This window comes from Eleutherodactylus coqui, chromosome 1, assembly GCF_035609145.1.
Source record: "Eleutherodactylus coqui strain aEleCoq1 chromosome 1, aEleCoq1.hap1, whole genome shotgun sequence".
Taxonomy (NCBI): Eukaryota; Metazoa; Chordata; class Amphibia; order Anura; family Eleutherodactylidae; genus Eleutherodactylus; species Eleutherodactylus coqui.
The window spans coordinates 454,468,841-454,540,929 of record NC_089837.1 but is presented as its reverse complement, the minus strand read 5'-3'; the positions used below and the strand labels follow the sequence as shown (position 1 = coordinate 454,540,929).

General features: G+C 44.4%; 1 protein-coding gene across 2 annotated transcripts; it reads right to left on the bottom strand.

The window, feature by feature from the left end:
• Window positions 1-18,392: 18,392 nt before the first annotated feature.
• Window positions 18,393-69,791, bottom strand: LIMA1 (LIM domain and actin binding 1). 2 transcript variants are annotated; one of them, XM_066583954.1, is made up of 11 exons: window positions 69,650-69,791; window positions 61,282-61,407; window positions 58,056-58,101; window positions 48,442-48,837; window positions 40,242-40,338; window positions 36,514-36,671; window positions 30,932-31,027; window positions 29,954-30,008; window positions 27,350-27,453; window positions 25,657-25,790; window positions 18,393-21,691 (listed from the first exon to the last, which is right to left on the bottom strand). In XM_066583954.1, the coding sequence occupies exons 2-11, from the start codon at window positions 61,395-61,397 to the stop codon at window positions 20,752-20,754; spliced, it is 2,142 nt and encodes a 713-aa protein (XP_066440051.1). In that variant the 5' UTR covers window positions 61,398-61,407; window positions 69,650-69,791; the 3' UTR covers window positions 18,393-20,751. The 2 variants fall into 2 exon arrangements, with proteins under 2 accessions (XP_066440051.1, XP_066440060.1); XM_066583963.1 differs by lacking the exon at window positions 48,442-48,837.
• Between the last annotated feature and the right edge of the window lie 2,298 nt (window positions 69,792-72,089).

Below are 72,089 nucleotides of genomic sequence, written 5' to 3'. Positions count from 1 at the left end.
AAAAACCAGCAGAAGATATTGCCGACATGTCGGCAATGTCCTGCTTTGTTTACAGGTTGCCATAGAGACCATCGGCTTGTCAGAAGCAAGCCGATGGTCTCTGTGGCAGGGAGAGCTGGTTGTTAGCTGTCAGAGGACAGCTGGGTACTAGCTCTTACAGCAGAGATCAGAGAAAACCTCCGATCTCTGTTGTGTTAACCCTTTACATGCTGCAGTCTATGTGACTGCAGCATGTAAAGGGCTGTCACTGCAGCATGTAAAGGGCTGTCACCATCGGACCCCTGGAATGTGATCAGGGGTCCTGATGGGTCCCTGTAGAAGTCCCCTAAAGGGACAAAAAAAAAAAAAAAATTTTTTTAAAAATTAAAAAAAAAATAGTTAAAAAATTATTAAAAAAATAAAAAAAACACTTGTCTCCCTTTACTTTGTAAAAAATCAAAAATACAATCACACATGTGGTATCCATGTGCGTCGTAATGACCCAGAGAAGGAAGTTAATACATTATTTAACCCCTTAATGACATGGCCCCTTTTTTCTTTTTTCCCCATTTCTTTTTTTCCTCCCCCCTGTTTAAAAAATCACAACTTGTCCCGCAAAAAACAAGCCCTTATATGGCCGTGTCAATGGAAAAATGAAAAAGTTATGGCTCTTGAGACGCAACTGCAAAACTAGTTGAAATTCAATGATTAGACCATTTTAAAAAACCTGCCCTGGTGGGCACGACAGGGTGGTAGGAAACCTGCCACTCAAGGGGTTAATTTAGTTGCCCGTCTTTGAACACCTTCAAGCACAGGTGTCCAGAACTGTACGCAGTATTCCATGTGAGGCCTGGCAACTGCCTTATATAGTGGAAGAATAATGTTCTCATCCTTCACCCCTATACCTCTTTTAATGCACCCCAAGACTTTATTTGCTTTTGCAGCAGCTGACTGGCATTGATTGCTCCAGTTGAATCTACAGTCCACTGGTACCCCCAGGTCTTTTTCCATATCACTTTTCCCTAGCAGTACCCCATTTAGTGTATATTGGTGACATCTGTTTCACCTGCCCATGTCCTTAACCTTACATTCATCAATATTGAACTTCATTTGCCATTTTTTTACCCAAGCCCCCAGCTTATCTAGGTGCATTTGCAGCTGTACAATGTCCTCAGTTGTATTATTTTGTATAATTTCGTATAATCTGCAAAGATTGATATTTTACTGTGCAGTCCCTCTATCAGGTCCTTGATATATATATTAAACAGAATGGAGGCTCGTACTGAACTCTGTAGCACACCTCTAGCAATAGTGGCCCAGTCAGAGTACGAACTGAGCCAGTTCTTTATATATTAACGTATTATGAGTCACTGTGTCAAATGCTTTAAAAAAAAACAGATATGCGAGTCTCAGCCTAGAACTTACTTCGTTGTAGAAGCTGATCAAGTTGGTTTTACATGATCGTCCTCTCATGAACCCATGCTGATGAGGAGTTACACCATTGTTCTCCTTGAGGTATTCCAAGATAGCATCCCTCAAAAAACCCCTAAAATATTTTTCCAATTATTAAAAGGAGACTTGCTGGCCTGTAGTTACAAGGTTCTCTTCTTGACCCCTTTTTGTATATTGGAACCACATTGGCAATACGCCAATCCAGTGGTACAACCCCTGTCTCAATAGAGTCCCTAAATATAAGCTATAGCAGACTGTCTATCACATCCCTTAGTTCTCTTAGAACCCTTAGGTGTATTCCATCTGGGATCAGCAATTTGTCGATTTTAAACTTTTTTAGCCGGCTGTGCACTTCCTCTGGTGTTAAAGTGCATTTTGATTGGACGAATAATGGGCAAATGATGCCCGACACTCGTCCTCACACATATTAGCTCTCGTGCTGCTGCATGGGAGCTGGTATTGTTGGCTCACAGCAGGGTGGCTGGAGATTTCTCTCGTGTACCCCGCCCCACTCCATTGACTTAACATGGCCGACGTTCAGTACTGAACAGCTGCTATTTACACTGAACGGTCATCGTTTAGCTAATCGTCCATCGTTTATGCTGCATTAATGATGGACGATAGGTTTTTAGCGCTTCTTTACTTTTTTTGTTTTATTTTTAACTTATTGTCCCCATAACAGTCTTGTTGAGCCACATTGGTTTCTTTCTGTTCGTAGTTCTTTTATTTTTGAAGGGTATGAACTGCTCACATGAGGTATTTAGAATGTTTTTAAACCTCTTTCATTTGTCGCCTGTACTGCTAGGTTAGTTTCACACAGGCGATCGCAGTATCGGCACAAGAAAATGGAGTCTTTTTCCCCACGATTTTTTAGCGATGGCGCTGCTTTTTCTCGCTAAAACATTGCTGCCGCTTGTGATTTACTCACGCATTTTTATTGCATGACTTTGCCGTGATTTATTTAGCGCAAAAGTCAATAGCACTTTTTAAAGTTAAAACCGCATCACGCAAAAATTGCAAGTTTGTGCTTTGTGATGCGATAAAAGGAGGCTCCACAGGGAAACATGGGAGATTTAAAATAAAAAAAAAGGTAAACCGCAGAAAGATGGGACATGCTCGCAACATCGCATGAATGAAATCTTCGCAAATGTGAAGGAAACCATTGAAAATCGTTGGTTTCATAATTCAGCATTTTTATTCACTCTCGCATTACGCGATTTTCTCACCAGTGTGAAACCAGCCTTATTTTTTTAAGAATTAATAAAGAAAAAAAAATAATTTTACCTTGTAGGTGTGCAAATACGCTCTGTATCAGTGGGAGTATTTGCGCATGAGCTCATCTATTTTAGTCCTAATCCTGTCGAAAATCTGCAGCATTTTGAAACTGTGCGAAAATACCCTAAAGGCTGATTCACACAAATACATTTGCGCAGTACACTGAAATCAATGGGTTCTATTAACTGCGTATTGCACATGTAAATTTTGCATGCACAATGGGAGCATTCACATGTGTATTTTGCATGCGCAATTCATTCCCACACAAAAATATGTAGCATGTTTTATCTTGCATATTGTGCATAAACATAGCACATATTAAACTAATTTAACTAAATTGCCCATTGAAATCAATGACTAGCGCATGCAAAATATACTTCTAACCAAATCAAGCCATCCTAAAGGCCCATTAAGATGATTATCGCTCAAAAGCCATCTTTTAAACAATAACCATTGCGTCTAAACGTGCGGCCATCGTGCACTATTCGTTTATTGCTGATTTTTAGTAAGCTAGAAGTGAGCGATGACTCTTATCAGCGTCGCACGCTGAGTTCTCAGCAGGATACCGCTGATAGCATTCTTTTAGCTGGTATCCCCTCAGCCTTCTCAAGGGGATACCAGCTGAAAGCTCCAAGAGCAAAACAGCTGTTTGCATATACAAAGCAGCTGCTGTTCTCAGAGCTGTCAGCTGTGCCCTGTTCCGCCTTCATTTAACTCTTAAGTAGCTAATTAGCTACTTAAGAGTTTATGAAAAGATGATCGCTCAAAACTGTCATTCAAACTGTCATTTGAGCTATTTCTGAGCGATCATCTTCCAGTGTTAATGGGGCTTTAGGGTGCCTGGACAGGAAGGAAACCAAGTGAAGCAGACAAAAGGGGTATCCCTCTCACCCACTGAAGACTATGGTTGAATCCCAGTTCTGTTGATGTTTCAGTCCTTATGTAGGTTTTTGCATGATGGAGCTAGCTTTGGATTTAAAAAAAAAAGTAAGAAGAACCTAAGGGCTTGTTCACACAGCAGACTTTCAGTGCAGATTTGGGCACTGATTTTGCAGCAAAATCTACATTTTATCATTCTATTGAATGTTATGACTATCCGGGGAGTAGTTCCTACAGTGGAGATTTTTCTGGATGCAGGATTTTGAATCTGCATTGCGAAAAAAAGAACTGATGTATCAAATGTTTGTCTTGAAAACAGTGTCGGGTGGCCACACATGGATTTGCCCTATTGACGGAGGTTAAGGCCGCCTGCAGACGAGCGGGTCGGATCCGGCAGCGAGAAATCTCGCCGCGCGATCCGACCCCAGAGCCTGCAGGGGCGAGCGCGTACTCACCCGCGCCTGGCGGCCCCGGCTCTTTGATGTGCCGGCTGCCGCGCAGCCGGCGCATGCGCAGACCGGAGCCGGCGGCCAGGTGAGTGTGTGCTCCGCACAAAATTAGAACATGCCGCGGTTTGTTTGCCGCGCGAGATTTCGCGCGGCCAAACCGCGGCCGTCTGCATAGGAGTGCGTATTGTAATGCACTCCTATGCAGACTTTCAGCGGCGGAAATCCCGCGGGAAATCCCGCGGCGGGATTTCCGCTCGTCTGCAGGCGGCCTAAATCTGCATGAAAATCCATAGCTGAACTCCTAGGTTTTGCCTCGATGGATCTTTCTGACATCGATCTGCCATGTGAACGAGGCTGCGGGGAGTTCACATTATGAATTGTTACAGAATTTCGGCTGCAAAATGCACACTGAAATTCAGCAACAAAGTATAGTACAATGTAAGTGAAGGTTTAAACAAACCCCATTCCCTCACAGCAGAAAATAGCTGCAGCAGGCTCTAGTCATGCCGTAGCAGGCTCTGTCACAGAAACATGGCAGTTTAAATTGGTTTGCATTAGAGATGAGCGAGCGTACTCGGAAAAGCACTACTCGCTCGAGTAATGTGCTTTATCCGAGTATCGCTGTGCTCGGGTCTGAAGATTCGGCTGCCGCTGTGGCTGACAGGTGAGTCGCAGCGGGGAGCAGGGGAGAGCGGGCGGGAGAGAAGGAGAGAAAGATCTTACCTCCGTTCCTCCCTGCTCCCCCCTGCAGCTCCCCGCTCCGTGCCGGCACCCGAATCTTCAGGGACGAGCACAGCGATACTCGGATAAAGCAAATTACTCGAGCGAGTAGTGCTTTTCCGAGTACGCTCACTCATCTCTAGTTTGTATCCATTACAAGACAATAAGTGAAATCCACAATGAAAATCTGTAATGTGTGGATTTACATGTTTAAAATTTCTACTATGTCTTCACCTACCTATAGAGAACATTGCTCTATAGACGTTCAGCCAAAACAATAGTCAGTTAAAATTTAACAATCAATCATTCTAGCCGACCAATAACAAATTGTTTGGAAAGAAATTTGCAGGTTTAAACTTTTCTTCTCATAGTCACCACTCCACAAACGATCCCTCTGTAAAAGGAACAATCCTTAAAAAGCATCATTCATGCAACACCCAATGTAATTGAACATATATGGCAACTCTGAACAACTGTAAAGTTTAATATGGACTTAAATGTGTATAGGTGCATTGCCATAATGATTCACTAGGTAATCATTCGTTCAACCATCAACCTACACATCTGTGTAGTGTTACCTTAAAGGGGTTATCCCATTAAGCGCATTGCATTTAGTTAAAGGGATTATCTCACTTTTATGAAACTAAATATGAACTTCATTATTCTAAAATTTTTTCACCTCTCAGCGATGCTGCAAAGTTAAAAATCGCAGCCCTAGGCACACCTCACCCATTGTTTTCAATGGGACCTTTAAAGTCCTTGTGTATAAGGTGCTAAATTGCCAGGATCTTAGGGATTTTTCTTTCCTAGCAGTTAGAGCAGGAGTCTGGCTGGCAGTAGTTAGCCAAGCAGTCTAAAAAATAACTAAATAAATAAGAACACAATATGATCTACTGCAGGAATAAAATACCCTGTGTGGATATACAATTATGATGATTTTTTTGTTAATTCAAAAAACTTTTTCTCCCACTCTATATGCTTTCAGTTGTTTGATGTAGGTTTCATAAAGCCAGACTGTTTGCACTATTAAAACACTAAGGCCTAATGTCCACGGCACGCAGTGCATCCGCAGCGGATCATTTATAAAATGCTTAAAAAGACAGGACTAAGGTTTACCTGTTAATTCCCTTTCTTGGTGTCATCCTGACAGCATACACCTGGAGGTTGCCTGCTGGACACCAGTTGGGACAGGAAGCAGAAAAAACAAAAGGCAACTCCCATCACCAGCTCACCAGTGTGTACCAAGAGACTACAGTGACCCGGCTTGCTCAATAAATGTTTCTTTAATGCGAAAATCATAATTTACAGTATGTTGCTTCACATGAACATAAGACAGAAAAAAAGGGAAGGGAAAGCCCCTAATTCCTGTCTTCCCCTCGTCATCCTGACAGCATACACCTGGAGAATGCCAACAACATAAGGGCTTTTTTTAGGAGGGGGGGGGGGGGGGGGGGGGGACTACCGCCTGTAGTACTTTATGCCCAAAGGCCATATCTCGGCCGGCCTCAAAGTCCAGGCGGTAGTGCTTAGTGAATGTGTGAGTACTGGACCAAGTGGCGGACTTGCAAATTTGGTCTGTTGTTGCCTGGGCTCTCTCTGCCCAGGAACAAGCGACCACCCTGGTGGAGTGGGCTTTAAGGTTGCCGGGGGGGGGGGGGGGATCCCTTGGGACTGCGCCCTCGATTACTCTTCTGACCCATCGTGCTATGGAGTCCTTCGAAGCGGCCCCTCCTCTGCCCGGACCCTGAAATTGAATAAGGAGATTATTAGATTTCCTGAAAGAATTTGTGACCTCCAAATACCTTAAGACTGCCCGTCTGACGTCTAGGTTACGGAACTGCTGTTCCTTGGTGTTATGAGGATCCTGGCAGAAGGAGGGAAGAACTAGGACCTGCTCCCTATGAAAATTCATAAGGACTTTAGGCTGGAAGAAGGAGTCGCGTTTGAACACTACTTTGTCTGGAAACACCGTCATGTAGAGGGTCTTAATGGAGAGGGACTGAATCTCCCCAATCCATCTAGCGGATGTGAAGGCGACCAGGAAGGCTACCTTGTAGGAAAGGATCCTGATTGGGAGATCCTCCAGGGGCTCAGTGGGATGTTCACAGAGTGCCTGAAAAACTAAATTAAGGTCCCAGGGGGCATTGTTTCCCTAGCAAAGGGGTGAAGTCTAGCCGCCCCTTTGAGATATTTCTTGATCAGCCTATGGTCACCTAAGGGGGAGTCAAAAAAGGCTCCCAAGGCGGCTACCTGAACCCTGAGGGTATTAGGACTTAGTCCCATATCCAGGCCATCTTGCAGAAAATCTAAGATTTGGCTGATGTTTGGCTGACAGAGATCATGGATGCTATGACCCAGCCACCTAGAAAAGGTATCCCAAATCCTGACATAAATCTTCCTGGTAGATTTTTTAAGACTCTCACATAAGGTAGATACTACTCTACCTGACAGACCCTGGTTCAGGTATTTTACCCGTTCAGTTTCCAGGCCGCCAGGCTGAACCTTCGGACCTCTGGACATAACAGAGGACCTTGCTGCTGGAGGTTGTCTCTCTGAGGGAGATGGAGAGGGTCCTGGGTCGAGAGAGCGGCCAGGAGCGAAAAACAGGGTCTTTTGGGCCAGAAGGGAGCAACTAGGATAACAGAGCCTGGAGACCCCCGGATTTTCCTCAAGACCAGCGGGATTAGAGGTATGGGTGGGAAGGCATAGGCGAGATCCCAGTCCCAGGTCTGATAAAGAGTGTCTACACCCAGTGACTGCCTGTCTGCTCTCCTGGAGAAGAAACGGGGGCATTTGGTGTTCTCCTGAGAGGCAAATAAGTCCACCCGTGGTGTCCCCCACTCTTTTGTGATTAGACGGAACGCATGCAGGTGAAGTGTCCACTCCCCCGGATCTATCTGTCTGCGGCTGAGAAGATCTGCTGTAAGGTTCCCTGGACCCCTTACGTGGAAGGCTGTGATGGAGAGTGTCCATTCTGTCCAGCCAAGATTTGCTGCTAGGCCTCGGAGTAGTGGATTCCGGGGTAGACCCCTGGTGACGAATGAGGGACACAGTTGTCATATTGTCTGAAAAGATTTCTATGTGTCTACCTCGGATTTCCGCCTCGAAGCCGCGAAACGCCTTCCAAACGGCACACAGTTCTTTATAATTAGAAGACTGAGCCGCCTCCTTCTGGTTCCAGCCTCCCTGGATGTAATAATGTCCCAAGTGGGCTCCTGAGCCAGTCGCACTTGCATCGGTGAAGATAGAGATTGGGGATGCAGGGTACCAAACTGTGGATCTGGCAAGGTTGGTTGATGACAACCACCACTCTAAGGATTTTTTGATCCTAGGGGAAAGGGAACCAACCGATCCAGGGAAGAAGGTGATCCATCCCACTTACTGAGGATAAACTCCTGTAGGATCCTGCAGTGAAGCTGGACCCATGGGACTACTCCAATGCATGATGTCATGAGGCCGAGGACCCTCATACCTTTCCTGATGGAAATTTTAACGGATAGAAAAAGTGTCCAACATTCATCTAACACCACCTTCTGTTTCTCTGGAGGAAGGGAATAACGCTGGAGGCGAGAATCCAAGAATCCAAGATAACCCCTAAAAACTTATTTTGGTGTTTCGGAAGGAGACTAGATTTATCATCGTTGACAATCCAACCCAGTGATTTAAATAAGTGAAGAGTGAAATCAATGAACCTGGAGCTCTGGAACCGACCCTGCTACCATCAGGAAGTCATCCAAATAAGGGATAATTTTTACATTATTAGTCCTCAGGAAAGCTATCATTTCCAACACTACCTTGGAAAACACCCAAGGTGCCGAAGAGATCCCAAATGGTAAGCATACAAACTTGAAGTGTAACACCACCCGTCAATGACCAGAGCAAACCGTATAAATTGCTGGGAATATGGGTGAATGGAGACGTGGTAATAGGCGTCCTGTAGGTCAATGGTGGCCATGACGCTACCAGGCGTGATTAAAGGAATTGCTGGTCTTACTGACTCCATCTTAAATCTCCTGTAAGAAATAAATTTGTTCAGGAATTGTAAGTTTATGATTCTTCTATAAGAACCGTTGGGCTTCTTGACAAGGAACAGGGGCGGGGGGGGGGGGGGGGGGGGGGGGAGTAGCAACCCCTGAACCGCTCCTCCACAGGAACCTGAATAATAGCCCCTAGGGATAGCAATTCCTGCACTTCTTGCTGAAGATCCTGAGAGAGCGAGGGAGAATGGAAGGGGGTGACCATGAACCTACGGGGAGGGGAGGAGGAAAATTCAATCCTGTAGCCTTCTTTAATAAGGCGCAGGGCCCAGGGACTGGACGTCACTTTCTCCCACCTGGAGGCAAACCAAATCAGTCTACCCCAACTGGTAGGGTCTCTGCCATAGGTGGCCCCGAGGGCAATGTCTCACCCTTTCTGTCCTTGGCGTAAGACCAGCGTCCGGTCTTCCCTTTTCCCTTGTACGACCTGGAGGGAACAAATGATGGAGGGTAGGAGGAGGAAGGGTGCCTGAAGGTCCTCTCCGTAGGGAGCCCGTGGCTCTTATCCGAGGCCTTTTACAACGAATCCAGGGAAGGCCCGAAAATTCTGTGGCCCTGGAACGGCAGTGTGCAGAGCCTATTTTTTGAGGTACTGTCCCCCGTCCAGGCTTTGACCCAAACCGCTCTCCTTGCGGTGTTGGAGAGTACTGCCCATGCTTTCTTCATTGCAGAATCCACCTTGGCGTCCAGCAGATCACGCAACAGCGAGACGTCTTCAAAGGGTAGAGCTGCTTTCTTGGATACCTTGGCCACTGCTATGTCTACCTTGGGGGTAGTTTCCAAGAAGTTGACGTCATCTTCGGAAAATATCAGGCGGTCCCTGAACTCTTTCAGAAAGGAGAATTTATATTCCGCCTGCTTCCACTCTGAAAGTGTCAGGGAAATTTCTGCGTACAGCACCAATCAGGCCCACCCCAATGCCCCGCTGCCGGCGGTAAAGAAGAGACACCACACACGGAGGTCTGGTATAGTTCCTCACACGGGGACATGACTGCGCGCTTTATTACAGATTACATGGGGTCTTATACCCTTTGGTCACATCACTAGGAATGGGTAATGGTCTCATTGGCTCAAATTCACCGCATAACCACATATGTAAAGTCCGGATTTCCGGCTGAGGCACTGATAGTTATATACGTAGTTGAACAGTTGTTATCTAGATACGGTGCTTCTGGGAAAACAGCCAAGCGCACGGCCTTCGTATCCGGTTCTTCCTTGCGGTGTTTAAGATACATTTTGTCTTCCCCTTGCAAGGCCTTTGGAATATCTGATGTAAGGCGACAGATTAAGTTTTTTCGCATTTTAACTTTGAATAGAACTTGCATACAGGTATAAAAGCATAAAAAACATATGGCAATATATACATATACCCTCACAAAAGGATCAGCTGTTTCAGGATGTCGTTCAGCGAAACCGTCGGTTTGGGCTGTGGTTGAAGACCTCGGAACAGGCTGTCCTGGAGCGAGGACTGTTGTGGAGTTTCTTCCTCCACTTGCATAGTACGCCTAACAGCGCTCAGTAGTTGGCCCATGTCTGCCGACGAGAAGAAATACTTTTTAGCATCTTCCGTCGGTGGTGCCGATTCTAAGGGGGAGTCTTCCAGGAGTCCCTCCTCTGAATCCGAATCTTCCATAAGCATCTGTCTTGCCCGTTTAGCTGGAGGTGGAAGGGAAAGACTGGACAGAGATGCCTCTATTTCTTCACGGATTACCGCACGAATGTCTGCCATGGCCAAGTAGCCTTCCTTTCTGACTACCTTGGCCGTACAATCCACGCAAAGCGGCTTTGTATGACCATCCTCAAGCCGCCGCATACAAACAGGACATTTGCGAACCTGTTTCTTAGCATCTCGTTTTTTTCTGCGTATCTCTGTCCTATAAAACACAGAGATAGGCAGGATTCCAGCAACATTCCGCAAAACTTTAAACAGAAATCCCGCAATATAGGTTTACTTACAAGTAAACTGCCCTCGGTATCTTCCCTGGCTGATATCCTGCATATACAATCACTCCACCTCGCCGGACCCGGGGGATACTCTCACCTGGTGTTAGAAGCTCCCGCAGCCTTCTATCGTCGTCACCCCAGGCACTGCACCACACGGGCGTTCCTGCTGCTGGATCCAGCGCGGCTCCTGTGGCCGAGCGCTGCAAGCCAGGTACCAGGGATTTCCATTCCTCCAGCCAGTAAACACTATGGGCAGTGTGTGGAGAAAAATGTTGCTGCACGTGGTGTGGTCCTGCCCGTGAGGGGGCCCTCTTACGTGGTCTCACCAGCGCAGACACTGCCAGCCCAAGAGAGAGGGCCCCCCCCTCCTATTTTAAATAGGTTGTCTAGGTGTAAACACTTGATGGCCCCTCTGCAAGCCAGGCCAGCACTAGTACATTAGCAGGGAGTCTGACAGCCACCCTGGTTCACCACTGATCAGCTGTTTGTTCATCCAACGTACTTTTTGCATCAAGCTTATTTCTGCAGGAAGTCCAGCTAAGTTCCCATAGTAGTTGCCCAGCTTTGTATTACATTGAAGTGGATGATAATGGTTTTCCGTAATATCAACCCTGGCCACTGCATTAAGAATGGAGGCACCTGCTACCTGCAGGAATTCGCTCAGTACATCAGCATACCAGCCTGGCAAACAGTTGCTCAACATGGATCCCAGGCTGCAGCCCCCCTTTCTCCCCGCTGCTCTATTAATGGTCTATTCCAATGGTAGGCCATCAGCAGTTTACAGCTGAACCACCCCTTTAAGCTCACCATACACATTAGATGGCTGTTGGCCAACAGCTATTGCTCCAGACCACCGTGTACGCTTACTCAGAGGTAAGTAAGCTACTGCTTGACACCTTGGGCAGCAGCTTTGAGACCAAAAGAATTAGATATGTTGAACTCTCCCCACTATGAACAGGTGCCATACATATTAATTAGTTGGTTGGCATAAGTGTGGTATTTCCATGATTCTGGACCAGGTGTGTAGACTTGGCAGGCCAGATACATTCTTGTATGTTCTGTGCTTTGCTATTGAAGTAGAAAGTAGTACATCCGCTTAGTGTTCTCCCTTGTAATGGTTACAAAATGAAGGCAGATGAAGCAATGGACAGCACACAAGCATTAAGCGATGCAAAATTAGAAGTCAGATCAGGTGCCCAACGGGGTGCAATGTCTATAGTGAGGTCCTTTTATTTTATGTAATAGTGGGCAGAGGGTGACTTGTCAAGTGTACACAGTAAATGCTGCAGATATTCAGCTGAATTGCTTAGAGAGGTATTCAGGGTTCTACACTACAAGTAATAGGGATGAACTTTCAAGAAGTTTAAACCCAGTTTTGTTTATGCTGTGCATTTTTACCCCTTCAAAATATGAGGGCGAAATTCACACACCGATGTAAACATGAATCGGCCAAAATCTGCAGTAGAACGCCCCATGGGTGAATACCCTAAAGATGTATTCGAGGGCCACTCCAGGTAAACTATAGTTCCTGCAGGCTGCAACTAGCATACAGGGCATATTTGAGGATATGGCATACTTACGAGTCCTTCATTGATTAGGTCTGAGCCAGGCCCCTCGTGTCCTACCTGAGCTGCCGGATATGTAGGTCATTGTGCTCCATTTATTCCTACCAGACTGTCTTTACAATTCTCATGGAAATGAACAGAAAACATAACTTCTTGTACACCGCAGATACCAGAGAATTCAACTAGTCCCAGTTACTAGAGCGAAATGCCTCTCCTAACAATGAAGGGATTGATAAGTACGCATGCTATGTCCCCATTACACTCTATAGGCCAATTACACCCTGGCAGAACATGTTTCTCCAGAGCAAACCATTAAGAGGGGTTGCCCTATTAAAAAGGTTTATTAACCCCTTAATGATGCAGAGCCTTTTTATTTATTTTTGTTATCTCCCCAATTAAAAAAAAAAAATCGTAACTCCTTTATTTATCCATAGACATCGCTTGTTTTTTGTGGGACAAGTTGTATTTCTCAATGGTGCTATTTAATGTACTGAGAAACTTTAAAAAAAATTCTTAGTGGAGTAAATTGGAAGTCTTGTTTCTACGGCACACAAACCAACAAAAAAATGACATAACGTTATTCTATGGGTCGGTACGATTACTACGATACCAAACGTAGTTTTTTTTTACTGTACTTTTTTTCAAAGACATAAAAATTTTTAAACTTCTGCTGCCATCTTGTGTCTGCAATAACTTTATTTTTCCATCGACATAGTTGTGCGAGGGCTCATTTTTTTGCAGGATGTTCTGTAGTTTACGTTTGAACCAATTCGGAATACATACGACTTTTTGATCCCTTTTTATTGCGTTTTTTTCTGGGAGACAGGGCAACTGAAAAAGTACATTTCTGGCAATTTTACTTTTTTTTGGACGATGTTCACCATGTGGGGTAAATAATGCGCTACTTTGATAGATCGGACTTTTACGGACGCAGAGATATGAAATATGCATTTTTCTTTTACGATTTAGATTTTATTATAGACTAGCGTACCCGTCGCGCGTTGCTGCGAAGACAGACATACATACATACATATTCGTTTTTATATATCTAGATGACGGCAGCTGCGACCACTGAGGTTTTGTAGGCCGCTGCTTCCCCCTTGCAGGCTGAATAAAATAGCCGTTGTGTGAAACATCCAATTTATCCGGCTGCTGTGGCTTCTTGGGAAGATAGCTTAGTACATGTTTGCCCACTTCCAACTCCAATGGAGACTGACTGTAAATGGCTGGCGTGCTCTAGTATTTATGGTTCCAAGCTGTACGTGTCATTGCATACAGTCTATCTATCTATCAGGGTTATTGCATACAGTCTATCTATCTATCTATCTGGGTTATTGCATACAGTCTATCTATCTATCTATCTGGGTTATTGCATACAGTCTATCTATCTATCTATTTATCTATCTATCTATGACATCAGGAAATGAGAGAATTAGATTCCGTACGTAAAATTTGAACGCTAATTCTTTGGCGCTTTGAATTGAATAATCGAGTTGGGACCCATTAACTTTTCCTATTTATGACATAATCAATGCTCGTGCCAAATTTCAAGTTTCTATGACATTGGGAAGTGAGAGAATTAAATTCCGTACGTAAAATTTGGACGCTAATTCTTTTGCGCTTAGAATTGAATAATCGAGTTGGGATGAGACATAAGGCCTTGCCCATAAGCATTCCCCAACCTCCAAGAACTGAACCTACCTACCTGAATGAGATTTTGTAGGCCGCTGCTTCCCCCTTGCGGGCTGAATAAAATAGCCGTTGGGTGGAACATACAATTTATCCGGCTGCTGTGGCTTCTTAGGAAGATATCCTAGTACTTGTTTACCCACTTCCAACTCCAATGGTAATTGGCTGGCGTGCTCTAGTGGTTCCAAGCTGTACGTGTCATAATAGAGCCTTAATGACATCACAATGCAGCTTTATAGAACATGTTGGGGCATGTTCAAGGGCGTCCGATGTTGATGACATCAGTGATGACATCACAATAGCAGGTGGCTTACTTATTCGATCTACGTGGGGGGGGGGGGCGTAACTTTCGACGACGCTCGCGCGCCATTTATCGTAGGATATTTGTACTATGCCTATAATCTTCCCAGGAGTGTACTCAACAACTTCCCAAAGTTTCATGGCGATCAGATGAATGGTGTAGTAGCGCATAAAGGACAAACACGCACGCACGCAGACAGACATACATTCAATTTTATATATATAGATGTGGCAAAAGGGGAGGTGATTTAAACGTAAATTTTTATTTTTTTTTTACAATTAATAAAACTTTATTGATCTTATTTTCACCTCTTTTAAGCCTCCTTAGGGGACTACACCAGGTGATGCTTTGATCACTTCTGCAGTATGACGTAATGCAGCATTAAGTCATACTGCGATTTGACAGGCAATCACCCACAGGGATGGCTTGATAGGCAATCCCCTAAGGCAACCATAGGGGCCTTTTAGAATGCCCCCAGCTGCCGTAACACCTGCATGGCTCCCCCCTAACTTACCGCAGGGGACAGGTTCGGGAGATTTAAATGCCGCTGTCAGGATTGACAGCTGCATTTAAAGGGTTAATACCCACGATCCGCCACGCGGCTGATTGCAGCTATTGCCCATGGGTGTCAGCTGTAACAGGCGACGCCCACGCTGTACAAAGAGAAGTCACCCGGCGACCACTCTATATATCCCCCAACGCTCCAGGATGTAAATGTATTTAAAAATTGTATTTACAGTTATTAAAACCGCTTTTCTCACATATACCAGGACTAGTCTTATAGCACCACTTGCTGATTCTATGGTGTCCACCTTACTAATTGAGGATGTGTGACCACCTTGCAACAGTCCTTTAGTGCTCTTTACTCCAATAGGTATGTGGAGGGATCCCTGGTATGGAGAGTGGCCACTTCTGAAGTTGGTGTCTTCTCTAATGTCAGAAGAGATGTTCAGCTAGTGATGAGAATGTAGAGCGTTTCTCGGAGGTACTTCTTTGCAGTATGTGTAACCACCTTGGAACGTTTACAGAATTGGATTAGACACAGGAAGGTGTTCCTATAGAAACTGCACCTTGTGCTATTCTAACAGTCCTGGAAGTTCTGGGGGTAGGAACTTAAAATGAGGGGGGAAAAAAAAAAAAAAAAAAGGGTCGAGTTGAATACTTTTGAAGTACTTCCCCTTTAACCCCTTAGTGATCAGCCCACAGTGTTTTTACATTCTGCCCAAGGGGGCTTTATTCCCCGACGACGTAAAAACGTGTCCTGCAGGGATTAAAGCCACATGGGCTATGGACATGACAGCTCCATGCTGTAGGTGCCAGCAGGTGGCAGACAGCATGGAGCTGTCATCTTGGGCTGCGGGCAGGTTCTATGTGCTCTATGGTTGTGGATATACCTGCAGCCCACACGTAAATACATTGTGTACAGGCTGTGGGTACCCGCGTCATCACTAAGCGACGGTGCGGGAAATACAAACAAAAAAAAAAAAAGTGTCCGCCTGTGTGAGTAGGCAGTTATGCGCAGTACATTACGCAGCCGTATGCAGGGTCACAGCCAGGCTCTGCTACGGGCCTCCAAAAGCGGCTTCCACACACTGCTGTGTGAGCCTGGCCGTATTCAGATCGTTACCTGTAATACGTAATTTACAAGAAGCCCAGGGAACGCTCACCTTCCTGCAGTTCCAGGAGCAGCTTGTTGAGCACCTTCTGTGTGAGACCGCCGCACCTCATCAAGCTTAGAGACTCACGGAGCACGACTTTTTTTTTTTTTTTTTTTTTACACCCCATACCCGCCACTGAGGTCAACAATACCCCCCAAAAAGCATGAGGATGGATACCCGGTTTTAATGCCTCATGTACACATCCCCAACCAGGTCCCCGTAATTACCCCGGTTTTCGGAAATACCACACAGTTCACATTACTTTTATCTAAGATTTGGGGGGAGCGCCGAAAAGGGCACGGAGGTGGGGTGTATTTTTGGGGAATCAGTTTTTATTCCGTAAAAGTGAGCAATGGGGCCTGGAATTTATTCCGTTGTGCCCTGAAATCCAAAAGGTGTTCCCTCCTTTATAGGCCTAGCCACTGGTCCTGTAAGCAGATTAGGGCTACAATGGAAATGTTTCTGAACACGGAACGGGGAGATCCATTTTGGGGTGAAAGTCTTTTTTTTTGTACAGTGTACATAGGAATAAATTGACAGTTGCCCAAAAAATGAAAATCGTTTTTTCCTATGGCTTTGCTTAGATTTATTCAAAAATTGTAGGGTTAAAATACACAGTACACCCCTAGATAAATTTGTTAAGGAGTCTAGTTTTCAAAATGGGGTCATTTGTGGGGGTTGTCTATGATTTTGGCCGCTCAAGAACTTTACAAGTGTGCTATGGGGCATAAAAGGCCTTCAGGCAAAATTTCTGTTTTTAAAGCTACCAATTACTCCTTTTATTTTGGGGCCCGTTGTGCATCCAGACATAAGATTAGGGCCACAATGGGTATGTTTCTGAAAACAGCACAAACAGGGCTATCCATTTTGGGGTGTCAATTCTCATTTTCATGAGCATTATAGGAAAAAATATATGTCAAAATGACATGTTTGCAAAAATATGAAATTCTACTTTCTTCTCTAAATTGAATTACTTCCTGAAAAAAACTGTGGGGACAAAATACTCCTGACCTCCCTCAGTGAAGATATTAATGGGTGTAGTTTTTAAAAGTCAGGTCATTTGTGGGGCTATCATTCTGACACATGAGCCTTTGCAATCTTGGCTTGGTGTAGGAGGAGAAAAAAAAATAAAAATAATTGTTCCTCAAAATGCTAAAAATGTTACATTTGTATGTCTCCTAAATGGTTAAAAAAAAAAGTTTTTCGAATGTGCATTCAGAATAAAGTAAACAGGTGGAAATATATAGCTCAGCAGAAGTTTGTACAGTATGTTTGCACATATTTGATATATTACAATTGAAAATGTGAACGATAATTTTTCAAAAATCTTCCCAATATTGGCGCTTTTAATAAATGTACACAAATTCTATCAGTCTATTTTTACCACCTAACTGAAGTACAATATGTGACAAACAAATGTCAGAATCACTTTGATATGCAAAGCCTTTACGGAGTTATTCTATATTAAAGTGACATGTCAGATATCCAAAATTTGGCCTGGTCATTAAGGTGCAAACAGGTTTGGTCACTAAGGGGTTAAAGCTTGGGGGCTTCAGATTATAACTAGCTCACTAGTCATAGGCTGCCTGTCCACGGGCGTAGAGATCTCCTGCGTCGGATCTTTGATGCAGGGAGCAGGAGCCGGCTGACTGCTCTCCGCACCAAGCCTCAAAGATAGGCTCACCGTGGAGAATCGTGACACGCCACGATTTGCCGCCCACGAGCAGAGAATCGCCCACGGCCAGATTATCGCCACGGGAACGCAATGAAAATACGCCCGTGGAGAGGCAGCCTTATTTAGATTACCTAGTCTCTATGTGTTTATAGATTTATTAAAAACACAAGTATATTAACACTCATACATTGCAGGAATTGCGATGGTACAGATTAGGAGGCGGTGGTTTAGACAATTTGAAAACACCCAAACAAAAAGGTACCCACTTGTGTTTAATCTAGTCTGATGCATTGTACAGGAATATTCAGTATCTCTTCCTCTAGCGAACCATTTACAAACAAATCAGAAGCACAAAACTTGATCATATATTAAAACTCATTTACACCTAATTATCACTCAAAATTCGTTCAAACAGAAAATGCGTTATAATCGTTACATGTAAACGCGGGCATCCTGCACTTTTCATTTGAACAATCATTTTAAGATGATCTTAAAATCCTTTCTTCAGCTAGTGAGAGATAAAGTATCTCAATGGACCACATGCTGTTATCTCCACAGGAGCTGGCAGATAACATTGTAACCTGCTGGCAGCCTTGAAGAGAACAATGCAGGCGTGTGCACAGCTGGGCGTGTGATCAATCACACGCTGGGCTCTGCAAATAGCTCCTAGATGTCCTTTTACATGCAAATGAAAATGACTAAGTGTTAAGGGCATAAACTGGCTGCTTATAGTGTAACATAGCGACAAAATACAAGAACATCCACATGATTGAATAAAAATCTCTTTATTGTCAGATTGATTGGGAAGCAAATATATTACACCTTTTTTAAAAAATAAAGTACCAGCTTATCACAACTCATTCAGCAAGTCCCAGAAAGCTGCACTTTGTACATTTACATATATAAAAAAAAAAAATCCTTATTTTATTTTTTTTCTGTAGGGAAGAAGGTAAAACCAGCCATGTAAGAGGAAACCTTACACAGCCCTATAAAATTACTGTAAATTTCATCCATACCATAGCCTACTATATGTAGTGTTTATGACAATACCACTTCCTCAGGTCACACCTTGCAGTGCTGGTGGGAAAATTAAAATAACCAGCAACCATAGTAGATTTTACACTTGTGCTGCAAAAGCTACAGAAGCCACAAATGAAAAGCGGTTGAATCTCCATGCTCAGGTGGTCTCAAATGACCCTGGTTAGGCAGATACATTCATGAGTGGCAAAACGAGGAATGTACAAGTATCGAGTGTACTGCATAGTTTAGATGTCGGCTTCCAGTTCAAAATGTGATACAAAAAACTTGGCCCAACTGGAATGTGCACTGATAGTCCATACGTAATGAAGGCGGCCATCTTGTGCCGTGAAAAAAATATTCAAGAGGCTATAAAACCAAAATGGTGCCCTTTCCACAGATGAGTGGGCAGACAGCATCCTCATGAATACCTCAGTGCACATTCTTAGAGTATAATAGAAGAAGCGGCACACTGCATTTTATGACCCACGGAGGGTTGAAGGTTGGAGTTAACCAGCCATAACTGAAAGCGCTATACGCATCAGGACTTTGGTCCTTTCCTTCCAGTTTGTCACTTTAGAAGCCAAGTAGTGAAGTTTCCAAAACAGAATTAAAAATCTACATTGCACCTGTAATAGTGTTTTAACAAAAAGCACCTAAAAGAAAGAAGGTGACTATAATGAAAGATCCTTTTATACAAAGCATATACTGAAGTTCTCCATGTAAAAATTCTCACACTTGTACAAAGATTGTTAAAATATTATTTCTACAATTCCATCTGTGCAAATCAAAAAGGGTCACTTTTCCTTAGAAACCCCCCACGACTCCTTATGTTAGATAAGATAGAGCCAATGTCATTAAAAAGGTTACAATACAAAACAAGACCAGTGAAGAGATGATTGTTTTACCCTAGTACAGATCTGTGCAAAATGGGATTTCAGAGAGTAGTAGCAAAGTTGGCCATAATATTTTATGCAACGTACATACTACACATGGCAACTGCCTTACATGTCGGAGCTTAAAGAAGAGTGCTCCCCACTGCTAACATATATATGTATTTAGTAGGAGCAAGTCGGTGTACCAAACCCATTCAACCATCCATTTTCAGTATTGGGGGAACTGATGAAGTCTGAAGGGCATAAGAGCCAAAAAGGGAAAAACATGGCCAAATTGGCAACATGACGTTGCCAATTTTGGCAGGATCGAATGACAACCTTTCTCTCGCCAGATGTGAGGGCAACAAGGGTTGGGCATATCAAGTTTCAACATGCACAATTGTCCGTTTTCAATGGAGGTAAGCTGCTGCCAGGTGTGGCCACATACTGTACACCCCTTAACTAAGCTTGTGTGTATTGTAATAGAAGGGGGAAGTGTCAAATATTCACATCTGGCCACCCCAAGAGCCAACTAGTCACCCTCTCTGCACTCATGATTCAGCTGATCAGCTCAATGTGTCCATAGTAATGTTGAGTCATTTGGGAAGGTGTGACTGGAGGACGCAACTGCAAAACGGACAGCAAGAATTGTGCAGAAATACTATTCCGATGAATCGAACACATCCACAATACTCGTTAGGAGTTATATGGTGACCTTAGAAACTCAGCACAGAGACGTAATTTCATGATGGGTGGAACAGAGTCAGATTGGGTGGAAGATTATGTCTAAGGGTTACTCCAACAGTAGATTTAATAAAAGGCACCACAGAGTATCCAAAAATTTCAGTACAGTCTTGTACTAACAGGAGCCTGTGGTGCCCACAATATATTCTTGTTAGCTGAATCATGAAGGTAAATGACCGCTATTTGGCAATTGCCAATGGCAGTATGAAGGCAGATCTCTTGATAGGGTTACCTAGAAAGTGCTATAAACATCCATTACTCTGAAAATTTGTATAATGATCTCCTAGACACAAGACATTGATTTCCAGAAGAGGAGATAATGGAGATCCTGTTCTAAAGCAAATCACAGCACCCTATAACTTTAGGTTTTTGAAAAACATTAAAATTACCAATTTAAACATGGGGGACAAAATGTGAAATGTGACTTTACAATAGGTACAGCATGAAATCAGTTTTACAACGGCGTTAAGGCTGAGCAGACAAGATTCGCCCTCAATCATCACTGTCGTCATCATCATCATAATAACGATTTCTCTTGATCTGTTCTTCTATGCTCAGTTCTTCCACATCTTCCCCTTCAAAATAACCATTGTCTTGAGATCTTCGATTCAGACGTGGAGAAAGCTCCTTGGACATTACTAGATCTTCTGTGCTTGAGTGTTTGGAATGGGTCGATTCCTCAGGGGAAAGTTGCTGGTTGGAAACCTCCATCCCAGAGTTGTGCCCATTTTCTAAATAGCTCTGATCTTCAGTGTTTGAAGTTTTATCCTTGGCTTTGGAAGTAATGGAAAAGTCGTCATCTTGATCTAGGAAAGACTTTTCCTCCTCTGGTTTCTTATCATCTCCTTCCAAATCATCCCAACGTTTTACGGAATCCTGCTTTCGTAATATTGACACATGTGATCTTTCTGGTTCTACCGGGTTTTTGGTGACAACTGGTTTTGCTATACTGAGCATGAATGGACGGCTGCGCTCTTTTAGTGAGGAACTTCTCCTAAGCTTCTTAAGGTCAGAATCTTCCTCGCTTTCCGTTTTTATAATCTCTTCACTTGGTGGCCATTTTGGCTTGAACACTTTAATGTTGTCCTCCAAAGTAGCACCAGCGCTCGATGACTCCATTGGTGGTGGCCAAGCAATTCTCAGCTTTTTGGTTTCAACTTGTTTTTCTTGCTCATGGGCATTGCTAACAGACTTTGCCTCCATGGATGCAGTTAGGACACCAACTTTAGCAATTGGCTCATCTTCCACAACAGGACTGCCAAGGTCTTCAGTGGCATTACTCTGCTGGACAAGCTCATCTTTCTTGCCTTCCCACAGTTCTTTGTGTGGTTTGTGCCCAAATCCCTCATCATAGTTCCCTTTGGACTTGAAGAGCTGGTTGAAGTGAGGCTTGCAATATGCGTTCCCATGGAGTGAGGCATAGCTCCCAAGACTGGTGGAAAAAACAAAGAATTACTTATCAGTACCAAAACTGCTCCAAATTATTTCAGTACTCCGATTAGTCCACTGGTCATGCAATTTGTTAATAAAGCTCAACCTCCAATTAATAAGCTCTTAAAAGTCACCATCTAAAAACATTAAGCAAGACCGTGAATTACAAATAATCATTCCAGTGTATATGTGCTAGCCATAATTCGCTGGTAAGCAAGAAGCATACTCAAGGAATTTGTATGCTGGCTCAAGCATATGATTTTTACTGGGTTGGAAGTACAGGTTACCATTACAGGCCCTTATTAAATCACACCCTGTGACTCTTCCGCCCACTGCCACTGCGTGTCGCAGTTGTTTACCGCCCCCCCCAGGTCCCACCTGCTTGTTCCTAGACCACTTCGCTGCCTGGCTCCCACACTTCCCATCCTGTGAAATCCCCACCCTCATTCTTTGTGATTTCAACATCCCTACCAACGACCCCAGCTCCTCATCTGCATCCCAGCTTTTAACGGTTACCTCCTCCCTTGGCTTATCACTAATCTCTGACTCCCCCACTCACAGGGATGGAAACACTCTCGATTTAGTTTTCCTCTGTCTCTGCCTCTCACTTTACCAACTCCCCTTCTACTCAGATCCCTACCTTCTCTTTCTCCATCAGGCACCTAGCATCTCCCGACCCTCCTATCTATCGCACCTCTAGGAACCTCCAGTCTGTCCGCACTAAACAGTTTGCTGAGACCATTCAGTCCTCCCCATCTCCTCTCTCTCCTCACCTGCCCTAACCTGGAAGCCGAACACTACCAGAGCACCCTCAGGTCGTGCCCTGGATGAAGCAGGACCACCTGTGACTCGAGCCGTCAAACGTGGACCACGACAACCTTGGCTCACGTCCCAAACGCGCTTCACCCGACGGTGCTCTAGGTGCGCCGAGCAGTTGTGGAGAAAGTCAAAGCTGCCAGCAGACTTCCTCCACTTCAAATTCATGCTTAAAACATATAACCTAGTCCTTCACCATGCCAAACAAGTTTATTTCACCTCTTGTCTCCTCACTATCCCACAACCCCAAACAACTGAGACCTTCCACTCCCTTCTTAGCCCCAAAGAACAGGCCCCTGCAACAGGCTTGACTGCTGGAGAACTAGCTGCCCATAAAAAAAACCAAAAAAAAACCAAAAACACGACAACATTCGAAAAGAAATATCTCCCCTCCTCTGGTCCCTTTCCCCAGCTCTCATTACTCACCTCACCACAATCTGTAACCTCTCCCTAACCTCTGGCATTTTCCCCTCATTTAAACACTCCATCATATCCCCTCTGCTTAAAAAACCAACCCTGGACCCAACTGATGTTGCCAACTACTAACCCGTCTCAAACCTCCCCTTTATCTCCAAATTACTAGAATGCCTGGTCTACTCCCGCCTTACACATTCTGACAACTCACTCCTCGACCCCCTCCAGTCCGGTTTCCGCTCTCTACACTCGACCGAAACTGCCCTTACAAAAGTAACAAAATGACCTGATGACTGCAAAGTCGAGAAGTGACTACTCCCTACTTATCCTCCTTGACCTGTCTGCTGCATTTGACAATGGAGCATAATGAGAAGGAGGTTATGGTCGACACTATTGGTCTAAAGGACACTGCTCTCTCCTGGTTCTCTTCCTACCTCTGACGGCTCTTTCAGTGTCTCCTTTGCTGGTTCTATCTCCTCTCCACTTCCTCCCGTCTTTGTGTTGTACCCCAGAGTACTGTCCTTGGTCCCCTTCTCTATCTATACTGCCCCAATTGAACAAACCATCCACTAATTTGGCCTCCAATACCATCTCTACGCTGACAACACCCAACTATACACCACCTCTCGTGAGATCTCTGGACCTTTCTTCCAAAATATCACCGACTGTCTGTCCGCTGTCTCTAACACTATGTTCTCCCTTTTTCTCAAACTAAACCTTTCTAAAACAGACCTCCTTGTCTTTCCACCTTCCAACCGACCTCCCCTCAACATCTCCCATTCCAGTGTCTGGCACCATCATAACCCCAGACGGCATGGGGGTGCACTGGACTAACCTCTCCTTTATCCCCCATATCCAATCTGTGGCTAAAACATGCCACATGCACCTCAGAAATATTGCTGAAATACGGCCGTTCCTAACCACAGACACGCTAAAGACACTTGTGGTTGCGCTCATCCACTCCCGGCTTGACTACTGCAACTTGCTACTCATCGGCCTCCCCCGCACTAGACTTGCTCCACTCCAATCCATACTAAAGGTGGCAGCTAGGCTCATTTTCCTATCCAGTCGTTACTCAGACGCCTCTGCATTATGCCAGTCGCTGCATTGGCTGCCCATACACTGCAGAACTAAATTTAAACTCCTCTACCTCACCCACAAAGCTCTGCATGGCGCTGCGCCAGCATACATCGCCTCCCTTTTGTCAGTACACCACCCAGCCCTCTCACTCCGATCGGCTAACACTCAGACTAAACACCCCTGTAATACGAACCTCTCATGCTCGCCTACAGGACTTCACCAGAGCAGCACCCATCCTCTGGAATGCTCTACCCCAATGCATCCGGACAATTCCCAATGCACAAAATTTCAGACGTGCCTTAAAAACGCACCTATACAGGGAAGCATACCAAATCTCCTGACCTATTTTCCCCCACCCCTCCAAGCGAATGTACCTCACATTGTAATTGCTGTATTGTTTTGCTTTTATCCATGCCTGAAAGCGCTGTGGAATAAGTTGGCGCTAAACAAATAATTACTATAATGTGACATGAACCCCTTTCCATTAGGCTAAAAAGTTCCTAAAAGGTTTATCTTCAGGAATAAGAACACTACTTTTTGCTCTATAAGACGCATTTAAGTTTTAGAGGTGGAAAACTGGGTAGGAGATAGTACAGGGCGATGGAGGGCAACTAACTCCTTAACATACTCTTCTACAGTAGGGGCAGCAGAGCTGTTTAACAGCAGGAGGGAGTACACAGACGGAGGCGGTGGAGCAGCAGCAGCAATTAGTACCTACAGGTGGCAGTGCAGAGGAGAAAGAACTGCTCTCCTCCCCGCTATGGCGTGGACCAAGCTGGCAGCTGTGTGATAAGGACATGCGATCTTATCACAGCTGCTGGCCAGGACCGAACTTAGGCATATTTGCTTTATAAGATGCACTGACGTTTTCTCCCGGAAAATGTGAATCTTATACAGGGAAAAATACATTAACTATAGTATTCTCAGACAAGGGGGTGGAACACTTATCTATAGTTTTAATGTGCCCATTCTCATTCCATATCTCAGGGAGTTTATCTCTCATGGGTACTTTTTTTTTTATGAAAAAAAAAAAATACAAAGAACCATCCACAGACAGATATGACACTTATTTGCAGCATGCTTCGCCATTAGCCTTTAAGATCATTTTTCATAAGAGAAGCAACACTTTTGTGAAATGCATCACACGGTGTTCCAAAATCTGCAACGGTGCGTGTGGTCTCTGCCAAGACAGTACATTGTTTAGACTACTGCTGGCACAGCAAATGAATTGAGTGCAGTTTTGGAGGTGAAACAGACATGCAATTCTTCTTTACCAGCATTCTTCGATCAATACCCAAGATATGGAAACTGGCTTGATTTTTGCAATGAAGGGAGAAGTAAACAGTCCTGCACACTACACAAACACTGTAGAGGAAAGCCAGGGTAAACCAGAACAATGAGTTTTACTAAAGCTTCTAGATAAGTATACTCAAAACCTAAAATCTCCATAATGGAATTGCTTGCCATACAAGACTGAATTACAATTTGTCAGCATTTTGATTTAATATAAGTGATGAAATCCATATGCTGCAGTTACACGCATGTTCAGTCAAAAGCAGCATGTTCTTTCTGTATGGTCTTTGTCCTTGTATGAACCTAGGTGTATTTAATAGCCCAAAACAATCCCAGTTACTTACTTTTGAAGGAATCACCTACCTGAGTTTAGTAGCGCAGTGATGACAGCGGAAGCAGCTGTTGTGATACACTTGCTGGTTGGCAAAGAGACGCTCCATGGGGTATACAGTCTTCTGACACCCGAAGCAGACCTCTCTTGGAGGGGGCTGAAACTTCTGTTTAGAGTACAAAAGCAAAATCACCCAAGTTAACAGATTGATATTAGTGCATTAAAACAGTTTAACTATCCTGCCACGTGCAACTTTATTGCAGAGTGATGGGACAAGGTAGGAAGAAATAAAAAAATTGGAATAGCACAATTGAACAGAATCATAAAGGATCAAAAACCTTTAGCCATGCTGGACAGATCCATGCCAAAATGAGGGGGGCAGGGAAAAGCAGATTTTATGACTACAGATGAGTTCTAAGACTGGGCACCATCCATACTGTATAGCTAGAACCCTCCTGCATGTATAGCTGTACATGCTTGAGCAGCAGCAGCAGCATGCAGTGAAGAAAGCATTCTCATGTGACTTCTGAATTATGGCCTAGCCCTCACTGATTTGCATGGGTGAACACAATAATGCAGCATGTAAGAATCACATACAGAGAGGGTTGTACGCGCTGCTTATGTCACTGCAGCTCGAAGGAAGACAAGGCCTTAAAAAGGTGGAGGCTGCAAAGATCAGACTACAAGGAAAGAGGACAGGAGCGAATAGAAGCAGTCAGGAGACAGAAGCTGCAAGAGAGAAATAAGAAGTAGTCAAATAGACCCTGGCCTAAGGAAACGAAAGCTGATCGACAACCATTAGCAGCGAGAATATGAAATACGCTATTACTTTAAACATCCAATATCAGTCACTGATAAACTTTTCGAAGTGGTAAGCCGCTGATCAGTGTGCGTAACACTCAGCCGTGTTAAGTCTGGGATTGTTGCAGTCTAGTTTAGGCCGAATGCCGCATGTGGGATCCTGCAGCAGAATCCAACCCCGTGCCTAGCCAGTGACCCCTGCGTACCTGTCCACAGTCATTTCCATATTGCGGATGTGCCGGCTGGCAAACATGCGCAGTACAGAAAATGCGGTGCAGTCGCTAGGCGATGACGCAGAATCCGCAACCCTTCCGCAATATCATTGTGGAAGAGCCGCGGATCGGACGGCTTCCGTTCACATGGGACCTGCGCTGGAATAGAACATGCTGTGATCTTCTCTGCTAGTAGTTTTTTTTTTTTTAAATTGACTTCCACTTGTGGACATAGAAAAGCGATTTTCCATAGCAGGTCTACAGGCAGTATTTGCTGCAGAAACCAGAGGCGGATGCTGGCTCCCAATTCCGCAATGCAAATATGCCCGTGTGCATTGGGCCTCAAAGTGTTCTTTATACAGATTCGTGAGAACCACAATGTCACGTTTGGCAACCCTGGCGGTAAAAGAAAGGTTAACTTCGATGCAGAATGGCACCAAAATTTGCAGTAGTACTTTCAACAGCAAGTCTGCCCCAATGTCTGGTTTTCTTTCAGTAAGTAGGTGAAATACACATTCATTTCTGGCAGCTGGTCAATTACTGCAAATATGAGTAGAGAGCTGACAGTCTGCATATCTTGCATCATACTAAAGTTGCAAGTTTTCAGTGCAGCTTCCTCATTAATGGGCACACAGCCATGTGTCATTTAGAAGTCAGTGGATATTCCATTAGGCAGCAAGATTAAAGGACAAAGTTCAAACTGAGCCTTTACCTTTGTAATTTTGGGAGCAGCGGTCTCCAGCTGGTTTAGCGCTCTTGTTTGTTGGTTATAACCAGGAGAAGTGCTGGGCCTCTGGACCTCATGCTCAGATTTCCCTGCAGATACAAACAAACATTCAAGTTTTTTTCTTCTTTTGTAGTATTAATGCATTCAGTAAAGTACAAGTTTTAACAGCATATCGAGACGCTCCAGCAGCCACCTCCTTTGGTGAATAGTGGTCCGAGGACCGTAGATATATAATACTGTACCCGTTTAGGATCATTACAAATTAGTCCGATGATGAACGGCAGAGGAGAAAGTAAAAGGTGTCTTTAGAGACACAGATGATCACTCAAAAGATGGCTTTTGAGCAATCATTTTGCATAATCTACTAACTGGTACTAATGCCCATTCCTTTTGTTCTGCTGGCGGGCTGACAGCTGAGAACAGCTGAGACAATGCAAACAGCTGTTCTCAGCGCTCACCTGGCAGAGCACAAGGTGCAGTCTGTCTTATCAGCTGTTCTGCTGAACGATGGATTTCAAGCCGAACTGAAAAAAAGTCATTCGGCAGAATTTTAAAAAAAAACAAAAACAAAAAAAAAACACATGAAAGATGGGTCCATTTAGACAACGATTATTGCTCAAAAGATGGCTTTTGAATGATAATAGTTGTCTAAATGGGCCTTTAATTTCACTCCTATGCCTTTCAGAAAAGTCTGTGGTATAACAGGTTGCAATAAAAAGGGAGCAACTGGCCATAATTAGGATTCCCTAATACTTTTAGAAAAAGATTGTCGTCTTTTCTATATTTTCACATAGTTGCAAGCTAGAAAACACCATTCTCTAATCATTGTTCGGCCAAATCAGAATGGTGAAGCAATAAAAAGCTTAACCAGATTAAAAGGCCAACTAAAAAGGTGTTTTCAACGTAGTCGGTTAACTATGACCTACCCCAAGGACGGGTCTGATTATAATGGTGGCTGTCCAACACTTAGCACAGCTGATGAAGGAGTTGTGGCATGCAGAAGTAGTACAACTATCCATTTTGCAGTGGCTCAGAATAGTACTGCATCTCTCCCCAACTGATGTGAATGGAAGAGCTGCAGTACCATCCCAAGCCACTGCACATTGGATGTATTTATAATACTTCCGCAATGCCAAAGGACTCCTACACATCAGTTGAGTGTCAGGGAATGGAGAGGGGTGGTCAGGCACTGGACACCCACAAATTTGATACTGATTACTTATCCTGGAGGGTAGGGCATTATAATACTGGAAAACCCCTTTAATGCCTGCAACAATCCCACTGTTAGTGCCAGCTAGAGTCGCCCCATTCTCCCTTTGATTTATCTTCTAGGACACTGGGTTTCAAGAGTCGTTAGTTGTTGGATTACAGTCCCTCCCCATGAAGGATATTACAGCTTTTGAACAAAATTGGTGGTTAAATAAGCTTATCTTAGAAATGGCTGAAGTTTACACTGCAGCTCTGGGCAATGCTTCATCTGGATCAAAGACAAAGGATTGCGTTTATACAGCAAACTTAACAGTAACGTGTTAATTAATTTTTTCACGCAAAAAGGCTTCCATAGCCTTAAAATCCCATTGTAGCAAATGTAAAGTGCTACAACAAAAGGGATAGTGCACCTTGCTTTACTACCCCCTGGTATTATAAGGCAGCTAACGGCAAGCATACAATAACACTGCTACAGTAGTCATTCATGCTGCAAGCAGTAGACTTAAAGGGGTTGTCCCGCATGCGCAGAAGCCCTGTGCGGCGCGAGCACACCGGGGCAGCCCCTTCAGCGCAAGCGCGTCTAATCCAGGGAGAAGGCAGCTTTGGTCAGCGCCATGGAGACGGGGACGCCAGCACCAGAGGGGGTAAGTATATAACTTCTGTATGGCCAATATTTAATGCACGATGTATATTACGAAGTGCATTAATATGGCCATACAGAAGTGCTTAATCCCACTTGCTATCGCGGGACAACCCCTTTAATGGTCTAAAGGCTTATTTACATAAAGATAATCTATCAAATGACTGATAGATTTTGCGATCTATTTGCATAAAGTGTTAATGCCCATTAACACTTTCATTTGCATGTAACCCCCCCAGCTGTTTGCAGAGCCCAGTGTGATTCACACGCCCTGCTGTGCACACAGCTGCATTGTTCTCTTCGCAGATGCCAGCAGATTCCAAATGTTATCTGCCGACTCCCATGGAGATACTTTATCTCTCACTAGCTGAACGAATTTTAAGTTCACCTTGAAATTATTGTTCAAGCAAAAACTGTACGACACCCGCGTTTACATGTAACGATTATCGTTAATCTTCGCTCGTTTGAACGAATTCTGAGCGATGATCGTTACGTGTAAATGGGCCCTTAGTCTAGCTTAAGTTTTATTCAAGCTTCTAGATTAAAGGCAGTTTGTCGGATCTGGATGGTTTCAATGCCAACTAGGAGAGCCATTTGTGTATAATCTTGGGCACCTATGTCCTACGCAGTGGAAGTACCCTGCTTCAGTATACCACCACAATAGTAAAAACACATGCTATGTTGGCAAATGTATATATGCAATTGGCATTTTAACTAAACGGATGAATTGCAGAACTTACCATTAGTATCTGCCAGGCTCCGCGGTGTGGAAGGGCTGTTCTCACTTACTGATCTCTACAAAAAAAAAAAAAAAAGTGTATTAAAGTGAAACAGTTAAGACTAAGATAAATCTTCTTGGCATATTAGGGCAAAATATTGGTGCAGTGCCCCAATTCTGGCGCAAGTTCAAGAAAATAAACTTGGACAAAATTTTTAATACTGATCAGCGCTAAAGAACAGATGTTATCCCTCTAACTCAACTTTCTAAAAGTGTCTATAAAAGTTTGAGTGCAGTGCAGTGAGGTCCCCCCACCTTTTAGAAACATTAGGGCCCAATGTCCACATGCAGATTTTAATTATAAAATCCGCACGGGAGATGCGCAGCTCTAGAAGCCCATGGGGATGCATTAGCATCCACAGGGCAATTTAAAGCATGCAGATGCAATTTTTCCCCGGCGTGTGGATTGCAGCCGTGGGAAGAAATCGCAGCATGCTCCATTTTGTCTGCGGATTCTGTGGGACAGCTTCCATTGAAGTCAATGGAAGCAGTCATATCCACAGCTGTCATTGTGGCTGTGCCACAGATCCACGGGAAAGCAGGACATTTAAAAAAAAAAAAAAAAAAACACACATGCACTGCGCATGCGTCCAGCACCTCTGGACGCATCCGCCGTGCTGAAGATCCGGCCGATGCAGAGGAGATCTGCGCTGGAGCCGAAAATGTAAGAAAACCTTTTTTTTCTCCCAATGTCCACGGGCACAGCTGGATTTCGTGCGGTAAAGTAAACATTGGGCCTAAGGCCAAAGTTTGTCTCAATCTCCTTCCAGTAGCTGGTTGGTATATGAAACGACTCCACATCTTTAGGCATTAAAAAGATGCAATGTTTAACGTTGAGTCAATAAGTTTGCTAAATCTAAACTACTGAAGAAAAAAAAAAAAAAGCCAGAAAACTACCATCAAAATACTCCCATCTTGATAAACCCCCTGATGTGCTTACCTTCTCACTCTCAGAGGAGCTGGAGCGTGCTGGGCTAGGAGGGACATTCTCTTTTTGCTCTGACTTCATGTCGTTCCATATTGCCTTCATGTCAGTCTGCAAATGAAAAATAATTAATTTGACCGTCAATAACTGAGAGAATAAGTCCGACCATTATGTCTGCAACTAATCTGTGGATTTATTTCGTTCAGCATAACTGGACAGTTAAATATCCCAGAAGTAGGCAGAGGAAGTAAGGAAAAATAACTTTGTGGAATGCAGATTTACTGCAGAACTGTTCTGTGACTCAATGTTAAACTCGCATCAGTTATGTTGCTGGATGTTGGTGGTATACAGCAGTTTACACATTACTGCACCAGGCATAGTTTATTTACAGGCGTCCTTGTATGCCCAGAAGATCAGCTGCTGCCAGACACCTTATTTCCCTAATACCTATTAAAATACATGCTCAGTCACTTGCATACTTGGGCAATAGCTTGCGTGACAGTCAGACTGCAGTTTATTAACATGCAAATTGGAGATGAAACAATGCCTCTGCAGCGCCACCTATTGAAGGTAGCATTGCTGCAAGTCAATGTCAGAAATTGTAACAGGTCTTGTTTAATAAAAAAACCATTTACACGAAAAACTATTGGGCAAAATGATGCCCGACAGTGCGTCCAAGTGATGCTCACTCCTGTGCCGTTACACAGGAGCAAGTATTGCTGGATCGCTCACAGTGCGGCCAACGTGAAGACGGAGCGGACCGGGGAGCCTTCTCACCCTGCCCGCCTCCATTAACTGTAAGCAGATCGTCACAACTGAACAACTGCTGTTTACACTGAGCGGCTAGTCATTTAGTCTCTGCATGCATTTACACGGAACGACTAATCGGCGCGGGACAACCCCTTTAAGGCCCCCTGTACATGGGTGTTGCGGTATAGTGCAGTGGAGCCTCAGACGTATCTCTGCGGTCAGCCTAATTTGACAGATAGGCTGACCGCAGAGAATCAGGGCAATTCGCAGCATGCTCAGCTTGTGGACAGGGGCCGGCACTTTCCGTTGCAACGCTATGGAAAGCTTCAGACGGCCTAATTCGCTGGCGATTTACCATCGGCGAATTTACTGCCGTGGACAGGGGGTTTAAGTTTTCCTCACACCCACTAGGTTCTCTGCACAAGGATACACTGAACCCCTCCTCTGCAGTTCATTAATGTGCATCACATTAGAACCAAAATTTGTATCCCTGAAGACTACTTCATGGTAAACCACTGAGACTGCAACACGGCTGTGTTCACCCCATGCAAGCTACATTTCCGTTTTTTTTTTTATGGAGTGGTGTTATGTCTTCTGCCTTCCCCTGTATTAAGTCCTTCTGCTTTCTGTATGGTTAATACTATATAGGAAATGAAACATCGCTCTATAGAACTATTCAGGAGAGCACGCTAAATGGCAAAGGATAGGACTGAAGAGTAAAAGGTGAGGAGCTGGCAGATCTGCTCCAGCAGAAGTAGGCAGACTGGTTTGTCTGCTTGACAAGTCATTACTTAGTAACAATACAATGGTGAGAGATCCTGAGGCAAAATAATACAGAGGAAATTGCTGGATACACGTCCTGTTGAGTCACTCATTAGTAATCTGATTAGCTCTATACCCAGCCCTGCACCAGGAATGACACAACAAGCCCCGCTCTTCTGCAGCTTTCATGTGTAAGTGGCATGACAGCAAATTAAAAAGGAAAAAAAAAGTTCCAACGACAGAGAATCTAAGCCAAGGCCCGTACCAGTATATGCAATCAACTGGGTAATAAAACTAGTGTGAGCGTTGTGTGAAGTGCCTGGGGTGGAACAGCGTGCGGGCCAGAGCACGGCCTGCTAAGAAGAAGCAATTTACTAGAATTTCCCGCTCAGATTTCTTGGAATGGAAGAAATAACAGTCTGATGAGTCAGCAGCGAAGTCTCCTTTGCAGGACAAAGGAAGACGCCTTAGTTCTGCAAAGGTCCAATGCAGGGCCCAGCTAAAGGCTCATGGGCCTGAGTACAACAGTATCTTGGGGGTCCCCCAACCTCTTAACTCATTAATGGAGAGGCGTAACTTGAAGCTCTTGGGCCCCAATGCAAAACCTGTGACAGGGCCCCCAATTATAATGCTTTATTCATAGTACTGGGCTCCCTATATGGGGAAGAGAGGCCTTATGGCCCCCCTAAGGCTCCTGGGCCCGGGTGCAACCACATCCCCTGTAGTTACACCAGTGGTCCAATGGATCAGGCCATGTTCACACTTGCATTTCGTTGTTTAAAACAGAAACCATTTTTTTTAAAAGGGGACCCTGGGTTTCTTTCTATGTGGGTTACTGACAGGGAATATCACGCTCAAGTCTTCCTGAGAAAATGGACAGCCTGTCGAGGAAAGTTTAGACTGGTATGGACAAAAACCTCAGAAGCAGATTTACTAGCAGTGACTGTTGGCTACATTAGCGCCCAACTGTCACCCCAAGACTTATAACTCCCGAGCTTTCACACGGGAATGCTAGCTGTTCAGTTAAGATCTCTTCCAGCCGCCCGCCTTCACTCACTGAACAGGCAGTCATTCATTGATGAAATACCACCTGTTAACACAGCAAGACTTCCCTCACTAGTTGCTTTGGTGAGCTAGAACTAAGTGGCTAGGGAGCAATTTCTCACTCAGCACCCTGTCAGGTACTGTGTTTATATGGGACAACCATCACTGCAAGTTGCTCGTTTGAGCAATTATTTGGTTGGCCATGTAAAGTGACTCTAGGGCCCAATGTCCACGTGCGGATTTCAATTACAAAATCTGCACCTCTTGCCACCCATACGAATGCATTAGTATCCACACGGCAAGTAAAAGTATGCGGATGTGATTTTTTTCTGGTGTGCGGGTCGCACGCATGGGAAGAAATCACAGTATGCCTTATTTTCCTGTGGGTCCCACAGCGACGCCTTCCATTGAAGTCGATGAAAGCAGTCCCCACCGCGGAACACCCGAAGCGGTCACTGTGGAGGTGCCTCAGGAAAGCAGGAGATTAACAAAAAAGTGAGCAGAGCGCATGAGTGTCGCCCGACGCATTCACCGTGCTGAAGAACGAAGATCCAGCCAGCGCCAAGGAGACCCGCCTGGGACCCGGAGAGGTAAGAAACATTCCTTCCCTCTCTAAAGCCGCGGGCACGCACAGATACCACTGCAAGTATAAAGCCTAAATCACAGGATGCAATTACAGTATTTTGGCAGCAGGCATCCAGATGTATAACTTTATGTAATATATGGCCCCATATTCCCTTATAAATCTTAAAGCACTTTTGCCATTTATCACAGAGGATCATAATTCATTAAACAAGTCTGCAGCCTCCAGACAAGACTGTAAATGCCCAATAGTTGCATGTACTGCGATCTGTAAAATGACAGATCTTGGTGATAAGCAGACAATTTCATTCTAGTGTCCACTGCAAGGAAGTGTAATACCACCATATCTTCCAGAGCCATGCCGTTAGGGATGTCTGAGAGGAGGGCAGCTAAGACTTATGGAAAGGAGGGCGTTGAGCATTACCAATGCTAAAGATGGTCATTTACATTAGATCAAGGTCTGCCAAACACGTAACATACATGGGTATGCCCCAACTCTCCAGACATCAGGAAAGAGTGGTGAGGGTGGGGGAATTGGTCACATTGGATTTTGACATGCTCAATCCTCTTGTTCTCTAGGGAGATAAGCAGACGTCACATCTGCGACAGCAGTTAAATCCCATTTCCCTACTGAGAACACATGAACACACAGCTGTGTATGGAGGGGGGCTGAAATAAACAGCTGTCAATGAGCGTTCGACTGATGGGCTTTGAGGGGCCATACCCATTAACCTTCTGTGTAAGAAAAGCTTAAGACAAGTAAGACTCCCTGTAGAGGACCCCACAATGTACTATGGCTAGGCAGCAAGTTAAGGTTCATTTATACCAGCACAGAGGGATTCAACTTCAGTATTTTTGGGAGCAGACACAATTAAGAAATTAAACTGTTCTTCCCCCACCACTGCATTGATTTCAATGGGATTTAAAAAAAAAAAAATTAATTTCTTAACTTGTATCTGTTACAAAAATGGGAGACACAGAAAACCTGAGGCCATGCTTCAGGCACTGAAACTGGTAGCATGAGAACTCCAAGGTCACTAGAAATTCTTATGATAAACCCTGCGCAATTCAGCTTGAAATAGGTTCAAAAAATAAAAACAAAGACATAAAATGTCATGTCAGATTATGAAAGGTTTTAATTATTTACTAGAACACTGTTTCAGGTACTCCAGCAGGGTGTAAGCACGCACCCAGGATACTATGTGTGAACTGCTACCCTCATTCCACAAATACTTTCAGCTCGGCTTTCCATTTATCGGGCCGTCTTGAGTTTCTACCAGTAACAGAACGTTCAGTTTTCCATTATGAAACTCATTGTGTTTATTTAAAGGTTTATACCTACAAGTTAGGCAAAAAAAAGTTCACAATACCATTGTAAGTGTTAAATTAACTATCCCTCGCCCGCTACTGGACAGTCATTTAAGATCCATTAAGGAGAAAAAAAAAAAAAAAAAACAGGCCATTCTACTTTTGCAAACACTATTACACCAACACATCTAACACAATTGCAAATAAAACACTAAAAAACAAACCCGTTCGATCTGTTCATGCATCTAAAAGGCCCGTTTACACGCAACTATCACTTAAAATGTATTCAAACAAATTTGAGTGATAATCGCTGTGTGAATGCTAAAGAAAAATGCTCACTTGTCGTTCGCAGTTGTTTGTTTAAGCTGACTGAAAGAAAAGCTCGTTGGCTCGCCGACTTCTTGTCCTGTATAAATGTTCAGCGATTCCCATAGGTGAAGCAGACAAAAAGCCCACGAGCCGGCGGCGAGTCTTTGTCTAGACGCTCTGTACGAGCGACGACTACCTTAGCGGTGATGTTTGTGCAGTCGTTTAAGAGACTGTCAGCCCGTGTAAAAGGGCCTCAAGATTTTTTTTTTTTACACAGGCGAGCATGACAGTCCAAGGAACTTGGACCAATATCAAACTCGTTAACATGCCGTTTTCAAGTAAGGCATCACATCACAGCACATCAGTTTTCACATGCACAATTTCATTTCATGTAGCCATAGGAATTAATGGGTGATAAATCACTCTAAATGGGGGGGTGGGATGCCAGCATTTCCCATCTCATACTCAGTCCACGAAAGGGAAGGAAATAAAATTGCCCATGTGTATAAAAAAAAAAAAAGAAGTTTTTGCGAACTCTGTCCATATTGCAATCGGATGGAATTTATGCAAGGAAAGTTGCCCCTCTACATACGTTTTAAGATTTCCTTACAGATTAGATGAAAACCTTCCCTCTAGGCTCCTATTGCAGTGCTTGTTGCACTTCCATCTGCTTCTACCTTGTTTACCTCTATAGCGGAGGCAGGAATAAAAGGAACTGCAAGATGATACGACAGTCCATTCACCTATGATTATTTTACTAATAAAGGGCACAGGAAGTGTTCACAGCAAAGAAATCCAAGAACATAGGTTACATTAATTCTGCAATACGTATAGAGAGTTACCGTAGGCGAGGCCGGCTTGGCCTGTTTGCTCAGGGCAGCTTGGTATTTAGCCATTCTGTCCTTAAGAGAGGTGGTTTCCAGGACTGGAGAGAGGTCAAAACTTTTCTGAGAAGTGAGTTTAGTTGGACTGCTGTCAGCAGAACTGATAGGAGAGTGACCTAAAGAGGGTAGGAAAAAAAAAAAAAAAAAAGACTTAAGTGACAAAAGCATGTTAAAAATCTTACCTAGACACCGTTGTAGACAACAGAAGTGGAACAGAACAAATTTGTTCAAAAGATAGGGCGATTGAGCGCTTTTGCGATCGTTTTGCATAAACTGCTAATGGGCACTAATGCCCATTAGCAGATTACCTTCATTTGCATGTAAATGAGCCTCCAGGAGCTGTCTGCAGAGAACAGCAGGTCTGCAAGCTAAATACAATGTAATCAGAGCTCCCGTGAAGAACACAGCGTGCAGTCCCTGCCATCAGCTCTCCGGCCGAACAATGGATTTTATGCCCCCCTAAAAATAATCGTTCGGCAGGAAAGCAAATGATGACAGCATGTACAAAACAATTATCACAAAATACATAATTTGAGCAAATTTTGAGCTATAATCGTTGCGTGTAAATTGGTCTTTATGCATGAAGTGTTTAACTTTCAGGCGATGGGATCGTGAGCTAGATCTTATAATTCAGGGGGATGTGTGGGTCCGAGCAGTTTGATTAGTGCACAAGTTATAAGTGTAGCTGACACCTATAAGTCACTTTGAAAACCTTCCTGGGATGCACCTCAATGGATAACCTAATAACCAAGTATTCCCTGCTATGAGGAGATGTGGAAATAAAGACATTACTACACTATGGCACCGACCGAAAACTAAGCAAAACTGGAACTCTGTTTTATAATTACTTTCGGATATTCTCCACTGGAATGTTAAGTCACCATAGGTAGCCCTTTTATATATTAGGGCTAATATATCCCAAACAGCCCAAAATTTGTGAATCATTGATACTACACACTGGAAAAAAAGTTCCACAACACCAAAAATTGAGAAGTGGATAGCCTCTCTTAAAAGGGTTTTCCTAATTTAAAAAAAGTCTCTCCCAATGTACCCTTTACTCCCTGTACACCACCTGCTCGATGCAAGCTGGTGACCGCAACGAACCGCAAATAATTTTTTTTTCTGCTCATGTAGTGTACATTGCGGGCCTTTTTCTGGCCAGGGCATGTAACCAATGCAGCCAAAGGCCACCGTGGGTGCTCCAGGCATCAGCGCTCATATCCTGGCCACCATGGTGCCAGGAGTTTGAGAAAGTGATTCTACAGGGCCCCTGATTTCTACATGCTTCCACTCAAACCCAGGAGTCACAACCAATGCCAGTGCTGGCTGAGAGCTGCAGCCCAGGGCCCCAGTAGCGAAGAGTATACCCTTAAGTTAATTTAGGCAGGGCCCAGCTGGAGGAATAGGGGTTTGGTTTTAATGACAAAGCCTTTTTAACTCATATGTAAAAGAAAAGGATATGGGTGTTTTATAGCTCAACACAAAAAAACCCCCTAATGATTACATGACTCTTACGGGGCTCAAATAATGAAGGAATGGGGAGTCCGGAGAGCGGTACCATCAGCACTGTACGTTTGTGTACAACTCAACTATCTGCGCACACATCTCCCATAGATATGAATGGGAGGTGCACATTATGGGGCTCAACAGCGATGACAAATGTTCCTCTAAGACTTCAGTTTTAATGTCTTGTCTGTCATGTGTTGTAGGTCTAGCCTGGCACAATCTATTAGTTATTTTATAAAGACGTGTTGCTCTATGACTAGGTCTACAGATTTGACAACTTGTTACTGTTTCTAACAATGTGTTATTGAAAAATCTTTATATAAATATTGCTAAGAGAAGAAAGTGGCGCAGAACAGGTACTGGATGGATAAAGGCATAGCGTCATTAAGTATCAACTGCAAAAGCCACCAGAACCCATGTAGGAAAATCCCATTACAGAGGACACTGCTCAAGGATATAAAGGCATATGAAGCTCCTGTCCATATACGCATCATAGAGGGGAAGGGTCCTTGAATGTCAAGGGCCACCTTCTATGAGCCAGGACACAGGGCTGTGGTGCGCCAGCTTATAATTGAAAGGACACTGCTTTTATGAGAAACCCAATCTAGATAGCATTATAAAAACTCACATTTTTCCAACATTAGCGCACACTGTGCTTATCAAGTTGTCCACATTGACCCAATTAAGCTGTCAATAGTCATTGTGCCCCCCTACCACACTCCGTTTTACTTCCAAATCGAACATGAAACACCGCTATATGATCCCCGTTATCAATATGTGCTCATCTACTCAGACAAGGGACAGGCTATAACGTACCATAGGTTTCATTACCTTCATACCATATACTTATGAGGTTTTAGCCTCCATTAGAAAGTAAATTCCAAGTAGTTGCTCTGAGTGCTGGAAACATTCTTTTCCTAGGAAGGCACATAGTTAACCTAGGCCAGCACAAGCAGGGGCATGCAACAAGCGAGTGCATGTGCCAGAAAGCATAACCTTCAGCCGCACTGATCTACAAACAGTGCGATGACCTGGCAAGGGCTACAGAATTCTTGTTACAAAATCGATTACAAGTGAGTTTACTTAAATTCCTCTGTTGTAATAGCGCTTTTAAACGGGCAGTCAGTCGTCTCAACTGTAGGAACACCAACGTCACCGCTATGGTAGTTAGCGCTCATGCAGAGCGTTTACACTGAGACTTAGGGCTGCTGTCCACAGGCGAGTTCCCCGCGGCGATAATCCGGCCGCGGGGAATGCAGTGAAGTTTCCATAGCATTGCTATGAAAAGCGCCACCCCCGTCCACGAGCGGAGAATCATTCTCCACTCGCGGTCGGCAAATCACAGCATGCTGCGAATTGCTGCGACTCTCTGCGGTGAGCCTGTCAGATGGGCTCACCACGGAGATCTGTCAGCTGGCTCCTGCTCCCCCGCAGCAGCTTCCACGGCGGAGATCTGCCATGGGATATTGCAACGCCCGTGGACAGGCAGCCTTAAATGCTGGATCGCAGGCTTCTCGCTCAGTGCTTCGTTTTTTTATGTGAGGTGCTGAGTGAAGAGCGTTTATACAGAACGAAAAGCCAGCAATAGTTTTTTGCTGACTGAGAGTCAATGACAAGTGAGCAAATAGAGAAGGATTTTTTGCATTTACACTGAATGATCATTCAAATTCGTTCGAACAAATTTTGAGAGATAATAGTTACGTGTAAATGGCCTAAAACTTAGAGCGTTCTGTTCTGTGTTACCAAGTCAACACAAAGCTGTACCAGCTTATGGCATCTATGTGGATGGGCTGTTCAGCCAGGGGTTCAGCCCCCTAATGTTAATGTACCAAAAAAAAAAAAAAAAAAGTTAAAGTTAAGGTTCACTGAGCAATCAGTCATATATGTAGACAAATGCAAGGGGCATTTAGTTTTGTCACAATGGCAACATGATCTTAACCATTTGCCGTACAGTCCATTTTGCAAGCTCCTGATACTGTACAATGCCTCATGGTTACAGACGCATCATTGCTCAGAAAGATCCTGAAATTCTCTGGGTATAATTTTTAATCTGCCCATATTTTACACTTTTGCCTTATTATAGAGGTCTCATTACCAACATCAATATTTATGTGTGCAGGAGCTATAAAAACGTAGGCAAATGTAAAAAAAAAAGTAAAAAAAAAAAAAAAAAATCTTACTTTTCTCCGAGAAGCAGGTGTCAGAGTCTTCATTTGTGATGTGGTTCTCAAAATTCAACCTCCCAACGCTTATTTTCCCTGGTTCACGCTGAGGATGCTGTAATCAAAGAATCAAAGAAAAATTGGGACATGAGAATAAAACATCTATACACACTCAGACATATGGATAGAAAGTCTTTTAGTAACACCTCATTCAGGCCAAGCTGCAGGTCCCTACACAGATTGTGGCTGAAAAGTGCAGCTATGTTGCAAAAACATAGAAAAGGGACATCACAAAACCAATGCTGGGGCCTCTTCATACTCAGATTAATGGGCATCTGGTCTTGGGGATCTCCATGGATCCAGAGGGATGGCATATTCTAGCGATAAGCTACCACCAAGGTTACAAACTTGCTATTTTTCTGAACAAACCATAACCCAGAGACAACTTTTTGTTGACATTGGAAAACCTTTAACCATTAAAAGAAACTGATTTTTTCCATCACTCCTGACCTACAGACATCGTAAGGTTGGTTTCACATTACACTTGTGCGATTCCAGTGTTGATTGCCTCCTGATTTCTATCCTCTATGCAGAAGACAGCATGGGCACAGAAACCAAGATATAATGTAGACGCCACCGTGGGGAGACGGACAAAGACCCCTCATCGGTCTTTACATTATACAGAAAAAGTATTGAGGATGACCATTTTAAATTAAAAAAAGGGGTGGAAACTGGTGACAGATCCAAGCAGTCTGCCTCAGTCTCCCCTTATGCTGCCATGCAGTTTTGTGCATGGAAGATGTGAATCCCAGCACTAGTCTTCATTAGGTTTGCAGTTTAAAGAAGGGAAAGAAAAAAAAAAAAAAAAAAAAAAAAAAAAAAAAAGAGCCTAACAATGGCTTTATAAAGATGGGAATAAGTTGGAACAATGGAGTCACACCAGCAAAGAAAAAAAAAAAAAAGCAGCACGTCCTATTTTTTTCAGAACGTATTACTCATTGTTTTCTTCGCACTCGCGTACACATCACATGCCCATTGAAATCAATGGGAAACACTTGTCGATCCTCCGCCGCCGCACATGAAAAACGCATCAGAGGATTGAAGTTTCAGAGAAGTTATGTGAAGAGTTTTTGAATGAAACCCGCCTCACATGCACGGGTAAAACATATTGACAAGCGCGATATCAGGCCGGGTTTCTAAGCATATCGCACCTGCTCGTGTGAATGTAACCTTAGTCAAAAAGTCATTAGAGAAAAGTTACACATTTTACCATCGAAAACACAACATTTTCTCCAAAGACCTGAAAATGTAGGTAGAAACACTTCAGTTTTATCATGGAAGTTAAACATACAGAAGAAATCTGTGCACCTCTCTTATAATTTGCGCCGTGAGTAACTTGAGGCAACCTGCCTGATAAGTTCACATAAACAACCCCAGGTGTGGAGTAATCTGTTGGGTTTGAGCGAGCAATGTATGACACGGCGAACAATCACAGGGTCTACAGCAGCACGTCTGTTTATACTGAGCATGTTCACCAATGAATGTGAGCCTTTCCCATCAGTCCTCAGCTGTGAGCACCTTGGATGGAAGTCGATACAGTCGGTATTGTGATACAATGTGATCAAGGCTGAAATCATTACATGCTGTCCGCTGAACTGCCACACACTAAAGGCCCGTTTACACGTAGCGATGATCGCTCAAACGAAAGTTTGAGTGATGGCTTTGAGCGATCATTTTGCATAAACATAAGTAGCTACTTAAGAGCAATTAAGGCTGGGTTCACACAGGGCGTATTCCCGTCAGAAATCTCGCGGTTTGGCCGCAGCAAAAACCGCGAGATTTTCGCCGGGAGACCTGCCGCAGAAAAAGCCGTTGCAGCCGGCGCTCCATAGAGGAGAGCGCGGCCGCGACGAAAGTAAATAATAAACAGACATGCTGCATCTTTTGAAACCGTGGCTGCGGCGGCCGCGGTTTCAGCTGTAGTTACCGCAGCGGATTAGCCGTCCCATGTGGACGAGATTTCTGAGAAATCTCGTCCACATGGCTGGCTAATCCCGAGATTAGCAGCCGCAGGTGGATTTGCCGCGGCGAAATTCCGTGCAGCAAAACCGCGGCAAATCCGCCCTGTGTGAACCCAGCCCAAGTGTGCAAATGAAAACAACGATTTAAAGCAGTCTTTTGAGCGAAAACCGTTGTGTGTAACTGCACTGCCATCGTGCAGTTTTCGTTATGCCATTGCTCATCCTTGTCTTTTAGCGTGTTGAAAAACAACGATGAGTCTCATCAGGAATTCACAGCTATTGATACTACCGTTTCAGCTGTATCCCACTCCCTAATCACAGGCTGGGTATGGAGAACAGAGCAGTCCAGCCCTGTTCTCCATACCTGGCACGGAGCGCTCGGCTCTATAACTGGGCGCTCCATGCAGAAAACATCTGGATGCAGAAGACACACAGCGACAGCCCACTTGTCTTCTGCATCCTCCACTCGAGCGCTCGACTGTATGGCCACCTGCAGACGGCCGGGTTGGATTCAGCAGCGAGAATTCTCGCCGCGGGACCCGACCTGAGCGCCTGCAGAGAGCAGCGCATACTCACCCGCGCCCCACAACTCCAGATCTTTCATGTGCCGGCTAGCTGACGCATGCGCAGACCGGAGCCGGCGGCTGGTGAGCGACGTTTCTGTGCAGGGCTCGCAAATAGAACATGCTGCGGTTTGTTTACCGCGCGAGATTTCGCACGGCCAAACCGCAGCTGTCTGCCTAGGATTGCGTTTGCTAACGCAATCCTATGGTAGCTTCCAAGGACGGAAATTCCGCGGGAAATCCCGCCGCGGAATTTCTGCCCGTCTGCAGGCAGCCTGTAGCAGCCGGGCGCTCAGAGCGGGGAAAAATCTTGATGCAGAAGGCAAGCGGGGACAACCCGCTTGTCTTCTGCATCCTCCGCTCTGAGCACTCGGCTGTATAGCAGCTAGGTGCTCGGAGTGGGGAAACATCTGGATGCAGAAGGCAAGCGGGGACACCCTGCTTGTCTTCTGCATTCTCCGCTGGCAGCACACGGGGATCGCTCATCTTGAGCGATCTTGCGCTGTAGATTACACGATTATCACTCAAAAGTTGCTTGAGCAACATCTTTTAAGCAATAATCGTGTCTAAATAGGCCTTTAGCTGAAAGCAGTTAATAGCCCAAGAGTTCTTATCTACATTCAGATCCTTTGTTCTCCAGGGAGAAACAATGCTATAAGCACTACCCGCAGAGAACTGCTGATAAGGCTGAAGGACGATTTGGACTGAATTTAACTATCAGCTAGCAGTGCACAAAGTGCGCACGATAGGCGAACATTAAGACACAGACTATTGCTAAAATGATCGTCTTTTAGCGATTTTTTAACAATCATTGCTCTGTGTAAATAGGCCTCAACATAGGACAAAATCTACTGGATTTCGCAAAGGCTTTATTTTAATGGTAAACGGGGCATTTTAAAGCACAACATTCACACTGCATCTTCAACTACAAAGTCCTTTTAGATTTAAGGATCAGGTGCCCCAACACAGGTCAGACAATTAGCAGAAGGGAAACTGATGTGTATTCTGTCTTTGCAGACAATCAAGGGGTCCTATGGGAAACGCATATTGATCAGCCTCCCCCGCTCAGAAGTCTCGCTGGTGATTGGAGGGCAGTAAAAAAGGGCCCAATTAACACATTATGAAACAAGTTTTGTATATGGGAGGTAAAGTTACTCCGCTCCTACACATTCTAAGTTCTGATATATAAAGTGTATGTATGATAAAGTAATGTACATGCAGAGTTATAGCTTCTATAAGGGGATGATCACAGAATTAGCAGCATTTACAGTATAAGGCATTATGGATGGGCTTGTAGGAAATATTATCCACATGCTACAGAGAAAATAGAGCTGTGATGCAGATTATAAACCTACAACACGTCATTTTATACTTTAGATTCCCGCCACAATTTTACTCCTTAACGACTACTTGCCCACAGGCGATTGATTTTGATCAAAAAAAAAAAAAAAAAAGCCGAATGCACCCATCAATTTTAATGGTTATACAAACATGGGCTATTTAGTTGTTTTTTGTTTTTTTTTTAAATTGACAGAAAGTCAAAAAAAATTTGCACATACATTAAAAGGGCTAAAGAATTAGCAGTTGACATAGTCCAGGCCTAACTCCCACCTGCTCTAATGCTTAAAAATTTGGAAGGCTTTTGGGATGAAGTCAGCTTTAATATCCTGCCGACAGCTGCAGTTCACCGGTTGTTAGCGTCACAAGTATGGTGGCGGTCCATTTTTATTTAGGGATTATAATAGCCTGTTATGCTTTATTGTAATCTAAAACATTAGTAGAGATATGAACTATCCTGTCAGGTCTCATCAGGCAGATCCCTATGATGCAGTGGGATAGTAGGGATTTGCACAATTGCTTTTGTTGTGGATCTCACGCTCATTTTAGGCTTCGAACACAGATAATTTTAAAAGGTGCAAACGAAAGCCTTACAGATGTACATGCAATGAGTCCAATACACCCGGACTGTGTCCGTCTGAGAAACATACATCCATAACACAGCATGTCCTCTTTATGTCCGAGTCGCAGATGAGAACACTGTCCAGGAGAGCAGTATACTCCCTGATGTTCTTCTCCATCACGCCTCTGATCCACCAGTTCTTGGTTCCGTTTTTGGCTATCCAAGATAGCTGCAGCCATTTCTAACTACCTACAGCACCATTTGCACTGCTCTGATTGGCCAATGCTGCTCACATCTGCAGCACTGACCAATCAGACAGCAGGTATAGTTCATTGGTAGTCTAAGCCTACCAATACTGTGGAGATTAGCTAGTCTGAAGACTGCATCTGCCATCTTGGAAGATCAAAAATGGGACTTGGAGCAAGCAGATTAGGGGATGGCAGAGAAAAACTGCAGCTAATGCAACCCTGTCCCCCTCCAGTCTGGGGGCAAAGCTTTTTCGGAAAGCCAAGATGGTTGCTTTAACGTTCACAACTTATTCAAACATGTCTGACCACTAAAACCCACCAAAGATTTGTTGTACTAGAAGTGCCTCTACTACCTAAAGTCCATGGTCGCTATACAGTATTTCTTCCACTTATATCCCACTCCTTTGAATAGAAGGGGAACGCCAACCTAATAGAGCCAAATACGATAAATGCTTTTGGTATGCATATGTCCCATACGTACGGTCAACCATATGTCCGAACAGTGAGTGTGTGGGGAGGGGAGTCAATCATGACAACTTACGTGGAGTTATACTGACTTATGAAAACCTTAAATTGATTAAATCAGCAACCAATAATTGCTCTTTGTCCACTAACAATGCAGAATTAAGCCAGTTCCCAGGCATGGCACCATTATACTGCTCTTTTCACACTTTTAGAACTGCACTATGGAGAAACAATGACCCAGTGTTGCAGATCACAAAGTGTTAAGCATCTACAGTGCTGCTCAGATGCCTGCTGTTCAACCCAGGGGGGCAGGGGGGATTTACAGTCTATGACCTCATATAGCGCAGCTCTAGGCACTGTAACCAGAGCTCGACAGAGAACGGGATAGGAAGAGAAGGCCACAAGGAGGGCATAGACTGCTGCTGGACAAAGGCCTGTACACATAACTAGTCAATGGATTAGGTTTCCTGCCAGGCCGAGGCGACACACCCGGGCAATTATCTGTGCAAGGAATATCTTATCAGAAGGCAGGCATGCTGGGAATGGGCTATGCCCAGTTAACCTATGAACCACATCTGGGGAATTACTTAACCCATTCCTATTTGTCTTAAAGGGAAAATACAGCAACTTTCATTTTCACTTTACCCTCCTGGAAAAAAAAAGGCCACACTATACCTACAGATCTAACTATATAACCTCAATCCCCCAAACCTACGCAGAGGTGTCAGGCCATTATTGAGGACATTCACACATGGTGTTTTTTTAGTGTGAAACATCGCTTCAGTAATACATAGATGATCAGTTTTCATCAATCATTGTTTGAAATGTATATAGAGTTTTATTGAATGGAAGCATCTCATGAATTATTTATATAGCGCCAACATATTCTGCAGCGCTTACAGAACAGGGGAGGATAGAAGAAACAAAAGATACAAAAACCCCTGTTAAAGGAAGTAATGGATTGATGGAAACAATATGGGTGAGGGTCCCCTTACACAATAGGCAAGTTTGTGACAAACCTACCTCTTCAGCACAGTCACTTGCCATGGATATGGGGTGGGGATTTCTTCTGACTTTCCCAGAAGGCCCATTTACCCGCAAAGACAATTTTTCAAACGATTGAAAGATTGACAGTTTTAGCAATCATTTTACATAAACTGCTAATGGACACTAACGTCCATTAGCAGTTTGATACCTTCATTTGCATGTAAATGAGCCCCCAGCAGCCCTTTTGAAAATCCCAGCATGTGGTCTGGACTTTACACTCAGCTGAATTGTCCTCACATGGGCTGACGCAGGCTGTCAGCTGAATACAATGTAATCAGCTGCTCCCGTGGAGAACACAGCCTGTGGTCCCTGCCATCTCCTCTGGCTTAACGATTGATTTTATGCTCACCTAAGAATCATCATTCAGCTGATAAGCTGAAGATCGAAGCATTTACACACAAGGATTATTGCTCAAAAGCCATCATTTGAACGAATTTTGAGCGATAGTCATTGCGAGTAAATGGGGCTTCACAGGAGACAGAGGGATCAGGCACATCGAAGATCAATACCCAATCCTTTTGTTCTTCTTGGAGATAAGCCACCAACAGAGCTGTATGGCTGTGGCCTTCTTCAGTGTCTCCATGGAACACACATGGACACTCGGTAGAACAGAGCAGTCATGTGTTTGGAGGAAGGAAGTCGGGGGAAATAGCTGTTGCGAATGAACATTTAATCAACAGCTACCGGTATTGATGGTGTACCAGGAATCTTTAGTATCAATGTGCGATTAAGCAGGCACAAAAACAAAAAAACACCACTACTTTAATTACTAGATTTACATGAAAAAAGTTGGGGAAGTGGAGATTATGTCCTTTATGGTGGAAGTATGCTACCCATTGCTTTAGCAACATTGTAGTTAAACCCACATACATGGTAGTTTATATTAATAAAAGGTTTTCTTCGTGCATTTAATAAATCACAATTTAACCATCTTCCACGACACATGTAGTGACTCAACAGTTAACAGCCCTGTACTGCACTGGATTGTTTTTTTGTGCTTTTAGACTTTTACAGGTTTAAGTCCCAAGCAAACAGTGTAAAGTTTCCCAAAAACGTCATCTGTAGTGTATATTTAAAGTATATGTGCTGCCAATGCACACACAGCAAATGGGACTTTCCTTTCCCCAATGGATGTCAATTTGGTCTCTGTTCAGGTGGTTTCCACCAGGGATTCTCCTTTTTGGCACTGCATGGAATGTGCAAAGAAGCATCCAGTTAAAAAACCCAACTAAAATCCACAATGATAGCCTATGGGGGATGGATAGCAAGTAGCATCCATTAAAACTGTATTAGGTTTGTCATAAACCCAAATTGAAATGAGAAAAAACAAACAGCGTTTTCTAAATTGAAATCCGCTTTACAGGCTGCAACAAAGAGCAAACTATGGAAACAATGTATATTCCTTTTCCATCCAATGTAGTTTAAACACACAGGAAAAGAAAGTGAGCTCACAAGCTGGCTGCTTCCTGATCACAGGCGGCTCAGGCACACTGATTCATTCCCAAAGTGCTGACATGTCCGTTTTCCTACCAGGTGGAAGTTCACCGCAGACATGGATGTTATACACAGAGCGTAATCGCCTTGGAGTAGTTACAGAAACCACAAGAGAGACGGGAAGGGAGGAGGAGGGGGCAGGAGACTTCCAACCTACAGTCATTTCTGTTTTAACTCCACAGCACGGCAAGAATTATGCTGGGGGCTGTAGTTCAACACAAAGGATTAAACAAAATTGGGGCATTCCTGTTATGAAGACTATGTCGTAGCAAAGCCTCCATGTTTTCCTGTGCATCCATGAACAGCTGCATCAGCTCACAAAAGTTTGGCAACCACAGACAAGTCTCGAATGATCAAAGCTCTGCGGATGAATGTGACACTGGAGGGTCTGCGGTCCCAGTCACCACAAGAACAACGCAGATACGGGGAATGACATTAAATACACTGGCGATTTCCTATTATATGCTGCGCAAATCTTACCTTATGGTTGGCAGCTTCACCTTTCTCAAACATCATCTTCAGGCTGTTTAAAGGGACATTAAACTTCTCGATCTTAGGAGAAGGTTCAGGGGTGTCCAACTTAGTCTCCAAGTCTTGTTCCATGCCTTTGACCTCAGTGGAGGAGGAATGAAGTTCTGAGGCACTGGGATAGCGGAAGCGGCTTTGTTCCTGCACTGGAGAACGAGCCTTGGCGATTTCGACCTCGGAAGGGTTAGCAGGGACTGTTTCGGTCTTAGGACTGCTGACTCTCTGCCTTGTGGCAAAGCTGCTACTGTGCTTAGTTTCTGTCCGAGCAACAGGTCCAGGGATCTCCCACTTCCTCCTTAACACGCTCAGGGAGCCTCGATTAAAAGAGGACGGAAGAGTTTCTGTGTTCTAGAGAGAACATAAAGTGGATGAGTAAGGAAATGGCCAAGTCAGGGAAAAGAATATTCTCCAGACGGCAGATACGCATCCAGACAGCTGCTCAGAAAATTTTTGTCTATGCCACATGTAGAAAAGGAGAAAAAAAAATGCATTTAGCCCAGGGGGAATAATAGGCGGAGTAAGATTGGGCAGGAAGTTTAAGGAAAAAAAAAAAAAAAAGGAGGATATCCTTATATGGCCAAACAGATGGAAAGAACAAGGGAAAATGATGAGTGACTCATGTAACAAGGAAGACGACATGAGATGAAGTGCTATACCACTTAGTTACTTTCATTCCCTCGCATCTACTGGCACAAAAGAAAAAAAACAAAAAAATGTACACTAACAAATGTAAAGCATTCCAAATGAAAGAGAAAAAGCTAAAAAAGTACAAGTAATCAGATCAGCATCAGATTAGGATTCAGAGGGGAGCTTGTATCTAGACGTACGTATGATGATAGAAGTTGGAGCAATTAACAAGATGCAAGACCAAAGCAGAACATTATAGAAGATTAGATTAAGCATGGCAAGCAAATTGCCGTATTGTGGGCAAGCAATTTCTGCCAAGAGCAGTGCATTAGATACTAAATGTGCAATTCAGGAAGTGCACAAAGAACCCAAAATGTAAGAAAGGGGGAAGGCAGATTGATGTCCAAGAAAGGTACTACAGGAGTTGGTATACCTGTTTGCGCTGCATGACTGCGGCCTGGCAGAGCTTCCAGCAGGAGTGTAGCTGTAGTGACAGCCTGCCAGGCTTTAAAGAATTAGAGGCGATTAGCAGCTATATCGGGATTGTAACCCTAAGGCTCTCACCTCATGACAGGCCGAAGAAACAGCTCCATCTTTGTTAGCTCAGTGAAAGACAAACGGCAAGGAGCACAGAATAAGGAGTTTTAAGCAGGCTGCTCCGGCTAAAGACAAGTCTAGCAGCAGTACTGGATGAGCAAGATGTGGCTACACCTCTACCTTACGGAAGCCGTTGTCTCCAAGCAGAGACAGCCCTGCAGGTTTATTATGGACCTGTCAGCTCTGCACCGCTGGCCTGGATGTGGGCAGCACAGTGGCAGACATACTGATTTGAGCGGTCTGTCATCTAAACCTCATCCATTAAGTGGCTTGTTTTTTTTCTCTTAAGAAAAAAAAACCAAAACCCCTACTTCACAGATCAGTATAGAGCTGAGCTCATACGACCGTAAGCGTTAAACACAGTATGACATGTTTTACCGCTTTGGAGCTGGCCTACCGAGGCGTATGGACTGCGCATAAGAGCATATCTCCCGCACGCTGTTGTGTGTAGTCCTGGCTTCCTTTGTTTAGATTTCACACTGTCGCTTTGCACATTGGCAGCTTTTATACGCACCGCTGCAAACGTATAGCTCTGATTACGTACTCAGTGAACAGTGGGCTCTATCGCACGAAATATATAGTAAAATAGGACATGCTGCGTTCTGTTTTGAGAGCGTATTGCGCACAACTAATATTCACAAGTGTGAATGGATTAGAGAAAATCAGTGTACTTTCATTGACTCCATTCACCGCGTGTAATACACAGTAAAAATTACCATTGTGTGAGCCTGGCCTAAGTGACAGACCGCTGAAATCAGTGTCAGCATCCTGTGCTGCCTGCAGTCAGCTGTAGTAGTGCAGACCGGACAGTTTCCCTTTAAGGGTATTATCATAGAGGTTTAACAAATATAGCTCCATTCCTCTTAACAGGGCTGCTTTAGCCGTAGGCACACGGATCTCTGCATGCCCCATTCACATGAACAGGACAAGCAACCCACAGGTTTGCTACATGCAATTACCATTATGCGCTGTTGACAAGGTGTATTTTTGTTAAAGATTTGGATGTTCGTTTCACAGTTTAGCATTCTATTGAAGGTTATGAAAATCCACATTGGAGGAGAGAAAAAAAAAAAAGGGTGTCAATTCTGACTAAAACTTCATGCAGTTCCACCTAAAAATCTGCACAACCCAGACGCAGATTAAAATGACAGAGCTGCGTTTTAAAATTCAGTATGATCTGACCATCACCGTGTGAATGAGGCCTTACAGTAGCTAGTCCTAAACTAGAGCTTCAGATGCCATAAAGACCCCTTTGCACCTAAAGTTAGTTTTAAAAACAGGAAAGAGCACATTAGGCATCACCTGGAGGCAGGTTTTTGGTAGTGGGTGATTTGCTTCCCCGCCCCCCGTTACTATAGGTAGTTGGCATACTTGGAAAAGTCTTTCACAATAAAAGATGTGCACCGTGGGCATTGGCAATTCTAAAAAAGGTTGCCGGACAATGCTGATGTAATTTGAACAAAATTCACAGATAAAACCGAAGGCGGAGGGGGCTAAAAAAAAAAAAAAAAAATCTGTACAGTATAGAAAGTTAGAAGTTTAAAGCTCCAGGACCCAGAGGCAAGATGTGAGGTACAGCTACCACCCTCGTCCATCAAGTGTAATAGTGATTGCTAGTGTTAGTCTATTATATATCATTTTAAGAAAAAGTGCACATTTGCATAAGACTGTTCTGTCTAGCGCCTTTTTTCTATCCCAATGTTCCATTATCCATATGTACCCAGACCCAGGATTATACTGCAAGCTTCAGCTACAGAGAAGCCTCTCCCTACATCATTCCGACTCCGTATTCAAGCAACTAGTTTAATGCTTCAGTGTTTACTGAAAGGGGTTGTTTTAAGATTGTCCCCCACTTTAAATCAGCTCCAATAAAAAGAAAACATTTCTAATGAGAAAAATCTTATTTTGCCAAGCTGTAGGTGATCAAATAAAGGCCCTTTGAGACTGAGGGATTTATCATTCAAAGTGAATGTCAGCGCTCGCTCATTCATACCACCAGACAAACTGTTCACTGCAAGTGAATGAGAAGGACTGCTAATCGTTCAGTTAAAATACAGATCATTCAAACGAGCCCAAGATGTTCATGATTGTATGAAATGAACGATAAGTGAATAACTTCATTGTCTGAAGAATTGTTAAAATCCGAATGATCTAGCCATCTTCTGAACACTCATCATGTCTAAACACACCTTATGAAAGCCTCACTTTTAAAGCAATCAGTCTGGCCAGGATTACAATGCCGTGTCCTCTTACTCATCACCCCCCACGGCCTCAGGAAGGTCTGTCACCTCTGCAGAGTGATAATGTCATGGGCTCAGAAGCCCTGCAGAGAGGAGTGCAGTACAATGGCCTCCTGCAGCTTCTCACAGCTCCAGGCTGACTGATGAAAGGTCCATTTCCCAGAAGAGATACATCAAGCTCCTGGGACTGATGTGCTCTAAATTGGGGTTTTCCACTCTCTTCATTTAACAATGGACTGGGAAACTACCAGAGATTCAAAGCTTTCATTCCCTTATGTCTGAGTTGTCAGCAGTAACCTCAGAATGCCAGTAAATTAGTTAGCAACTAGATGCACTCAAAACAGGCAAATACATGTGATGCAAATGAATAAGGAGGCCTTGTTCACATCACATTAGCATCCTATATATGGCCTACACACCAAATATCTGCAAAGCTATATTCACCCAAGAGGCAAAAAAAGTGTCTTTTTGGCCTCCAGCAAATATAAAGGGTGATGCAAGAGTCAAGAAACATTAAGGCTGCTTGTCCATGGGTAAGTGGTCATTGCATGACGCACTTTCTATAGGCCAACTACGGAAAGCGCAGCCTGACGTCCACGAGCGAAGAATCCTAGCGATTCTCCGCTTGCAGGATTCAAGTCGTGGTATGCCGCAATAAGCTGTCAGTTCTTCCCCTGCTCCCCCGCGGCAGAATCTTACTAGTGATATTCTGCCTCGGCCCTGGATAGGCCGCCTTGGACATTAAATTTAATGTCAGGTTTGACATAATGATTAACCACTGCACCCTCAAGATCGATGGAAGCTTGGAGAGGATAGGCCACGTGTTTGTATGAATCCCTACACATGAAATAAAGGTTATTAGATTCCTCAGACTTAAAATTTTTTTAAACTGCTAAAATAGGATGAGGTGGGGCTGTTATTTTTAATGTGATGCAACTACGAAACAAGTTGGAGAACAGTTCTCTCAATGAGCTGTAAAGGGTTTCATTTTACTGTGTTTCCTCAAAAATAAGACCCCGTCTTATATAAAATTGTTGACCCAAAAGAGGCATTAGGTCTTATCATACTTACCTAGTAGGCTTGGTCTGGGTCCCTCTGGCTGATCACCGGAACTCCAGCGTGCTTTTTGCAGTCCTCGGCCGCCCACAGATCGCTTCCTGGTTAGGGGATTAATAAATTCCACCTCTAGGAAGCGATGGTTCTGATTGAGCTACGCCTGAGAACCAGCCAGCCAATCAATGAAGCACTTAATGAACCAATGCGACAGATGTGATTGGCTGAGCAGCGCTCAAAGAACCAATCAATGCAGCGCTCAAAGAACCAATCACAGCCATTGCAGTGGGTAGGCAGGATTTATAAATTGGCCAATCAATGCTGCGGCTCAGCCAATTCATAAATACCAACTCAGGGGCAGGAATTTTGTATTGAGATGGATAGGCCAGTTTTTGAGGGGGTCCATGACAAAAAACGATTACTTAGATCTGCTTCAACACGGTTTATCCTATCATCCAGGATTAAGGATATTTTCAACAAGATGAGGTGGCAGCAGGACAGAACCCAGACTGATTAGGCACTCTGTTCGTGACTGGTTAGACGAGATGTTTGCAAAGCGTTGGATAGGCAGTCGTGGGCCAGTGCACTGACTGCCTCACTCCCTGAATCTTACCCCACCTGACCTTTTCCTTTGGGTCCATCTTAAAGGATTAAGTGTGGGTGTATCCCAAATCCAGTGCCAACAAATTGAAGCTTGCCATCACTGAGAAATGCAATCACATTCCAGTTTGAATGTTTAAATCAATCATGAGCGTGTAATGGTTGATCATTGTGGAAAATGGACAGATTAACTCTGAATTTTTAGTACTAGTATGAAACCACTTTAATTGTCACAAATGGAAATGAAAATTCAAACTACATTTGCACCACCCTGTACATAGATATACTCACTTAGAGTCTATAGAAAAGCATAATCTACTACACTTTTATATGTGGAGGCATTCCACTGAGCATCATAGTAGAACCTCAAATCACTTTGACTTCTGGAATAATCTGTCCAGGTAAAGCTGCTTTAGAGCAAATGAAACAGGGGGGAAAAAACACGTACACTGTAGAGGCAAAAGCAAGATAACCCCCAAAAAGGGAATGTTTTGGTAGGTGGTAGCCACAGTTACCTTTTTCCTTATCCTGAGTGATTCTCCTAGTCACTGCCGATAGTATGAGGTGGTACTTGCAGCCCAATCGGGTTGTCCTGCCCCTCTAGGATGGTACTTTTTTTTGCAATGTCTCCAGAGCATGGAACAGATACCAGGACATGGGCCACTGCAAGAGGAGAGCTGGACAGGGCTGTAGAAGGGCACTGATCCAGCATCTGCTCTTCTGTGCAAGGAGGAACAAGAGGAACACTGCCAGATCCCTACAAAACGACCTCCAGCAGGCTACTGGACTGCAGGTTTCTGACTTAACAGAGGGTGACTTGATGGTGACATGACAGTCAACAACTTGTAGTGGGACTTGTGCTTCTCCCCAACATGGTGCAGCTTGAATGGCATTGGCCAATTCTGGGCAACTAGGAATCCAGCCCTCAACTGGTTGATGAATTTGGTTTCCATTGACCATTAATACTTTATTTTGTAAGTTAAACAGGTTTCTAATCTGTGGAGATTTTCTACTAAAAAACACTTTGGATCTCAAAGAAAAAATAAAAAAAATAAATTCAAACGCTCCCTTTATACATATATTTTTTTACCATGCGAGTCATTGGCTACAGTGGCATACATCAAAAGCTTCTGTATAAAGGAGACTTAAAGTAGTGTTCTAGAACTAAAAGGTTAGGCCGGCTCAGATTCTGCATACGCGAGTCCGCAGCAGAATATGGCGCTGTCCCCGGCAGGCAACCCTACGTACCAGATTTCTTCTGTATGGCTGCAGTGGCTTGCTGTCTGGCATGCGCGCTAGTTTTTTTTCCCCCTCCAACTCTTGTGTTTCCCCAAACTATTGCTAGGCGAAAATGCGGGTACCCGCGACCTATTCGCAATGTTAAGTAGTTCTGTATGGCAGCTCAAGGGTCCAATACAGGCTGGATTCAAAGTTTTGTAAGTCATTGGAAACTGTCAATTTGTTGACAAACCAAATTTCTGATGATTTCACTGAGCTCCTATTGGATAATACTGTGCCATACAGCAGTGCATCCTAGTCAAGGATCTCGTTACACTAGTACCAGCGTTTTTGGTGGTGCAATGCACCACTTACTAATGTAATATAGCAAAAGGAATTTGAGTTGGTCACAGGTCCTAAGCCAGCAGAGTTGGACAGCAGCCATGTGCTTACAGGACCTGGGATGTCACCACGATGTGATCAGTCATGGGGGTTGAGCTCTGCCCCTGATCACATGACTGGCAGGTCCTTTAAGCACATAGCTGCTGCCAGGCTCTGCATGTTTCAGGTCCTCTGTCAGTCATGTGATCAGGAAGGGGGGGGGGGGGTCTTAGAGCCCAGGTAACTGATCACATGATGGTGACAGCACCACATGTAACTCACAGACAAGTGGCAGTTAGTATTTTGATGGCGCTTACATCAGTAAATGCCTTTCTAAACAATAAGCTATGACAATAGAATATGGATTACATAAGCCATTCATTCTGTCAATTTTTATGAAAATCATTGAAGAAATAGAACTGGCTTCAGGAGTAGATCCCAAACTCTCTCACTCTGGTATACACACACTGACAAGTCTTTCCATAGTGAATATATTTGAAGTTATTTGAGAACAACCCTGAAGAGCCAAGTGAAAGTAAGTTAATAAAGCCAGAAGAAAATGCGTATGATCAACCCATGAAGATAAAACAGAGGATAGACATGAGGAAGAAGCACAGAATATCGGTTCAGAAATCACATACTCAGTGATAATGTATAAAAACGGAACAGATGGTGGATTATTCTTGCAATAGAGAAAAAAAAGTAAAGGTTACAGATATTAATTCATTAAAAGATTACAAGATAAATTTAGCATGGTTTAAAGGGGTATTCCAGGACGTTTACAATGACTACCTATCCTGAGCATAGGTCATCAATATTTAATTGATAGGGGTTCACCATTCTATTGATTGACCTCTGACACACCGCACTGACAGCAGACCATTGTTGTCAGGGCCGGAAGTGTAATAAGACAGCTTCATTCACATTGAAATCAATGGGAGCGATGCATCCTATTATACTTCTGTGGTCAGAGATAATAGGAGGCATCCCACTGACTTCAATGGGAATGAAGGTGTATATTACCGTTGCGGCATGCATAATATGGGGAAGTTGGGTTGAAAATCTATGGGCTGACGTATGGTATCAGTGTACTTACTTCGCAAACTACATTAGTCTAAATGTATTGTGTGTCCTAATAGATTAAATAGGATGTAAAATCCTCCCACTAGCTCCTACTTTGACTAGGGCTGGAGGCACTCCGTATTTTATCAGAAGCATCTCTCATTGCCACCCTGCTCTTTGATGTAGAGTTTACATTCCCAACAAAAGACTTTCCACTCAATCACCATAACCAATTTCTACATTTTCTGAGGAGCACGGACAAAAGGAGTTTAACTTGTTTTTTTTTTCTTAAAAGACTGAACTGTCATTTTTTTTTGTGACTCAACTAAGGCCTTTCCAGAAGAAACTATAAAAGTACAATTTACATACAGTGTACTGTGAAAGGAAATGACCTTTAATGGAAGGCTGAATATACAAAAGGGTGAAAAGGTTATATCCATCAGTCTCTGCTTCAGATTTATTTTAATTGGTAGGAACTCCTGAGTCATAAGATACAAGAATGCATCTGTGTCCTCCTGACAGACCCCTAAAAGCAGTCAGAGCTAAAGGCCGATTCGCACACAACTTTTGAGCGATAATAGTGTGTAAATGCGTGCCCATCATGCACTTTGTTAAAAATCAGTCGTCCCTGATAAAAGGGACCGCATGCATGCAGAGTTCTCCGCAGGTAGCACTGATAACATTCGTTCAGCAGCTGTCCCGCTGGAAAACAGCAATGTATTTAGAGAACAGACCACCCACTTTTCTCTAAATACATGCAAATGAAGTTAGTAGCTAATGCAAAATGATAGCTCAAAACTGTCAGTTTCTGACTAATTTTGAGCGATCTATGCGTGTAAATGGACCTTAAAACTTCAGTGTGCAGATAAGTGGATAACACCCACCCACACCCCTCTTAAAGGGGTTGTCTCGCGAAAGCAAGTGGGGTTATACACTTCTGTATGGCCATATTAATGCACTTTGTAATATACATCGTGCATTAAATATGAGCCATACAGAAGTTATTCACTTACCTTCTCTGAGCTGGCGTCCCCGTCTCCATGGCTCCGTCTAACCTCAGCGTCTAATCGCTTGATTAGACGCGCTTGCGCAGAAGGGCCTTCTGCCTTCGGGTTTGTCTGGCAGCAGCGGCTTTCTGGCTCCGCCCCCTTCATCGCGTAATCGCGTAGCTCCGCCCCGTGTGCCAATTCCAGCCTCCTGATTGGCTGGAATCAGCACGCGTGATGGGGCGGAGCTACGCGATGGCGCGTAAAAGGGGCGAAGACAGAACGCCGCTCGTGCCAGACCGAGCCGAAGGCAGAAGACCTTTCTGTGCAAGCGCGTCTAATCGGGCGACTAGACGCTGAAGTTAGACGGAGCCATGGATACGGGGACGCCAGCAACGGAGTGGGTAAGTGAAGAACTACTGTATGGCTCATATTTAATGCACGATGTATATTACAAAGTGCATTAATATGGCCATACAGAAGTGCATAACCCCACTTGCTTTCGCGAGACAACCCCTTTAAGAGTCCCACCACTCCAGTTCCAGCAGCTCTTATAGCAGTCATGTGGTGCTCACTGAACAGCTGCATCCAATCAATGGCCTCAGCACTCACCTGCCATTCATGCACATGTAACTGCTCACTGGCTCCAAGAGTCAGATGATTGCTACATGACTACTAGAGCAGCTTATTTAAGAGAAGAGTACTGCCCCCTTTCCCCCCTATTCATTTATCTGTACTCTGAAGTTTTAAATCTCAGAAAACTGAATGCACACCTACTACTCCAGAAAAAAATACTACTTACAGTTCTCTTCTTATCCTGGCTGGCTTCTTCTGCCGCTTTCTGATATCTGTAGAAGAGGGGAGAGAAAGAAAAAAAAGTCATGTAAAGTTTACCAAAGGTTTCAAAAAAGTGAAAAAAAGCAGCCGACATACTCATTGGCCACTGCTGTATGCTCCCAGTTTGAGCTCCATCAGTTCAGTTTCAGTGTTGATTTTTCTTTCCCTACTGCCCTGCTGTTTGCAAACTATATACTATCCTATGTGTAGTGGCCAGGACTTCCTGTCCCACACCGCCTCGCACAGCACCAATCAGCTGCAAAGCATCCACATGTAGTAACAGGAGTTGGACATTTATCAAAGCATCAGCAACAATTGTATGCAATATCATATACAGTCCTGCAGACCCCTATTGATATCCCAATGTCTGCACGCCTATCCAACAGCAGAGCTGAGACTGGCAGCAGAGGCCTGCTCAGTCTGAGTGCAGGGATCCAGCACTGCGAAGACAGGGCTGTCACTAGAGAAGTCAAAACAGGCAGTCCATGTAAAGTTTCTGGAAAGGAAGTTTCCGGTAAATATACAAGTGAATATTCACCTCGTCTCATTTTAGATCACAATTAAGGTTTTTTTTTCCTTTTTTTAGGTCAGCTACATTGACTGCACAGAACTCATGAACTCCCGGCATATTATCTAAAATTGAAATTCCCCTCCTCGTGAATGACCGTGATATTTCCATGCAGGTGATAACGGGAAAGTCCCAGAGTTTTTGACTTTCCAGAACCAAAAAGACATAAGTTACAGGAAGACCAACAACCTTATTTATGCTGATCACACTAATGGAAAGGATTCACAAGAATAAATCTAATTTTTATAATCAGCATTAAAGCCAGATCGGCTCAGACAGGCCAGGCCTCACCAGCAATGGATATCCATTCTAAGGGTCATGTACCTACAGCGTGGGTAGTATACCGTTGCCAATGTCCAATTTGCCTCAGTCAGCTACAGTCCCCTCTAGGAGCACATTTTTCCTTCCACACCCCAACCTTTGTCACAAAGGACTCCTGTCTACGTATAACATCCTGTGCTTATCTACATATGGAGGAATGCCATATCAAGAACTGAGCCGCCTGTGGTACAGGAATGGATAAACATGGCTGCCTTCTTCCAACTGTGCCACGCTAGTCTCCAGGTTCCTTGTGGTATTGTAACCAAGTCCTATTGGCTTCAATGGAGACATTTTGCAATACCACATACAGAAAGCACCATTGTTTCTTAGGTTTTTACTACATATAACCCATTTAATGGCCAATGTCATTCCTTAGGTCTACTTTAGAATAAGGTTGTCAGTCATCTCCAGGTTAAACTACGACAGTTTTTACCTGCACGTTATGAAGAGTACAATGAGTAACCTTAGTAGGAATGTCACAGAATAATTAACCATGATAAAGTTATCACCTCAGCAAGTAAAACAGTAATAAGGGTAAAATAAACACTGTGTATAGAGCAGCCGTACGGCCTCTAACATTGGAGAATCATTCTGTACTGGACAATAGGACCACAGGAGGCCTCGGAATTCATTAGGATTAAAATATAATAGTTTGTTTTAAATAAACATGCTGTTCTGCAGTTTAAATGCATTGTCCCTTAACCCCTTAGTGACCAAGCCTTATCTCCCCCCCCCCCCCCCCCATACCACTTTAAAAAATAAAATAGTAACTCCTTTATTTATCCATCGACGTCGCTGTATGAAGGCTTGTTTTTTTGCGGGACGAGTTGCATTTTTCAGTGGTGCCATTTAATGTACCACATAATGTACTGAACAACTTAAAAAAAATTCTAAGTGGAGAGAATTGGCGAGGGGGGGGGGGGGGGGGGGTGAAGAGTTGAGTCTATTTCTATGGTGCAGAAACTGCAATAAAAATAACTTTATTCTATGGGTCAGTCAGATTACTATGACACCAAACAGTTTTTTATTGTACTAGTATTTTTTTAAAGATTTTTCTTTTTTTAATTTTCTGCCATCATCTTCTGCACGCACCAACTTTTATTTGTCCGTTTACATAGTTGTGCAAGGGCTCATTTTTTGCGAGCGTTCTGTCACTTCTGTTGGTAACATTTTAGAACAAATACAATTTTTTGATTGCTTTTTATTGCATTTTTTCTTGGACAGGTTGACAAAATAAAAAAATAAAAAAATGATGAGCATGCTCTGAAGGCTTCATTCTATGTGGGCTGCTTTCTCATCTGCAGTGGGGGATTTGTTTACCCTGCTTAGTTTGGGGAACAGGAAAGGGGGAATACCTTGGCCAAATACATTCGTCTTATGACGGAACCCATTCGCTATAATCGGGTCTGTTGACTTAACTCTTAGCTGCCCAGCATGCAGCACTATTTTTTGTGGTATAGTGTCAGAACCTTTATTTTGAGGTTCCAGCGCAGATGTGAACCCAACCTAACCTGTCACATCATATATGGCTAAACAGGTTGGATGACTGAACGGTAGCGACAGATTTGTGCAATAGATTGTGCCTTCTACGTGCCAAACCAATCCTGCTTACCCTGCAATAATATCAATGTTCCTCTGTCACAATATAAATAGGTGCAGCTTCCTACAGACAGGGAAGGGTTAGCTCATATCTCAGGAGCAGCCTGACTAGTCTTCCCAGGAGTGTCAGAGGCAAGATGCTACCTGTCGGTGTATTAGAACATGGGATAAACTTCCCTCATCAGTAACAATCATATATACACAATACTACAAATAACACCCGTGTACAGATGTAGTTAGTCCACGATACTGAATGAATATCTGTAGAGTATACAGGTTGTGATCTCAAAGTCTAAGTCCAACATTAAAGAGTAAAACAAAGGTTGGAAGACAGAACGGTGTCAATCCTCATAAAAGAGAGAAATAACAGCGACCATATGGTGACTAGTTGTATAGGATCCGGATTTCAGCAGCTGTACGTAACAGAAGTAATCATTTTACGAATGTTATATTCATGACAGCTCAGTCCCTCTCGTCAATGAGAGCTAAAGAATTTTTTTAAATTGCGAGTCATTGACCCTTCTGAACCAACAGCGGGAACACTGATGAGTCCAAAGAAGTCCTGCAACATAGTTGTATACAGCCAAATAGCTGTAGAACTTCCACGTTTAATCAGTCTATTCCCCCCAGTCCACTGACTCCGCTAAAGGTTTTCATATAAGCAGTCCAAACAGAAGAGATCAGATAAGTCAGTAACACTTACTTGGAGAACCGTTCCATTATAGCAGAATTCTTCGCCTTTACAAGAGACAGCTCTCTCGCCGTTACTCGGAGGGACTGAGAGGCCCATTGACCCCTTTTAAACCCAGTAGCGTCCATGTTAAGAAACCTAGGGCGGAAAAAGATTATTAATCTTGCAGAACGAGTCAAAAAGTTACAAAGCAGAACCTTTTTTGCTGACTACCTTATGCAAGTTATTTATTTATAGGACAACAAGAGCCTGGAAGAGTCTTGCACAACGGACAGCGGGCAAGGATGGCACTGAGGCCAGACGTCATGACTTACATACAGTAATGGGGCACACAAAGCATGAAAAAAAATTAAAAGCAAATTATAGTTTTAGTATAAAGTATTCCATTAAGATTCTTATAACAAAGAAAAATAAAGTCTCAACACCAACCCAGTTTGTCAATCAGGAACTTTACATGTCACTTGCAGGTGTGACTGCTGTACTCCACCGTACACCAGTTACAGCAACAGGGGGTCAGCATAACTAAGAGGGGCTACAGAAGGGCACTTTAATATGGGGGGGGGGGGGGGGGGTTACTGTTAGGGGCATATATAGATGAGTCACGGGTGATCGTGGTGGTCTGGGCCCAGATAGAGAAGTAAAGCAAAAACAGAGAACACATCACCTGTTGTCACTGGAGGTAACCACACTGTAATCACTATTACTATATAGTACTGGTACCCCAACTCATAAGTGTTCAAAAAAGTTATATGTACTCTAAAATAGTATAATTCACTACATCAACTCTACAAAAAAAAAAAAGGGGGGGGGGGAGCGGTTTCACAGCTGTGTTAATGGGATAATAAAAGTGATGGCTCTCAGAATAAAGGTGTTCTATAGTGCAGAAGTAGGGGGTGGTGTGTGTGTGTAGAAACATTTGGTACCGCCATAATCAAACCATAACTTATATGCATGTTTTGTTTTACCACTCATTACCCAGGTTTGCTGACCTTCACCTGACTGTAGTGGACCTTCACAAAAACTGGTTGCGTACCCCTGTCATAGGAGATAGCTGCTGTTGCTCTACAACAGTGACCTTATACCCCCCTCAGAGTTAAAAAACACATGCATGCTCGGGCGGCAACTAAGTGTATAAGCAGCTTTAGGTTCTATTATTTAACAGGATCGGTCTGCGTGATGAACTTATTTAAATGGAAAGTTAATTACTTTTCCCCCCACCACTTTACACCCGATGTCATTAAGCAGCTCCTCACCCAATATTTTTAAATATCTGTCTACATAAAGGCAAGAGTCCGGCCATGCACAGTCTGCAGAGAAACAGCAATTTAAAGATATTCTTAGTACACAATTTGACCTTTATTGACATCGGTGTCACACATCTGACAGTATCCGGATGTACAGGATGGCCGGAAGACTACAGTGTCCTACTCTGGTCCAAAAAGGACTTGCAATCATTTGCATATTTCCCAGAGGAGCATGCATGGCCAGACACACGGTGCTAAGGAGAACCCATACCGATCCTAATACTCCCTAATAGTGGTCATGGAGCCTATAAGGACTCTTCTCATGCGGACATCAAAGAAGAGCTCCAACAGTAGAATTGAGTATGTAGAAACCCTAAACAGAGCAGAACATAGAAGGTTGAACCAGCTTCAGAGTTCCCACCGGGGATGGTAGATTAGCAAAAGATCATTGAGCAAACACTACAAGTCTATGGCCATCTTTAGATTGATCACCGATTACATACACCCACTAATTAATTTTATATATATATATATATATATATATATATATATATATATATATATATATATATATATATATATATATATATATATATATATATATATATATATATATATATATATGCACAGCATGTATTAATCACAGTGGCAAAAACCTGTGATATCACTCAGCAGTGCAAGTCAATCATGCTTCCTTTCATCAGTGCCAAGGCATGAACACGCCCTCCAATTCCCATAAAAGAAACTAATCTTGGAGAACTTCTGAGAAAGCCTGAGTAATACTTCACCACTTTCTAGAACATAAAGCCGGACAAGAGGGCAGATGTTCCAGTCTTAACTATAAGCGACCTAAATACATAAAGAAGCCATCAGATAAAAAAGCCACTAAACATAAAAGGTGAAACGTAACCAGCAGGGTTAAAAACCAGACAGACTAGTCACAGCCCAATGACCACAATAAGCTGTATGCGGGATCAGCGCCCTCATTCCTGCATGACTTGTCAGTGTGCAAGACAGACGTATCAAAATGTGGCTCCTATATAGACACAGTGGGAAAACGATACATTTACATAAACCCTTCAAAAGAGCAACTTTGTGCAGAACACAACATTTTCCTTCTTCCATTTAAAGGGATCCTAAAAGACACTGGTACAGTGAGAAGGAACACAAAGGAGCTCAGTAACTGGAGAAATGCTATGAGACCGGCCTGAGGGGCTTTTTGTATACAAAATAAAAGGGAACTGAAAATAGGAACAGGGATATAAACTTTCACCATTCAATGCCCTCCTCTCCACCTGCAAACAATTCCTAATAAAAAAGCAACACAAGGAGGACGAGTCCCAAAAGGGTCAGAAGAGATTTCCATTTTAACATAAAGGGGAAGCAAAATAAGTGCCTGACTTTTCAGATTAAGCTGTGATGTTTGTACATGAGGAATAACACTTTCTGGCCATTATATGAAATATCTCCTGCAGTGGGGAAAAAATGCATCAGATTCTCAGTTCTCTCAGGGCTGCTGGGAGGAGCCTGCTCCTGTGTTGTGTGCTATAGACTGTACAGAGAACTGCAGATGCTGCTCTGTCCGTAAGGGTACTTTTACAGTAAAAAAAAAATCTTATGCACTTAAACACCCACCTCAGCAATTCTGGCTCCTGCGCTCACACAGGAGGGATGGGTCAGTGAATGGAGGCGGAGAAGGCTGAGATCACTTCTGGTAGCCTCCATTCACAGTATACAGGCAGGCGTTCAGATGAACTGTCCGCTTACACAGGTCAATTGTCTTTTATATCTGCACAAACTGAAAGATGAACGATTATTTATCATTCAGTTGCTTACAACATCTACACTGAATCATTCAGATTTTCATGATCCAGCGAGAAGCTAAACTATACTCGTCCAGTGTAAATGGGCCTCACCACAGCAGTACTGAGCCATGTAGATGTGATTTTAGTAGCCAACAGTAAGCAGTCACTATCAGCAGAAAGTAGTGTTTGAGTCTCTCTCTTCCTCCGACTATTTCCACTTCCTTTCTTGCTGTTGGGCCTTCTCCCAGACCCCATTTACACTGACAGATCGCTCAAACTACAGTTTGAATGACAGTTTTAGGCGATTATCTTTGCATAGTCTATAGTAGCTAAGTAACTACTAAAGAGCTATGCAGACGGAGCGAGACACCGTTATCGCTTGGCAAATACAGCTGTTCTGCATAAGCAAACAGCTGTATTGTTCTCAGCGATTACAGCTCATGTCCTGCTGTGAGCTACCAGTGGGACACGAGCTGTAAGAATCTTATCAGCGCTGTCGACTGATAACAGCCTGCACCGCTGCTAAGAGTTCATCACTCAATTCAAGAAAACTAGAATTGAACGAACTCGCACGTGAAAACTGCACAATGTCTGTGCATTTAGACCCAACGATTCTCGCTCAAAAGACTGCCTTGAGCGAGAATCGTTGGGTCTAAATGGGCCTTAAAGGGGTTGTCCCGCGAAAGCAAGTGGGGTTATACACTTCTGTATGGCCATATTAATGCACTTTGTAATGTACATCGTGCATTAATTATGAGCCATACAGAAGTTATTCACTTACCTGCTCCGTTGCTAGCGTCCGTCTCCATGGTGCCGTCTAATTTCAGCGTCTAATCGCCCGATTAGACGCGCTTGCGCAGTCCGGTCTTCTCCCTGGTGAATGAGGCCGCTCGTGCCGGAGAGCTGGTCCTCGTAGCTCCGCCCCGTCACGTGTGCCGATTCCAGCCAATCAGGAGGCTGGAATCGGCAATGGACCGCACAGAGCCCACGGTGCACCATGGGAGAAGACCCGCGGTGCATCGTGGGTGAAGATCCCGGCGGCCATCTTGCTAAGGTAAGGAAGAAGTCGCCGCAGCGCGGGGATTCGGGTAAGTACTAAACAGTTTGTTTTTTTTTAAACCCATGCATTGGGTTTGTCTCGCGCCGAACGGGGGGCCTATTGAAAAAAAAAAAAACCCGTTTCGGCGCGGGACAACCCCTTTAAGACAAAATTGGAACAAGCATGCAACCAACTGACAGAGCATATCATTTGCTTGGCATGCATTTACACTGAACTGACAGATTGGATTATTTGTTAGATCATAACTGCACCTCTAGTCACTTTTCTGCCACTACTTTCTATTAAGCAAGTCGTTACGTATCATGTAAGAGGGCCCTAACACATTTCACAGCATTAGGATAAAAGGAGACCCCCTAATAGCAAGAACTTTAGAGGGGTTTTTCAACACAAACTCAAACCTGGAGTAAATAGTTTTCTTGTTATCTCAGGGGTTTGAAAATGTTGTGACCATTAGTCCCATTGAAGTAAATGGACTCAGCATGCACTACCAGCCTGGAGAATTACACAATTTACTGATCTGACTGCTGCCAGCAGAAGGACAGCTCTGTACAGTAAGCAGCCAGGGGAAAAAGCTAATCCCCTGGGTGTCCCAAGTGGCAGACCCCTGCCAATCTGCTATTAATGACCTATCCTGAGCAAAGGTCAACAATAGGAACTGGGAAACTTTAAAGGGGTTGTCCCACGGCAGCAAGTGGGTCTATACACTTCTGTATGGCCATAATAATGCACTTTGTAATGTACATTGTGCATTAATTATGAGCCATACAGAAGTTATAAAAAGTTTTATACTTACCTGCTCCGCTGCTGGCGTCCTCGTCTCCATGGTTGCCGTCTAAAATGGCCTAATGGCCAAATTAGACGCGCTTGCGCAGTCCAGGTCTTCTCCTGTTCTCTATGGGGCTCCGTGTAGCTCCGCCCCGTCACGTGCCGATTCCAGCCAATCAGGAGGCTGGAATCGGCAATGGACCGCACAGAAGAGCTGCGGTCCACGGAGGTAGAGGATCCCGGCGGCCATCTTCACCGGTAAGTATAGAAGTCACCGGAGCACGGGGATTCAGGTAAGCGCTGTGCTGTTCTTTTTTTCAGTCCCTGCATCGGGGTTGTCTCGCGCCGAACGGGGGGGGGGGGGGTTTGAAAAAAAAAAAACCCGTTTCGGCGCGGGACAACCCCTTTAAGTAGGAATTCCATACAAGTTTACAGGCAGAGAGGAGAGCAGAGGGCAGGGTAGTAGAGGAGGAGGGGATACAGGGCGGTGCAGCACTGTGGAGAGCTTTATGGATAAGTGATTATTGGCACAAGGTGGAGGCATTGGTGTGGCAGCTGGACAAGGGGAGCCTGGCAGTTGCATTGAAGATGGATTAGAGAGTTTAGTGAGGGGAAGATTGATAAGCAGCAGTACTCTAGCAGAGAGTGAATCGGGGCAACAATAAAGAATTTTAGATGTACCCACAGTAAGAAATGTGTGGATTATGGAGACGATCTTAAGTTTCAGGTGCCATGAGCATACAAGGGAATGAAAAAGCAGGGTCAAACATAATCCCAATACAACGGGCGTGCGTCCTAGGAGTTATAACCCCACACAGATGGAAGTAGCAGGAGTTTTCATTTTTTTAAATCTCTGCCACACATCTGACTGAGCCGTGTGGACCATCCGCAGTACAGATGTCCCGGCAGAAGAAAGGTCCATGAGGATGCCACCTCCGCATGCCCACACAGGTAAGCAGTGTCCTCGCCTGCAGGCAGGTTGGGATTCTGCTGCGGGCGCCCGCCTGTGGACATGAGGCCGAAGCAGTATCCTTAAGGCCGCCTGCAGACGAGCGGGTCGGATCCGGCGGCGAGAATTCTCGCCGCGGGACCCGACCCGAGAGCCTGCAGTGACGAGCGCGTACTCACCGGCACCTGGCGGCCCCGGCTCTTTCATGTGCCGGCTGCCGCGCAGCCGGCGCATGCGCAGACCGGAGCCGGCAGCCGGGTGAGTGCGAGCCCCGCACAAAAATAGGACAAGCCGCGGTTTGTTGCGGCCGTCTGCATAGGAGTGCGTATTGTAATGCACTCCTATGCAGACTTTCAGTGGCGGAAATCCCGCGGGAAGTACCGCCGCGGGATTTCCGCCCGTCTGCAGGCGGCCTAAGGCTAAAAAGCAAAGCCTACTGAGGAGTTTGTAGTCTACGGTGTCAAAAGCGGCAGAGCGATCCAGAAGAATCAGTAGAGAGGTCACTGTTCTATTTCGGCCCAATTCAGACTGCATTATTGACGCCGTCCCGGGATCCCATCATGGTATCCATTTATAATTCCTATAACTGCCCCGTTGGATGATGGGGCCTTAGTTGTCAGATTTTACACTTTTGTAGGAGCAATTTATTAAGAAATCCAGACTGTAAGGGGTCAAGAAGAAGGTTGTCAGGGAGATGGGCTACTCTCGCCTAATAAGCTAAGTGTTCCATGAGTTTGGAGATGAAGAGGAGATTAGAGACGGGTCGGTAGTTGGCAGCACAAGACGAGGCAGGAGACGGCTTCATTAGTAATGGGATATAACTGCATGTTAAAAGCAGGAAGGAAAGATAGAAGAAAGATGTTAAATATTGTAGTGAGGCGACTGATGACAGCCGGAGAGCGAGATGGAAGGAGGTGTGAGGAAATGTGGTCACTAATGCAGGTAGCAGAGGGAGAAGTAGTGAGGAGGCTGATGATGACTACTGCTCTCCTGCACACGTGTTCTCTATATGTTCACACTATGGATGGTCGATGGGATCTCAGGGCTTCACATCACAACGTTTGCCTTCTGGGCAGTAAATAATGAAGAGGTGATGAGTAAAATATTCATAAGTCGTCTCCACATCCAGGGCATTAAAGGATCAGACTCTGCAGCGTCTTAGAGGAAGACTCCTCTAAGACTCGCAGCTACCTGAGAGCTGTACTAATGACGCAGGAGCAGGAAGACTCGGGTTACCGCGTACATCCCACCTGCTGTCAGGACCGCTGCGAGGGCTCTACGGGGCGCCGCACACCAGAGGTGGGAGTTACCATAGACCATTTACTGCTACACGGACCATCTGAGCAGATATCATGTAGAAGTCATGCAGATCACATCTATGGAGCGAGGAAACCTGCATGTGAAAGCGGATACGGGGCGGAGCTGCGGCGGCAGAACAGCCTTACATCTATAGGACAGACAGGACAACATACGCCGGCTGCTGCCACGGCTCCGGTAACAGATACACGAAGGCCGCTCGCTCACAAGCCGTGGGGAAAACAATGCTTTTTTTAATGCAGAGTTTTAACTACATAATTTGCACACCAACAGCGCACGCAAAGCAAACCCATGTCATCACTGTCCCCTCCCGGTTGCAGAGTAAGCGGTGTTAATAGCGCTGTACACCGCTTTTTTTTTTTTTTTTTTTTTATATATAAACGCACCCTCCTCGTTACAATGGGCGATGCAGGGGGTCAACGTGCTGCGACGCCCGAAATAGGACATATAGCGGGCATTTTAGTACGCGTTATAAACGCTCCGCAGGGGGGGAAAAAGCCCGCCTGAGAAGCCCCATTGAGACGGAGACTTAATACAGCGTTGTTAGCGGGCGTCAAAACCCATATGAGATCTCATCAGCAAGACGTACCCTTAGGGCTCCTTCCCTATGAACAAGGTAGATTTGCGCACATATGATGGGGGGGGGGGGGGGGGGGGGGGGGGCGCACACGCAACTTAATGTACTTTTTGCACACGCAAGGGGCGCAGAACCCACCCCCTTGATTCAAAAGGCCATTAAGCTTAATGAGGTCCAGATGTGCGTTATTCTTCACACATTTGCGCACTTCCCATATGGGGACCGGTGATTGGGGGGGGAAAAAAAACAAAAAAAAACACAACGCATTTTTCCCTGCAAACACAAAGAATGTTGAACAAACCATTGAAATCAAATCGTTCTATTCTCTGCATTTGGCACACAGGTGTTGCACGCACAAGCGCGCCCGCCTGAAGGAGCCCTGATGTGCCAGGCCGGCTCTGCCAGCCGTGCCCCTATTAGGTGAGTCACTCTTCTAAATGCCACATAACTGCTTTTTTTTATTGCCTCGAAAATTGCAAAAAATTAGAAGTCTGCGCCTCACTAGCAGGTGATTCCCGGCACTAATACCGGCTAATGATAGGGAGCATCTGAGGTCCGCACAACGGGGAGACTACAAGTCCCAGGACGCCCAACAGCAACAGGCTGCAAATACTGACGTAAAGGTCCATCCCGCCGTGACCCGCACACAATGGCGGAGCTCACCTGACAGCGCCGGCTCTCCGTGCTCAGTCCTGCTGATGTGCAGCCGCCGCTCCCGGTTGTGTGCTCGTCACCGTGGCCGCCGCACCTGCTGCAGACCCGCACCTCACACCTGCTGCCCGCCCACAGCACGTCAGCGGCCGGGCCTGACAGCGACTGATATACAGCCAGCACAGCGCCACCTAGTGGAGGGCACTCCAGTAGAGCGCTCGTCGTCACGGGGAGGCGGGAAGGGAGGTCGTGAGGTAAAAAGTGCAGCTGGGAAGTCGTGTGCCGCCCCATATACCGATGAGATACGGGGGGCCGCGGCCTTCTGGCCGCTGGGACCATCAATGGAGGCTATTGTTTCCTGTTATCAGACATTCCTGGCTGGGGTCACTGACGGGAAATCGAATCAAATCCTCCCTATATCACCTACCTAGTGTCACCTACCTGCAGGCCTCCAAAAACATAACAGGAGAGCCGCATGTTACACAAATATGTGCATCACATCACTTCTAATGATCGCCAACGGTGAACGCAGCCGCGACACAACAGTCACTGAGAATCCAAGCCGGTTGGACTTTGGTTAAAAGTCGCGGTCTGAACGTCGTACGGGAAAAAAGAGACCGGGCGCGACTTTTCAGAGCGGCGATTTGGCACTTGGGACGGAATGAATATTACGCAGTGAATAGACGCCATTGATTTCAGAGGGGCCATTCACATTAGCGTATTTTGCACGCGCACTTCATCTGCGCCAAAGAAAAAAATATGCATCACGCTCTCGTTTCCTGCGAGTTTACCCACAAAAATAGCACATATTGAACAAATTAACCTAATAGCACATTTCAGTCAACAGGAGCATGGCTGCGTGTTTTTTTTTTTGCGTACACGCAAAAGTACAGTAAAACCCACACAAATATGCGCCATTTACCCGTGTGACACTAAGGGGGCATTTACGTAGGTTTCATGTGAGTGCGATATCTGTGCAAGATACTTAGACCGATATCTCACATGTACAAAGATCAGATTTTTATGCGAGTCTGACGCGTGTTGCCGCCACGTGAAAACCGCCCATGAGTCCCAACGGGAGCAAAGAAAAAAAATCACATATAATAAACTCGCATTTAAATGCAAATGTGACGCGATTTTTTTTAAAGGGAAGAATGGGCGATATCGCCCCAAAATCGAACGTGCTGCAACGGTTCGTTACTCGTGCGATTCCTGTGCATCTCGCAACACACAGAAATCGCCCCGGAAAATCGCCGATATAAATATATATTCTTAAACACAAAACTCTTAATTTCAAGTGGTGCATGAGGGCCTCTTCAGACGGCCGTGTTTTCGGATCATTTTGCGGGTGCGAAATGGTTTCATGTTTACTAGCGTAATTGTCACGCGATATTACTACACGCCAGAAAAAATAGGCCTGGCCGTATCTGTCTCGCAGTTTTTAGCCGTGCGATAACACGAAGTTTGAACATTGACAGGTTTATGTGCAAATACACTCCGTAGTGGCAGCCATATTTGTGCATGCGCCCGTCTGAAGAAGCCCAAATGTTGGCTAACTTCACATGGGTGTGTGTGATATCGGGCCGTGAATCACAGCCTGATACCGCGCTCACCAGCATGCAATTTCGCAGCGGAAGCGGTGTATTAAAAACGTCTCGCATCACTTCGGGGAAGAGGATCGCGGTGTTTCTCCTATTGTTTTCAATGGGGAAACCTCGCATTGAACTATCACACGGTGCGATGCTGCCGCCGGCCCCATTACAAACAATTAGCGATGCGAGGACACGCCTAAACATAGGACATGCCGCGATTTGTTTCCTGCATTGCTCATGTGTAGGACCCCATTCAAAACAACGGGCGATCACATTACTATATGTAAATACATGAGGGAACAATACAAGGATCTCTCCCATGATCTGTTTATACCCAGGACTGCGACGGTAACAAGAGGGCATCCTCTACGTCTAGAAGAAAGCAGGTTTCATCACCAACTTAGAAGGGGATTCTTTACTGTAAGAGCAGTGAGACTCTGGAACTCTCTGCCTGAGGATGTGGTGATGGCAAAATCCATAGAGAAGTTTAAGAGGGGACTACACGTCTTTCTAGAACGCTATGATATTAGAGGATATGGACATTAGGTGGCCAGTGGGGTTGTTGATCTCAAATGTTGACCCAGGGATTACTCTGGCTGCCACTATGGAGTCAGGAAGGAACCTTTTTCCTCCAAATGAGCTAAATTGACTCTTTTTTTTTTTGCTTTCGTCTGGACCAACAGGTGTGGGGTGAGGAGGGGGGTTGAAACAGGCTGAGCTAGATGGACATTGTCTTGATTCAGCCTAACATACTATGTTACTATGTTTGTGTGAGATTTGTAGGTCTCACAATGCACAAATCTTGGGTGATTTTCTCGGCCGTGTGACAATGGCCTCAGGCCACATTCACACGGGCAACA

Coding starts and splice junctions, on each gene's coding strand:
- LIMA1 (XM_066583954.1), bottom strand. CDS start 61,397: ATGGACGCTACTGGGTTTAAAAGGGGTCAATGGGCCTCTCAGTCCCTC. Junction 27,454..29,953: donor GAGCCTGGCAGATACTAATG/GTAAGTTCTGCA, acceptor TTGTATCTGCAG/GGAAATCTGAGCATGAGGTC. Junction 21,692..25,656: donor CACTGCGCTACTAAACTCAG/GTAGGTGATTCC, acceptor TTTTTCCACCAG/TCTTGGGAGCTATGCCTCAC.